Source organism: Dendrobates tinctorius, unplaced genomic scaffold, assembly GCF_039654945.1.
Source record: "Dendrobates tinctorius isolate UK_male_01 unplaced genomic scaffold, ASM3965494v1 ptg000070l, whole genome shotgun sequence".
Classification (NCBI taxonomy): Eukaryota; Metazoa; Chordata; class Amphibia; order Anura; family Dendrobatidae; genus Dendrobates; species Dendrobates tinctorius.
The window spans coordinates 56,651,219-56,723,307 of NW_027361738.1; positions in this window are offsets into that span (position 1 = coordinate 56,651,219).

Here is a 72,089-nt window from a genome sequence, read left to right on the forward strand (position 1 = left end):
TTCCAGGATGGGTGATGGGGCAGCAGCAGACCATCCTGGTGGTGTTGTGTGTTGGGCAGCCAATGGGTTCTCCTGTGATGCCTCATCTTCTGCCATCCTTCTTGTAGGGGGAGAAGATGGGCCAGCCACCTCATCCCCTACAGGATCAATTATGGGCTCTGTCTCTGAGGCCGTTCCTTGATCCGTAAGGTTGGATTGAGTTCTGTTATGAAATAGAACAGAGGCAAAAATACATCAATATTTTTGGCCCTGTAAAGTATTTGTGTAATGTGGTGTGAGGTATCTACTTACGGTCTCAGATCCAGAATTGGGGCGAGGAAGGAGAGTCGGTCGTAATAAATATATTTCCTTTTGACGTATCCCGCATCCCCACTCCTGGACCGCTGCTGGTGTTCCCCGCGGTATTGGTCCCGGATGCTTCACCAGCGTTTCATCACATCTTTCACTGTAATGTGACAGGAAATATTGTCAAATTCACATATTTGATAGGTCACATTTGCTACCAGTAGTCTAGGCATGGGACATTCTGGGGTGTGCTTTCTACCCATGGTGGCATATCTAATTGGGCAGATACACAGGGTCTCTTTAGCTACACTTAATTATTGGTTAGTCTAGGAGGATGAGGAGCTTGTGGCCTAACCCCAAATTATGGCAGATTTGGATGTGACACGTGGATTCACACTAACGGCCTCATGAGGCAAAAAGTACATGCACAGGAAGGGGGGGTGCTGATTCTATATTCCTTTTTTGTTGTGCGCTAAGGTTACTCATGTTTTGCCTTGTACTTACGAATTTTATGCTGCTCCTCACGTGGTCGGTCACCAAAGTCATGATACATCTGGCGACAGATGCGCCTCCATGACGCCTCCTTTCTTGCCCGATTTGCATAATTGGCATCGCGTTGGTCCCAGATTTCGGGAAGCTCCTGCACCAGGACAATGAGCATCTCCACATTTATGTAAGTGGACGCCATGCTGCTGCTGTACTCCGTGGAGGCGTACTTCCGGGAGCGCTTTTTGAGCTCATTTGCATGTCTAGGCTTCCTGATGATGGACTGGCCCATTTCCTGTCACCAGCCAAAAGACCTGCGTATTGCTCGCAGGTCACATGTCTGGTCCGTGTGTAATCCGTATTTTTTGCGCACCCATAGACTTGCATTGGCGTACCGTAGTACGCTGACAATCGCAGCATGCTGCGATTGGCACGGAGCGTAGAATACGGATGAGAAATATACGCCTGGTGCGAGTGACCCCATAGAAAATCATTTGTCCGTGTCTAATGCGTGCTTTTAGCGCCTCTCACTCGGCCGTATTCCTCGCCAGTGTGACCCCGGCCTAAACGCTAAATACTGTCATAATTCTCAGACACTAGCATTTAAAGCGTACAAGTGATAGTTTCACACTTCATTTGGCCTTCTAAAGACTGTGACTTGCAGGTTCAAGTCCCCTAAGGTGACTAAATATATAAATATATATATAGATATATATAACTATATATATATTTATATACTGTACAGTATATACATTTGAATCACCCTCTTATCCTCATTAAGAAGAAATAATAATAATAAATACATATGTGGTACTGCTGAATCTTTAAAAGACTGTTCTAGCAAAATATTGAATTTATTAACCAAATTATAAATACCATAAAGAGAAAAAAAATCTAAATGCCAAAATTGCGCTTTTTTTCCATTGCCACCACTTAACTAAAAGTTATAATAACAAACAACCAATCAAAATGTATCAACCTCAAAATTATATCTATAAAAATGTCAGCTCAGCGCTCAAAATCAAGCCTTCACCCAGTTCCATTGTCATAAAAATGAAAATGTTACGGGTCTCGGAAAATTGCGGCATATATCATAGTTCTTTTTTTTTTTTTTTACAAATTACCAATTCTTTTCACTAAGAAAAACTTAACAAGTTTGATATCACCGTAATCATTGTGACCTGCAAAAACATAATAATGCTAAGCTATTTTTACTGAAAAATAAAACCAATAAAACAATTGCGAAATTGCAGTGTGTTTTGCTGCTTCAAAGCACTTCAATTTTTTTTCTCTATTTTCCAGTGCATGCAATGGTAAAATGAACTACAACTTGTCACATAACAAACAAGCCACAATACGGTTAAGTCAATGGAAAATAAAAAAAAAGTTAAGGCTAATGGAAGAAGGGGAGGGAAGTGCAAAAATGGAAAATAGCCCTGTTGGGAAGAGGTTAAATAATTTTTTTTATGTTAACGAGAATCTGTCAGCAGGTTTTTACTATTTTGAGAGAAGCATGATCTAGAGACAGAGACCCTGATTCCAGCGATGTGTCACTTATTGGGCTGCTTAGTGTAGTTTCAATAAAATCAGTGTTTAATGAGCAGGATATCATCACTAGAAGACTAATTGTCTCATGCCATGTATTCCTCTAGCTCTGTATAACCCCTCTGTATAACCACTGATTGGCGACTTTCTGCCTATGTTTAATAAAAGTTGCCAGTCAGTGGTGGGGGCGGGTTATACCGAGGTTAGGTTTCACAGAAATGGTAAATCTGCAACCGAGAAAACACTGATTTTATCAAAACTGCAGCAAGCAGACCAGTAAGCGACACATTGATGGAATAATGGTCTCTGCCCCTATATCATGCTGCTCTCAGATATCATAGCAAAAAACAAGATTCCATTTAACTGTAATTTTTTTTTTCAATTTTGGTAATGTGTTTTCTTTTTTATATCATAATCTGTAAAAACAAGATATAAGCATCCGTAAAAATGCACTCAAAAATGCCATAAAAAAACATAATTAACCTAATTTTGCCAGTTGGTGCATAAATCCTGCAGAAAATATGCAACATCAAATATGCACCAAATACTCATATTGGCCTAAAAAGAACAAGAAGTAAGAGTCTGTGATAACTCCAGTTAACTAGTGTGAAAGTTCCAAGATTTCACTTTTTTTAATTCAGCTTCAGAATGTGACAAAAAAGTGCTAAAAATAAAAAAAAGAAGTTTCCATACACTATATAAATAGACACATTTGCATGTTTTTCGCAATGGTTGACATCAAATCAGAATAAACCTTTCCCTTTTTAGGTCAATTAGGATTATCATAATTATTAATATTTGCCAAATGCCGGAATAATGAAAGAGAGAGAATGTTTTAAGACATTTTTATTACTTACTGCAAAGTCAAAAGTTTATATAGATGTCATTAATATTTGGTACCATTGCCCTTAAACTGAATGACTTGGGTCAAACATTTGTGAAATCCTTCCACGAGCTTCTCACAAGAGTTGGTTGGAATTTGGGCCCATTCCTCCTGACAAAACTGGTGTAACTGATTCAGGTTTGCAGGTCGCCTTGCTCGCACCGGCTTTTTCAGCTTTGTCCATAAATTTTCAATTGGATTGAGATCAGGGCTTTGTGATGGCCGCTCCAAAACATTGACTTTGTTATCCTTAAGTCACTTTTTTGCCATTTTGGCAGTAATCTCCGAGTCATTGTCCATTTGGAAGACCCATTTCCGCCCAAGCTTTAACTTCCTGGCTGATGTCTTGAGATGTTGCTACAGTATTGCCACTTGCCACACAATCTTCTTTTCTCATGATGCCATTTATTTTGCCAAGTGCACCAGTCTCTCCAAAAATTAAGGACTTTGTTTCTGTGTGTATTTGCAAACATTAATCTGGCTATTTTATGTTTCTTTTGGACTAATGGCTTCTTCCTGGCAGAGTGGTGTTTCAGCACATGTTGATACAATACTTGTTTCACTGTGGATATTGACTGTTATGAATGGGTCACCAAGGAGGACAGCAGGCCCAGGCTAAGCCACAGAAAACCAGAGAGGTTGGTAACTAAGCAGATGCAGACCCCTAATCCTGTCCACACAACTAGCATTAGCCGTTGAGCGCACCTACAATGATCCTAGACACCTCGGCACAGCCGGAGAGCTAACTAAGCCTAAAGCAAGAAAGGGGAAATCTAAACTGCCCCGGAGCAGACCCCAAAGGAATAGAGAGCCCCCAAACATATATTGTCTGTGAGACAAGATGAAAACACAAACGTAGGCAGAAAAATAGACTGAGCAAACAATGGGGCCCACACTGACTAGACAGGACAGGAAAGGAAAGACACTGTCTGCAATCACGCAAACAACCCTGCAAAAAGTCCAACACATCTGATGCACAGAAACACTGAAGTCGCACGACTTCGCCCCCACTATATCAGCACTCTGGTATATTCTGAAAGCAAAGCAAAAAGAGACCAATATAAAAGGGGACAAAGCAAACTGGCACATGCAGTAGCATATGGGCGGTGATTCAGCACAGCCCCAGCCGGCGCTAGCTGACTCGCACAAAGCAGAGATAAACAAAACCAAATCAAATGCAAACAGAATAGCAAATGAACCACTTAGCTGAACATGCAGGGAAAGAGCAGGAGACCTCAGACCTCAGGAGGCACAGGAAGAAAATCACCAGCAGGGATAGAGGGAGTCAGCTGTCTTAAATTCCAATCAGAAACCCCAGATCTCCAATCGTCTTCCTCATTATCAGGTGGCAAGCCTCTGTCAATCAGATCAGTTCCACTTCCTCCAGTAACCACCAGAGGGAGCCCAGAAAGAGAACTCTCAACCTGACCAGCTCCACTCTCTTCAGTAATCACCAGAGGGAAGCCAGAGAGAGAATTCACATCAATTGACACAATCTTTTCTGCTTCCATCATCTTCACAAGGTCTTTTGGTTTTGTCCTTGGGTTGATATTCACATACTGGACGAAAGCATGTTCAACTCTGGAACACAGAAGCCTTCTCCTTCCTGAGTGCTATGATGGCTGGACATTCCCATCTTGTTTGTACTTTTGAATAATTGTTTGTACAGATGAACCAGGCACCTTCAGGTATCTTGAAATTGTACCCAAGGATGAGGCAGACTTGTGCAAATCCACAAATTTCTCCCTGATATCTTGGCTAATTTCTTGAGACTTTACCATGATGCTACACAAAGAGGCAGTGTTTCAGGTGTGCATTAAAATACATCCAAAGGTGTGTCTCTATTTAACTCAGCTGTTGAAAAAAAAAGAAGCTTCCAAACACATGACATCATCATATGGGCAGTCCAGAATTGTTTAAAGGCATAGTAAACTAGTGTATGTAAACTTTTAACTTTGAAGTAAGTAATAAAAATGTCTTAAAACATTCTCTCTCTCATTAGTCTGGTATTTGGCAAATAATAATTGTGGTAATCCTAATTTCCTAATTGACCTAAAATAGGAAAGGCTTATTCCGATTTCATTTCAGATATTGAGAAAAACACGCAGATGTGTCTTTTTGTATTGTTTATGTAAACTTCTGGTTTCAAACTGAATAAACCTTTTTAAAACAATAGGTTATTTTCTGATCACACCTTCCCTTTAACATAAACATTTAAAAGCAGAAATTGTTGTTTTATGATATATCAGGAAATAGGTCAGAATGTGTTCTAGATTTTACACAACAGAGACTCTGCTACATCTCCTGGGTATTAATGAAAATCAATGCAGCAAATATGTATGTGAGGAACAGCTCTATTCAGAAGAACATTCACAGATACAGAGATAAGAGAGCCGAGTCTTTTGAGATTGCATTTACTTGGTTAAAAAGTAGACCGCTCCACTACAAATGCATGTCTTGTATGATGAGCTCAATTTTTAAGAGGGGTTGTCTATTTTAGCTGAACCTTTTATACAGTATTCATATGCCCCATTAGAACATAATAGGAATAATCCACTCACAACTTCAAAAGGAGCAGGAGCCCAATGAGAACAGCTTTTATCTATGGAGGGACAGCTGAGTCCTAAAAACAATAACACTATCACATTGATTTCACTGAGATTATACATCACTCCATTTTCATAGCAGTTGTACTAAACTGGGGATATACTATGGCTTTATTTAAAAACACATGTGACAGTGGTCGGACAGTGTTCACACCACCCACTGACTGAAACACAAAAAGAAAACACAGAATGTCAAATGTGCAGAAATACCCTGCAGTAACAAATATGACAGTAGTCAGCAAGTGCTGGTAAAAATATGGCCACAAATACAGGGTATTTAGTCTATACGTTTTTTTGCAAAAAAATGTATACCAAGCCGCTCCACCTCGTCAAGGTAACCCTTAATGAAGCAGTCCCTATCTAATGTATTTAAAACCTGAACATATGAACAGTGTCTAAATGAACAGGATTCAGACAGGTGCTTCCTAGTATGGGCACGTTGTGTAAGAAGGCTCTTTATGTGCATGTCACACAAGAGAGGGGTGGGGTCTCTCAAGCCATGCATAAGCAAGGAAAAAAAGGGATTAAAAACACATGTGACATGCACAAATGTGAACAAGTCGGTCGGACAGTGTTCACACCACCCACTGACTGAAACACAAAAAGAAAACACAGAATGACAAATGTGCAGAAATACCCTGCAGTAACAAATGACTACTGTCATATTTGTTACTGCAGTGTATTTCTGCACATTTGTCATTCTGTGTTTTCTTTTTGTGTCTATGGCATTATTTACTCAACACCAGTTGCAGGCAAGTAGCACTACTGAAACTAAATACAACTATAGTGCCGCATAGTGATTTCTGCTCCATAAGAGACAAAATTGCATAATTTGCACACATCACTGTGTGCATTATGCCGGTACAATGACACTACTGTGTGTATTATCCCTGTACTATGCAAATTGTCTCTTCAGAGATGAAAAGGACTAAAGCTCTAGTGCCACCTATTTGAAGCAGCAACCTTAAAAGTCGATATCGACCCTTTAATGAGCCTTGTCACCTGACTTAGGATAAAAGCCAAACTAGAATCTCAATTTGAAGGCAGGGAGTTTCGGGGGTTCTGCTCCTCAACATTGCAAAGTTAAATCTGGTTTGGCTATGTAGGAGGCTTCTGAACGAGATACAGGGGATAATGTTTCTCCTTGGGGAGAGTGACATGCCAAGCCTGGTATGTCATTTTGAAAAAAAAAGACTTGGCATGTCACTCTCCACAAGGAGAAACATTACCCCTTGGATCCCAGTCTGGAGCCTCTCACTTAGCCAAACCAGACCTCACACTTTGTAATGATGATGGGCAACATCCCAAAACACTGTCTGCAAACTGAGATTCTTGTTTGGCCTTTATCCTTAGTCATTTGTCAAGGCTCATTAAAGGGTCAAGAATGACTTAGCATTGCTACTTTAATTAGGTGGCACTAGAGTTCTAGTTCTCTTCCTTTCTGAAGATACAAGACAGGAGGTCCACTGATATGGGTTCAGACTTTGTGGCTTCTGGATTCAAGACAGGATGGCCACTAGTACTGGTTCAGACTATTCCACTACTGGATACAAACTAGGACAGTCAGTAGTAAAGGTTTAGACTATGCAGTTTCTGGATACAAGACTGGACCGGACAAGGCAGTTTCAGATTTGGGACTAGATGCTGGCAGATCAGGTATAGGAACAGGTTCAGACGGGACAGTACACTATAAGGTTCAGGCAAGACAGGTGCAGGGGCCTAACAACAAGGATGCAAGTACAAACAAATCGCTATACCGATGACTCTACCTTGTGCCAGTCATTACACTGGTTACCTATCCACTCCAGAATCCATTACAAACTTATTACCATCACCCACAAAACACTCCATGGCTCAGTACCACCCTACATCTCCTCCCTTGTCTCAGCCTACCATCCTACCCGTGCCCTCCATTCTACTAATGACCTGAGGTTAACATCCTCAATAATCAGAACCTCCCACTCCCGTCTCCAAGACTTTTCACATGCTGCACTAATTCTTTGGAATGCACTACCCAGGTTAATATGATTAATCCCCAATCCCCACAGTTTTAAGCGTGCCCTAAAAACGCATTTGCTTAGACTGGTCTACCGCCTAAACGCATTAACCTAACTATCCCTGTTAGCCCATTCAAAATTTTTTTACCATAATCAGGTACCTCGTATTATGTTCTCACATGCTTTATGCATTTAATAGCCCTCTGTGTCTGTACTGTTACATACTTTGGCTGTTAACTGGCTCATGCAGATTCACATGAACGCCCAATTCGAATACTATGGCTGGTCCGAACAATGAAAGCAATTGTTACCATCCACCTTTCGTGTCTCCCTTGTTTCCTCATAGATTGTAAGCTTGTGAGCAGGGCCCTCATTCCTCGTGTTATCTACTTTGATCTGTGTTTATTGTTATGCTGTAATGTATATTGTCTGTACAAGTCCCCTCTATAATGTAAAGTGGTGCGGAGTATGTTGGCGCTATAGAAATAAAATTATTATTAATATTATTATTAAACTGACAATGTACTAAAGATGCTCAGGTACCTTCCAACAGGTGAAAGTGTCTTAAGTACAAGGTACCTCCCAGCTATTGACAGGGGACACATCAGAAGCTCGCACTGTCTCTGCAAGAGTCAGGGAGTGTGCACGTGTCCTAAGTGCGCTGCCAGGAGACATGGGTGGGCAGCCAGAGAAGTGAGCCAGGAGGGTGAAGGGGAAGGATGCAGGGACACAGACATTACAGTGACAATACTGTTTTTATTATTCATGTACATTACTGTGTTAAAAATCTCTCTGCTGTGACATCACATATTATCCATGTACCGTGACATCGCTGTGGCTTTTATCTCTATCTGTGACATCACTGTGTTTACTATGCCTGTACTGTGACATCTTTATGGCTATTATCCCTGTACTATGACATCACTGTGTTTATTATCTTTATAATATGGCATCACTGTGTTTTTTTATGTCAGCTGTGTGACATCATTCTGTTTATTATCCATGCATTGTTACATTCCTGTGTTTACTATTCTATTACTGTGACATCACCTGGTTTATTATCACTGTACTGTGATATCACTGTTTATTATGGCAGTTGTGTGACATCACTGTGTTTAAATCCATGTATTGTGACCACACTGTGTTTATTATATTATTCCAGTACTGTCACTTCAATGTGTTTATTATCTCTGTTCTGTGACATCACTGTATTTATTATTCATGTACTGTGACATCACTGTGTTTATATCCAGGTAGTGTGACATCACTGTGTTTATATCCAGGTAGTGTGACATCACTGTGTTTATATCCAGGTACTGTGACATCACTGTGTTTAAAATATCCAAGTATTGTGACATCACGGTGTTTATATCCAGGTATTGTGACATCACTGTGTTTATTATATTATTCCTGTACTGTCACTTCAATGTGTTTAGTATCTCTGTTCTGTGATGTCACTGTATTTATTATTCATGTACTGTGACATCTCTGTGTTTATATCCAGGTACTGTGACATCACTGTGTTTATATCCAGGTACTGTGACATCACTGTGTTTATATCCAGGTACTGTGACATCACTGTGTTTATATCCAGGTACTGTGACATCACTGTGTTTATATCCAGGTACTGTGACATCACTGTGTTTATATCCAGGTATTGTGACATCACCGTGATTATATCCAGGTATTGTGACATCACTGTGTTTATTTTATTATTCCTGTACTGTCACTTCAGTGTGTTTATTATCTCTGTCCTGTGACATCACTGTATTTATTATTCATGTACTGTGACATCACTGTGTTTATATCCAGTTATTGTGACATTACTGTGATTATATCCAGGTATTGTGACATCACTGTGTTTATTATATTATTCCAGTACTGTCACTTCAATGTGTTTATTATCTCAGTACTGTGACATCACTGTATTTATTATTCATGTACTGTGACATCACTGTGTTTATATCCAGGTATTGTGACATTGCTGTGATTATATCCAGGTATTGTGACATCACTGTGTTTATTATATTATTCCAGTACTGTCACTTCAATGTGTTTATTATCTCAGTACTGTGACATCACTGTATTTATTATTCATGTACTGTGACATCTCTGTGTTTATGTCCAGGTACTGTGACATCACTGTGTTTATATCCAGGTATTGTGACATTACTGTGATTATATCCAGGTATTGTGACATCACTGTGTTCATTATATTATTCCAGTACTGTCACTTCAATGTGTTTATTATCTCTGTACTGTGACATCACGGTGTTGTATCTATATGTGTATTATCTCTTTACTATGATGTCATCGTGTTTATTATCCCAGTTCTGTGATATCCTTGTGTTTATTAGTTCAGTACTGTGACATCATTGTGTTTATTATCTCTATAATGTGACATCACTGCATTTATTGTATCAGTCGTGTGACATCACTTTGTTTATATCCATGAATTGTGACATTGCCGTGTTTATCATATTATTCCAGTGCTGTGACATCAATATGTCTATTATCTCTGTACTGTGATATCACTGTGTTTATTTTCTCTACTCTGGGACATCATTGTGTTTACTATCCTTGAACGGTGACATCTCTTTGTATCTCCTCTTCCTCTTGCTGTCGGGGTACCTCAGGGCTCAGTCCTTGGCCCTCTTCTTTTCTCTCTCTACACGGCCCCAATTGGACAGACCATCAGCAGATTTGGCTTTCAGTACCATCTTTATGCTGATGACACACAACTATACACGTCTTCCCCCGACCTTACCCCCGCTGTACTACAGAACGCCAGTGACTGTCTGTCCGCAGTCTCCAATATCATGTCCGCTCTCTATCTGAAACTCAACCTCTCCAAAACTGAACTTCTTCTGCTCCCGCCGTCTACGAACCTCACTAAATCTGACATTTCCCTCTCCGTGGGTGGTACCACAATAACACCCCGGCAGCAGGTGTGCTGTCTGGGTGTTATGTTTGACACCGATCTTTCCTTCACATCCCATATACAATCCCTTGCCCGCTCCTGCCGCTTACACCTAAAGAACATCTCTAGAATCCGCCCTTTTCTCACTATGGAAACAACAAAAACCCTCACTGTTGCATTGATCCACTCTCGCCTGGATTACTGCAACGCTCTATTAATTGGCCTCCCCGTCACTCGACTATCCCCTCTCCAGTCCATACTTAATGCAGCGGCCAGGATCGTCCATCTGGGTAATCGGTACTCGGACGCGTCCGCTCTTCGACAGTCCTTACATTGGCTGCCCATTCATTATAGGATCCAATTCAAAGTACTTGTTCTCACCCACAAAGCTCTCCACAGTGCAGCACCCCCTTACATCTCTTCTCTCATTTCTGTCTATCGGCCTAGCCGATCGCTGCGCTCTGCAAACGACTTTCGACTAACCTCTGCACTAATCCGTACCTCCCACTCCCGACTCCAAGACTTCTCCCGTGCTGCTCCTATCCTCTGGAATGCTCTACCCCAAGAAATCAGGACTATCCACAATTTGCATAGTTTTAGGCGCTCCCTCAAAACACACCTGTTCAGAGCGGCCTATCACATTCACTAATCAAAGTCATTCTCTGTGTAAGTGTGCGTGTGTAGCCCATTTACTATCTCCATCCATCCTTCACTCCCGCAAGATGGCTGGACCTTCATTGTAAATACACCATTGTAAATACACACCTGTACTCTGTATCTCCCCCACCTCATTGTAGATTGTAAGCTCTCACGAGCATGGTCATCCTATTTCGTCTTATTTTGCTTTAATTATTGTATTGTTAGCGTTGTTACTTACGACTTGTGTTTTGAAACTGTTAAACTGTAAAGCGCTGCGGAATATGTTGGCGCTATATAAATAAAGATTATTATTATTATTATTATTATTATTATTATTATTATCTCTATACTGTGACATGAATGTTTATTACTCCACTACTGTGACATCACTGTGTACATAATCGCTGTATTGTGACATAATTATGTTTATTATTTCAGTTCCGTGACATCCCTCTTCTTATATTGTGGGGATGTGACTCGCTTAGGTGCAGCGGGAGACAAATATGAGACAGGTTCTTCAACAGTGCATGCGGTTTATTCACGTCATAAACGCACAAGGCAGCGTAACACCAAAAAGTAGCCTTTAGCTCAGGCAAAATAACACAAAATGTCCATGGTTGAGGACTCAGAGCAGGAGTCTCAGCACACATGGGAGGCTTAAGGCCCCGTCTCACTAAGCGATCTCGGTAGCGAGATCGCTGCTGAGTCACAACTTTTGTGACGTAACAGCGATCTCACCAGCGAGATCGCTGTGTGTGACAGCGATCAGCGAGCGCCCCCCCTGCCGGTATCGCTGATCGCTGGAAGAAACCTCTGGACATTTCTTTGGTCGCTGGTCTCCCGCTGGCCAGCATGCATCGCTGTGTGTGACAGGCGGGAGACCGGCGATAAGCTGTAAAAAATAATAAAAAAAATAAAAAATATAGTTATTCTCACCTTCCGACGTCCTGTTCAGTCATCCTGCCTCTCTCCACGCTCCGGTCCCAGTGATCCTTTGCACGAATGACCGCGAGATGTCACGGTCTCGAGGGATAACAAAGTCTCGTGGTCATTCGTGCAAAGGATCACTGGGACCGGAGCGTGGAGAGAGGCAGGATGGCTGAACAGGATGTCGGAAGGTGAGAATAACTATATTTTTTATTTTTTTTATTATTATACAGCGATGGCCAGCGATGCCGCACGCTTGGCATCGCTGTGCTGATCGCTGGTGAAGCTATCTGTGTGACAGCTCACCAGCGATCACATAGCGACTTACCAGCGATCCTGACACCTTGATATCGGTGTCGGGATCGCTGGTAAGTCGCTTAGTGTGATGGGGCCTTTAGTCCACCCCACACACAACTCCCTGGTTCAGGAGCAGGTCACATTATAAGGCTGTAGCCACACCCATGTTCCCAGCAGCTGACTGGTCACATGACTGTGACCTCACCACAGGTCCTTCAAACAAAACAATAACAATATCTGGTATGCTTTACTTATGCCTTACATTATGGAGATAAGCCATTTATGAGACACATATCTCCCATCAATTACACGACCCTTAGCCCTGCCACATACCTCCCCCCTCTGCCTAAAGCCGTGGCTTGGCACTTTCACCTACCAGGCAAGGGATTCTGGAGAGGGCATCGGCATTCTCATGTAGCTTCCCGGCCCTATGCTCTACATGGAAGCTGAAGTCTTGTAGGGCTAAGAACCAGCGGGTGACCCTAGCATTCTTGCCCTTGGTTTCCCTCATCCACCTGAGTGGGGCATGGTCGGATATTAACCTAAACTTCCGTCCCACCAGGTAGTACCGTAATGTGTCCACTGCCCATTTTATGGCCAAACACTCCTTCTCTACAACTGAGTAATTTCTCTCACAAGAAGTCAACTTCCTACTCAAGTAGAGAACAGGATGCTCCTCCCGACGTATCTCTTGGGAAAGGACAGCTCCTACCCCGACATCTGAGGCATCTGTCTGGAGGACAAATTCACGTTTAAAGTCTGGGGCCACCAAAACAGGTTGCTTACAAAGAGCTCCCTTCATTTCTTGGAAGGCTGACTCTGCTTCTTCGGACCAGCTGACCATCACTGACTTTGTCCCTTTAAGCAGATCAGTTAGAGGTGCAGCCATTGTGGCGAAGTTTGGGATGAACCTCCTGTAATATCCCACAATCCCCAGGAAGGCTTTAACTTGCTTCTTTGACAGAGGTCTTGGCCATGTTTGAATTGCCTCCACTTTATTGATTTTGGGTTTGATCTCGCCACGCCCCACTACATATCCGAGGTACTTGGCTTCTTCTCTCCCCAAGGCACACTTCTTCGGGTTTATTGTAAACCCCGCCTCTCTTAGAGCGTCAAACACTGCTTGGACCTTTTCCAGGTGAGTCTCCCAGTCCGGGGTAAAGATGACGATATCATCCAGGTATGCGGCAGCGTAAAGCTTATGAGGTGCAAGGATTCTATCGCCCTCTGGAAGGTTGCTGGAGCTCCCTGTAGGCCAAATGGCATCCGAACATACTGGAAGCACCCGTCTGGTGTGGAGAATGCCGTCTTCTCCTTGGCTTCCTGTGCCATGGGGATCTGACAATATCCCTTGGTCAGATCCAAAGTGGTTATGTACCTGGCAGGTCCAAGTCTCTCGATGAGCTCATCAACGCGTGGCATGGGATAAGCGTCGAACTTGGAGACCTCATTCAGCTTCCGGTAATATTTGCAGAACCTCCATTCACCATCAGGTTTTGGGACCAGGACAATCGGGCTCGACCAGCCGCTCTTGGATTCCTCATTGACCCCGAGCTTCAACATACGCTGCACCTCCTTGGAGATTACCTCTCGCCGGGCCTCAGGAATATGATATGGTTTCACGTTCACCTGCACATGTGGCTCGGTCAGAATTTCACGCTCCACCATCTTCGTGCACCCCGGCAACTCTGAGAACAGGTCGCTCTTTTTCTGGAGTAACTCCCGGCACTGCTGCTTCTGGGCCTTCGATAGAGTCTCCGCTATGGTAACGGCTCCAACCTCCCCTTCTAGGTTGCCCAGCAAGCACGGAGTTACCGCTGGCTCTCTATCTTGCCACGGCTTGATAAGGTTAACATGGTAAACCTGATATGGCTTCCGTCTTCCGGGTTGGTGGATCTTGTAGTTTACGTCTCCCAGCTTCTCCACCACTGCAATCAAACTAAAGGAACAAAAAGCGCAATAGGGTCTTATCTGGGTTATTGTTAGAAGAATAAATTAGAATCTACTCACCCTTTTCAGGAGAGGTTCAGGCATGTAAGATCGTAGTCAGCTTGCTGCACGTCCAAAGGTCAGCTCTGTGACCGTAAAACTTCAGATTCCTTAGGATAGATTCATGGACTTCAGTGCGCTGCTAGACAAATTCACTAATCCAGGTTGTGAGAAGGATTAACTGTTTATTTCCCAACGCGTTTCAAAGTGTATACCACTTCTTCATCAGGGGATGACATATATACAGTGGGGCAAAAAAGTATTTAGTCAGTCAGCAATAGTGCAAGTTCCACCACTTAAAAAGATGAGAGGCGTCTGTAATTTACATCATAGGTAGACCTCAACTATAGGAGACAAACTGAGAAAAAAAAATCCAGAAAATCACATTGTCTGTTTTTTTTTCATTTTATTTGCATATTATGGTGGAAAATAAGTATTTGGTCAGAAACAAAATTTCATCTCAATACTTTGTGATATATCCTTTGTTGGCAATGACAGAGGTCAAACGTTTTCTGTAAGTCTTCACAAGGTTGCCACACACTGTTGTTGGTATGTTGGCCCATTCCTCGAAGCAGATCTCCTCTAGAGCAGTGATGTTTTTGGCTTTTCGCTTGGCAACACGGACTTTCAACTCCCTCCAAAGGTTTTCTATAGGGTTGAGATCTGGAGACTGGCTAGGCCACTCCAGGACCTTGAAATGCTTCTTACGAAGCCACTCCTTCGTTGCCCTGGCGGTGTGCTTTGGATCATTGTCATGTTGAAAGACCCAGCCACGTTTCATCTTCAATGCCCTTGATGATGGAAGGAGGTTTGCACTCAAACTCTCACGATACATGGCCCCATTCATTCTTTTATGTACCCGGATCAGTCGTCCTGGCCCCTTTGCAGAGAAACAGCCCCAAAGCATGATGTTTCCACAACCATGCTTTACAGTAGGTATGGTGTTTGATGGATGCAACTCAGTATTCTTTTTCCTCCAAACACGACAAGTTGTGTTTCTACCAAACAGTTCCAGTTTGGTTTCATCAGACCATAGGACATTCTCCCAAAACTCCTCTGGATCATCCAAATGCTCTCTAGCAAACTTCAGACGGGCCCGGACATGTACAGGCTTAAGCAGTGGGACACGTCTGGCACTGCAGGATCTGAGTCCATGGTGGCGTAGTGTGTTACTTATGGTAGGCCTTGTTACATTGGTCCCAGCTCTCTGCAGTTCATTCACTAGGTCCCCCCGCGTGGTTCTGGGATTTTTGCTCACGGTTTTTGTGATCATTCTGACCCCACTGGGTGGGATTTTGCGTGGAGCACCAGATCGAGGGAGATTATGAATGGTCTTGTATGTCTTCCATTTTCTAATTATTGCTCCCACAGTTGATTTCTTCACTCCAAGCTGGTTGGCTATTGCAGATTCAGTCTTCCCAGCCTGGTGCAGGGCTACAATTTTGTTTCTGGTGTCCTTCGACAGCTCTTTCGTCTTCCCCATAGTAGAGTTTGGAGTGTGAAGGTTTGAGGTTGTGGACAGGTGTCTTTTATACTGATAACAAGTTCACACAGCTGCCATTACTACAGGTAATAAGTGGAGGACAGAGGGGCCTCTTAAAGAAGTTACAGGTCTGTGAGAGCCAGAAATCTTGCATGTTTTTGATTTCTTCACTCCAAGCTGGTTGGCTATTGCAGATTCAGTCTTCCCAGCCTGGTGCAGGGCTACAATTTTGTTTCTGGTGTCCTTTGACAGCTCTTTGGTCTTCACCAAAGTGGAGTTTGGAGTCAGACTGTTTGAGGGTGTGCACAGGTGTCTTTTTATACTGATAACAAGTTTAAACAGGTGCCATTACTACAGGTAATGAGTGGAGGAAAGAGGAGACTCTTAAAGAAGAAGTTACAGGTCTGTGAGAGCCAGAAATCTTGATTGCTTGTTTCTGACCAAATACTTATTTTCCACCATAATATGCAAATAAAATGAAAAAAAAACAGACAATGTGATTTTCTGGATTTTTTTTTCTCAGTTTGTCTCCCATAGTTGAGGTCTACCTATGATGTAAATTACAGACGCCTCTCATCTTTTTAAGTGGTGGAACCTGCACTATTGCTGACTGACTAAATACTTTTTTGCCCCACTGTATATATTCATCCCCTGATGAATAATAAATAATAATAATAAATTTTATTTTTATAGCGCCGACATATTCCGCAGCACTTTACATTTCAGAGGGGATTTGTACAGACAATAGACATTACAGCATAACAATAATCACATACAGTAGATTATAACAAATACCAAGAGGAATGAGGGCCCTGCTCGCAAGCTTACAGTCTATGAGGAAAGAGGTAGACATGAAAGGTGGGTGGTAACAGTTGCCCTGATTGTATGAACCAGCCATAAAGTGTGTGACAGTACAGACACAGAGGGCTAATGGATGCATAAAGCATGTGGGAACATGATGCAGGAAATCTGGTTATGGTAAAACTTTTGGCTGTGCCACACAGGGATAGATTAGGTTAATGTGTTGAGGCGATAGGCCAGTCTGAATAAATGCATTTTCAGGGCACGCTTAAAATTGTGGGGATTGGCGACTAATCGTATTGACCTGGGAAGTGCATTCCAAAGAACTGGCGCGGCACGTGTAAAGTCTTGGAGACGGGAGTGGGAGGTTCTGACTATTGAGGATGCTAACCTCAGGTCATCAGCAGAACGGAGGGCGCGGGTAGGGTGGTATACTGAAACAAGGGAGGAGATGTAGGGTGGTGCTGAGCCATGGAGGGCTTTGTGGGTGAGGGTAATAAGTTTATACTGAATTCTGGAGTGGATGGGTAGCCAGTGTAATGAATGGCACATGGTAGAGGCATCGGTGTAGCGATTGGTGAGGAATATGATCCTGGCTGCAGCATTCAAGACAGATTGGAGAGGGGAGAGTTTGGTAAGAGGGAGACCGATTAGAAGAGAGTTACAATAGTCCAGACGAGAATGAATAAGAGAAACAGTAAGAGTTTTTGCAGAGTCAAAAGTAAGAAAAGGTCGAATTCTAGAAATGTTTTTGAGGTGCAGATGACAAGAGCGAGCCAGTGATCGAATGTGGGGGGCAAAGGAAAGCTCAGAATCAAGTATGACCCCAAGACAGCAGGCCTGTTGCTGGGGAGTAATAGTGGAGCCACACACAGAAATAGCAATGTCGGGTATAGGTACATTAGTAGAGGGAGGAAACACCAGGAGTTCAGTCTTTGACAGGTTCAGTTTCAGATATAGTGAGGACATGATATTAGACACAGCGTTTAGACAATCGCCGGTGTTTTCTAGAAAGGCTGGCGTGATGTCAGGAGAAGAAGCGTATAATTGGGTGTCATCAGCATAGAGATGGTACTGGAAACCAAATCTACTGATTGATGAAGAAGTGGTATACACTTTGAAACGCGTTGGGAAATAAACAGTTAATCCTTCTCACAACCTGGATAAGTGAATTTGTCTTGCAGCGCACTGAAGTCCATGAATCTATCCTAAGGAATCTGAAGCTTCTCCACCACCTCATATGGCCCTTGCCACTTGGCCAAGAACTTACTTTCCACCGTCAGGATTGGCACGAGAACTCGGTCTCCCGGATTGAACTGCCTCACTCTGGCTGACCGGTTGTAGACCCTGGCCTGAGCCTCTTGTGCCTGGCGGAGATGTTCTTTAACAATGGGCATCACCTTCGCAACCCTCTGCTGCATCAGTGCCACATGCTCAATGACGCTTCTGTGGGGCGTGACTTCGGCTTCCCAGGTTTCCTGGGCTATATCTAGGAGACCTCGCGGATGCCGGCCGTACAGAAGCTCGAAGGGGGAGAACCCCGTGGAGGCCTGGGGAACTTCACGGATAGAAAACAGTAAATACGGTAAGAGACAATCCCAGTCGCTACCATCTTCCTCTATGACTTTTCTCAGCATGCTCTTGAGGGTCTTGTTAAACCTCTCAACAAGGCCATCTGACTGCGGATGGTACACTGAAGTCCTCAACTGGGAAATTTGCAAGACTCTGCACAATTCTCTCATCACCTTGCTCATGAAAGGTGTCCCCTGGTCGGTCAGGATCTCCTTCGGCAAACCCGTCCGGGAAAACACATGGACCAGCTCACGGGCTATACTCTTCGCGGAGGTTTCTCAGGGGAATGGCCTCAGGATAGAGTGTGGCATAGTCCAGGATGACTAATATATACTGATGGCCCCGAGCTGATTTAACTAAGGGACCGACCAAGTCCATGGCAATTCTCTCAAATGGCACCTCAATGATGGGCAGTGGCACAAGAGGGTTCCGAAAATGAGATGTGGGGGCAGTTAACTGACATGTCGGGCAGGACCTGCAATAGTTTACTATTTCCCGGTGACACCCAGGCCAATAGAACCTCTGTACAATCCGTTCCTGGGTTTTTTCCACCCCCAGGTGTCCCCCCAAGATTTGTGAATGGGCCATGTCCAACACTTTTCGTCTATAGGGGCCTGGTACTATTAACTGCTCTGCCACCTCCTCCCTTATTCTCGTGACCCAGTACAACAATTCCTCACTCAACATAAAATGGGGAAACCTTGTGTCTGCTCCCGGCTCTTGTGCAACCCCATTAATGACGGTGACATTGTTAAAGGCTTCCCTTAGTGTGGGGTCCCTATGTTGGGCAGTCCCAAAATTCTCCCCGGCCACCCCTAACTCCGGGATGTCAGGTACAGGGGACCCTTCCTCTTCATCCCCAGCAAGGACACATAAAGGAAACTCATCTGCCTCTGGTGGTGGCGATACCTCAGTGGGGTGGATTGGTTCCCTGTTCTAGCTAGCACACTCAGAACCCATCCCCCACAGATCCCAAAACAGACAGAAATCCCAGCCAATAATTATGGGATGCAACAAGTCTCGAACAACGCCAACTTCATGCGACTCGGTGCCATGCGCCGTTTCAATCTTCACCCTAGCCATAGGGTAGTCCTTTGCATCACCATGTATGCACCGAACACCAATCTTTTTACCCGGGAGTATGTTTAGAGGAAAACTGGCCCTCACAAGGGTCACCAAGCTCCCGGAGTCCAGAAGCGCCATTACTGCTCGACCGTTCACCTTCACGGGACACGCTTGTGGCCCCTTGTTAGGTAGCGAGTTCACACTGCAAGCTGGATATGCGTAGTATGAACTACGGCGTCCCATGCTGCAGTCCATCTGCTCGGTAGTCTGGGGACAATGGGCCGCTATATGTCCTGGCCCATGACACTTCCAGCAAATAACACCCGAGGGGACCTTGGGCACCGCCTCCCCCCGCCCCTTTTGACCTTGGACGCACCACCCCTTTTTGTGACTCCGCCCGCTGCTGGGACCCCCAATACAGAATGGGCTGCTTCCCCAAGGAACCTTCCATCCCCTGGTATCTCTCGACCAGCCCAACCAGTTCATCAGCATTTTGGGGATCACCCTGGGCAACCCAAGTCTGTAGAGGTCTCGGCAGAGAATGCACAAACCGATCCATCACAACTCGCTCTACCATCTGTGCAGGGGAAGCCGACTCTGGCTGCAGCCATTTCTGGACCAGGTGCAACAGGTCAAACATTTGGGAGTGCGGGGGTTTGTCCCGGTGATAGGCCCAACGATGAACTCTCTGTGCCCTGGTAGTCATTGTTACCCCCAAGCGGGCGAGAATTTCAGCTTTTAATTTGGGATACTCTCTGGCATCTTGTACCGTCAGGTCAAAGTACGCCTTCTGGGGCTCCCCGTTAGCTATGGGGCCAGTACCTCCGCCCACCGCTCTGGCTGAAGTTTTTCCCTCTCAGCCACCCTTTCAAACACCATCAGGAAGGCCTCAACATCATCCTCAGGGGTCATTTTTTGTAATGCGCGTCTTACCGCCTTCTCGACGTTGGTGGCATCAGCCCGACCTGGGGTTGGGGCGCTCGTCCTGCCCTCCTGGATGGCGGTTGCCAGAAGCTGTATCTGATGCCGTTGTTCCTGCTGGCTCTGCTGGAACTGCTGCCGCTGCTCCTGCTGGCTTTGCTGGATCTGCTGTAACAACAGCTTGTTGGTTTCCTGCTGCAGTGCCTGGGACTGGAGCAGGTGTTTCAGCAAGTCCTCCATGATTCCCGGCAGTACTTGTTGCCCCGCTGCAAACTTCACCCAGGACATGCAGCAACTGTCTCAAGTCTCTGCTGGGACCGCTGCCCGCACGTGTACCACCAATTGTGGGGATGTGACTCACTCAGGTGCAGCGGGAGACAAATATGAGACAGGTTCTTCAAAAGTGCATGCGGTTTATTCACGTCATAAACGCACAAGGCAGCGTAACACCAAAAAGTAGCCTTTAGCTCAGGCAAAATAACACAAAATGTCCATGGTTGAGGACTCAGAGCAGGAGTCTCAGCACTCATGGGAGGCTTAGTCCTCCCCACACACAACTCCCTAGTTCAGGAGCAGGTCACATTATAAGGCTGTAGCCACACCCACGTTCCCAGCAGCTTACTGGTCACATGACTGTGACCTCACCACAGGTCCTTCAAACAAAACAATAACCATATCTGGTACGCTTTACTTATGCCTTACATTATGGAGATAAGCCATTTATGAGACACATATCTCCCATCAATTACACGACCCTTAGCCCTGCCACAATATCCATTCCTATAAACTAGACCAAAAAAGGTTAAAAGGTTTTCCTGCAACTTAATTAAACAATACCTATGTGAGGAATTAGAAGTAATAAGCTATATATAAACAAAAGTAAGCTTTATTAGATAAATACTATAATCAATAAACAAAATAAAATAAGAGGAGATGTTAAAACAGAGATATATCTCACCACAGAAATTTGTTGCACAAAAACTATAAATATCAGATATTAATTCAATGTAACAGTCTGTTCAACAACAGTTTTTAGCTACAAAAAAAAGAGAAAATATTAGTAATGATGGGTCTGAATGGGGAACTCTGTTGACTGTATTGCGTCGGGACAGCAGTCTTATCAACATTAATAGCAAGCTATCTGTGGATGAAAAACTTCCTACAAAATGTTCACTATTATCTAAAATTATCTATATACTGGGTCATCACTGTTTATTATCCAAGTGTTGTGACATTACTGCGCTTATTATTCCTGTGACATTAGTGTAATAATTATTTTTGAATTGTGACATAATTTTGTTTATAGTCATATACCGTGACATCACTGTGTATAGTATGTTTTTATTGTGAGACAGCTATGTTCATTTTACCATTGAACTTCAATCCAGTGTTGATCACTGTGTTTTTCAGATAGCTTTAACTTCTTTTCTTCTATTATATCTTTGAGCACATATTTCCTTGCTGTCGTACTGACTAGTGTGTCTAATCCAAGTATTGCAAATTGTCTCTTCAGAGAGGAAGAGGACTAGAACTCTAGTGCCACCTATTGGAAGTAGCAATCCTAAAAGTCAATGTCGACCCTTTAACGAACCAAAACCAGAATCTCAATTTGCAGACACTGTGTTTTGGGGTACTGCCCCTCGTCAGTGCAAAGTGTGAGATCTGGTTTGGCTGTGTGAGAGGCGTCTGACCGATATCCAAGAAGTATCATTTCTCCTTTCGGAGAATGACATGCTAAGCATGCCGAGGTGAGGAGACTTAAAGCCGCAATGCTCCTCTGGGAAATATGCAAATTGTCTCTTCAGAGAGGAAGAGGACTAGAACTCTAGTGCCACCTATTGGAAGTAGCAATCCTAAAAGTCAACGTCAACCCTTTAACGAACCAAAACCAGAATCTCAATTTGCAGACACTGTGTTTTGGGGTACTGCCCCTCGTCAGTGCAAAGTGTGAGATCTGGTTTGGCTGTGTGAGAGGCGTCTGACCGATATCCAAGAAGTATCATTTCTCCTTTCGGAGAATGACATGCTAAGCATGCCGAGGTGAGGAGACTTAAAGCCGCAATGCTCCTCTGGGAAATATGCAAATTGTCTCTTCAGAGAGGAAGAGGACTAGAACTCTAGTGCCACCTATTGAAAGTAGCAATCCTAAAAGTCAATGTCGACCCTTTAACGAGCCTTGTTATATGACTTAGGATAAAAGCCAAACCAGAATCTCAATTTGCAAACACTGTGTTTCGGGGTACTGCCCCTCATCAGTGCAAAGTGTGAGATCTGGTTTAGCTGTGTGAGAGACATCTGACCAGTATCCAAGAAGTATCGTTTCTCCTGTGACACATTACTGTGTGCATACTTTCTAATTAAAGTGACACATTCTACCGTTCTTTGATTTCAGCACAAAATTGAAGTGCCCGAAACATGTTAATGCTCTCAATTTATGATCCTATATATGTTTTGTTACATCAAGTTGTTTTTCTTTGTTCTCCGGATTTGCTTGGAAAAGTTTCTGATGTATGCAAGAAAAGATGTTTACGCAGGCTAGCATTTATAACATATAGACTAAAATGTGAAGCTTTTCAGTAGCTTAATACCTTACAGATAAGTCATGGAATGTGATACAAATGTGATATATCAGTAAATGCCAGGTCCTGTTAATACATTTTATTGTAATAAAGTAAATAAATAATTGAAGCAAGTTACAAAAAGTCATAGAAATCGTTACAGCTCCGATCAGGACGCGTTTAAGTTGGATTGTCAGTTCAAAGACTCATTGTGTGAAACGAAATTGATTCACAAATTTACTTTTCTACACTTTTAAAGTAAAATATATGGTTGGTACAAAATGCATGGCATGTCGTCTGGGATTGCTGATTGTGGTCTTCCGTCTGCGCTGCCCTTTAATTGCTGTATATTCTATGTTGGCTGATGTTTTTGTTACTTCAGCTTTTACTGATTGCAGCTTGTGTTTCACAGCATGTATTTTCCCATTAACAATGCTTAGTCAGCTCTGTAGAAGGGCTGGGCAAGACCAAAAGGATACAAATGTCACCCCTCAATGGAGGCCATACGGAGTTCTGTGCTCCCAGTACAGTTTTGCTGTAGAAGGCATATAATTTTGCAAAACAAAACTATAGAGAAAAGCCTGAGAAAAGTGAAAGAATCACAGGAAGAGACCAGGCTTCAGAAATGGCAGACTGTGATATTTTAAAACTTTTGGATCTACTTATCTCATATATGTGTGTTTCATAATGCTATTATTACTTAGTTATTTATTTTGAAGCATTTGCAATTATTACTTTATTTATTTATGTATTCATGTTAATTCCGCCGCTCATTTTCTTTTATAAGAAAGGCTGTGGTTCATTTAGACCAGTGTTTCCCAAACTCCAGTCCTCACAGACCCCACGGGTCATGTTTTCAGGATTTCCATAGAGTTGCACAGGTGAGAGAATTCCTGATGCCTTGATGATACTTCCACCATCTGTGCAATAATAAGGAAATCCTGAAAACATGACCCGTGGGGTCCATGAGGACTGGAGTTTGGGAAACACTGATTTAGAGCCAGGAAAAATCAAACTTATTAAATTTTACATTTTAATATAAAAGGTATACAAAAGATCGACAAAATAAAATCACAAAACAATCAAAACAGTGAAAACTAAACAAAAAAATAAACAAAAAACGAGCAATACCTAAATGATTGGAGTTATTGTAGCAATTTCTGCTTCCTTAAGGGTGTGTTTCTGAACATGTGCACATGCCCATGATGCCTGCATACCGAAGCATCTCCTCCAGCGCCCGAGATGTGACACTTATGGGTCACGGTTACCCTAGCGGTGACTTCCTGACTCCTCGGGAAGATGGAGAGTGATGCAACTTCTGGTGCTCGCGTCGTGTGCGCATGCGCCGTTGATTATGTCCCAATTAATAAACACCTGATGTACTGATATAAAAGATGGTGGATACACACTTCACGCCCACTAAGGAAGCACATGCGAAACGCGTGTTGAGGCTGCGTGGTCTGTTGTCACATATGGATTTAAATGGGTAAGGAGCATTCCTGCAGCATTTTACTGTTTTTATATATGTACTATAGGTATATCACTGGTTATAAAAAAGTACTGAGTGATACTTTTCCTATAAATACTAATCGATATATGGGAATATTATTAGAAGCAGGAATTGCTATGTCTCATACTCCTGGCATATAAATCTTCTTAGTTACTCTTAAATTTGACTTCCTGATCTCTACACTTATTGTGTTGACCTCAGACCCACTACATCCGAGTCCTTCACTCTAAATTGGTTTGTCCTTGTTTGACTTTTTTTACTAATATATCTTTGTAATGTGATAATATTGTTATCAAAAAAACTTTTCTATAACTTTTAAACAGAATTTTGTTACTCTTTGTCGTCTTGAATCTGCACAGCCAATAAACATGCCAGGATTGGTTGCCAGTCACTGTAATGCTATAGCCGTCTTGGTAGTGGCATTACTGTGATTGACTGGCTTCATTACCTCATCAGAGGTTATAAAAGGACACGTGCCGCCACACTCGGCACACTGATGCCATTGCACAGCTCAGGGACAGTACTTATTGGAGGTAGAGAGTGTTTGTCCAGGGCTGTGTGCGCACATTTGAGTGAATCAGAGTCCTTTAGCATTGATACTGGTGATGATGCGGAACCATCATATTAGTCTAGGGAGGGACAGTTGTTATTGGAGGGAGAGAGTGCATGTCTAGGGCTCTGTGTGTGCAAAGTTTAACTAATCAGAGTCCTCTAGTGTACATGGTGGTGCTGATGTTGGCCCATCATACTAGCAGTCCTTTTAAGGGCTAATACTGTGCTTTGCTGTTTGTATCAGATACATTCTGCATTTAGCTAAGGTGTAGTTGCAGGAGCAGGGAGAGTGGTAAAATAAAGGCTCTAGGCAGGGCTGAGGGCTTCACGGTCTTATGCTAAACATATACCTGCTGCATGTGACCAGATTTTTATTTTTTTGGGGGGGAGGGGTGAGGTTAAAAAAATGACTATTTTGTCATCCATAGAGTACTACATGCTTTGTGGTACATTTCTATGGTATACAACAGTACAAAAAAGCATAGATAAAAAATTCTGGATGAAATTACTCATCAATACAGTATTATAGTGGGAAAAAAAGTATTTCGTCAGCCACCCATTGTGCAAGTTCTCTCACTTAAAAAGATGAGAGAGGCCAGTAATTGACATCATAGGTAGACCACAACTATGAAAGTCAAAATGAGAAAACAAATCCAAAAAATCACCTTGTCTGATATGGCAAGATTTATTTAGCAAATTATGGTGGAAAATAAGTATTTATTCATTAATAAAAGTTCATCTCAATATTTTGCTATATATCCTTTGTTGGCAATGACAGAGGTCAAACAAATTATCTAAGTCTTCACAAGGTTGGCACACACTGTTGGTGGTATGCATTCCTCCATGCAGATCTCCTCTAGAGCAGTGATGTTTTGGTCCTGTCCCTGGGCAAAACGGACTTTCAAATCCTTCCAAAGGTTTTCTATGGGGTTGAGATCTGGAGACTGGCTAGGCCACTCCAGGACCTTCATATGCTTCTTACAAAGCCAATCCTTCGTGCCCTGGGGGTGTGCTTGGGATCATTATCATGCTGAAAGACCCATCCATGTTTCATCTTCAATGCCCTTGCTGATGGGAGGAGGTTTGCACTCAAACTCTCACAATACATGGCTCCATTCATTCTTTCATCTACACGGATCAGTCGTCCTGATCCCCTTGCAGAGAAACAGCCCCAAAGCATGATGTTGCCATCCCCATGCTTCACAGTAGGTATGGTGATGTTCTTTGGATGTAACTCAGCATTCTGTCTCCTCTAAACACGACGAGTTTTGTTTCTACTAAACAATTTTACTTTGGTTTCATCAGACCATATGACATTCTCAGAATACTCTTCTGGATAATCCAAGGGCTCTCTAGCAAACTTCAGACGGGCCCGGACATGTACTGGCTTAAGCAGGGGGACACATCTGGCACTGCAGTATCTGAGTCCCTGGCGGTGTAGTGTGTTACTGATGGTAGCCTTTGTTACGGTGGTCCCAGCTCTGTGCAGGTCATTCACTAAGTCCCCCCGTGTGGTTTTGGGATTTTTGCTTACTGTTCTTGTGATCATTTTAACCCCACAGGGTGATATCTTGCGTGGAGCGCCAGATTGAGGGAGATTGTCAGTGGTCGTGTATGTCTTCCATTTTCTTACTATTGCTCCCACAGTTGATTTCATGACACCAAGCTGTTTGCCTATTGCAGATTCAGTCTTCCCAGCCTGGTGCAGGGCTACAATTTTGTTTCTGGTGTCCTTTGACCGCTCTTTGGTCTTCCCCATAGTGGAGTTTGGAGTGTGACTGTTTGAGGTTGTGGACAGGTGTCTTTTACACTGATAACAAGTTCACACAGCTGCCATTACAACAGGTAATAAGTGGAGGACAGAGGAGCCTCTTAAAGAAGTTACAGGTCTGTGAGAGCCAGAAATCTTGCATGTTTTTAGGTGATCAAATACTTATTTAGCACCATAATTTGCAAAATAAATCTTGCTAAATCAGACAAGGTGACTTTCCGGATTTGTTTTCTCATTTTGACTCTCATAGTTGTGGTCTACCTATAATGTAAATTACAGGCCTCTCTCATCTTTTTAAGTGAGAGAACTTGCACAATTGGTGGCTGACTAAATACTTTTTTCCCCACTGTATAATACGTAGAGGACAGTGAGGACCTTCATACTATATATAGGGGGCAGTGGGGACATCATATTGTATATAGGGGCTATGTAGCCATTTTACTGTATATAGGGAGCTCTGGGGTCCTCAATGTATTATAAAGGGCTTTGGGGACCATCACATTATGTATTGAAGGCTGTAGGACTATCATTCTGTGTATATAGAGCTGTGTGGGTTCTCAGAGGACATTATTTGTTATAAAAGAGGACATTATCAGTTTTGATAGGGGCACTCAGGTCACATTATTTATTTTTGTTGGGGGGGCATTATTAACTTTAAGTGGACACTCAAGGGTATTTGTTGCTGGAAGGGGGCACTTGGGATATTATCTAGATTACAGGCCTTTGCACAGTAGGGGCATTAATACTTTCTATGGGACACTTTAATTTTTTTGGGGAGGGAGTAATCCTAAATAATGGCACAATTTTTTAAATATTGGGGTCAGTGCTCCACACCGCAAGTGCACACAGAGTGGGGAGTTTTTGTAGGTTGGAAATAGATGGCGACGTCGCTGAAAATGTGTTTTTGTTGTAATCTGTGCAGACAACCTGTGGCTGGAGAAGTGGTAATGGAGGTCTTGGCCAGATGGAAAAGCCTGGAAAAGTGAACAACCCGAATCAGAAAGAACGTCATGTGTAAGTTAAACTGTACTGTAGTCACGTGTATGTTCTGTGGGACTGGTAGCTACCAATATACGGTTACTGTAAGGTGGTAATATTGCTCTTTTTAGTAGTGTTTTTATTTTTTTTATTTAGTAACAGGTTAATTTGTTTCAGTCATTATGTAGTATTAGGTGTATGGTGGTATCATTGGTCTTTGTATAGAGTGTCTTGTTATGTAGAGGTAATGATCATATTATTATGTATTCTCTGTGTAGTGGTGATGGTAGTGGACATTGTGTAGCCGTATTGTTTGGTCTTTTGTAGTAGTCATTTTGATAATATTGGTCTTTGCATTGTGTGTTGTTGGCTAGCAACAGTGATATACTGTAATTACAAATGTACAGATGGGTATGGGGGGTCATATGGGGAAACATGCACTTTGGGGCTTGGACCCCTGGTCTTTTAGGACCCTAGCAACGCCCCTGCATACTGTGTGTTTACATGTCCGTGTTTCTGGAGTTGTATGTTTGAAGCTAAGCTCAGTTCTTTTACCATATCTAAGCAGTAAGCTTGGTTCCGGTACTGTATCGATGTAGTAATCTAGATTCTGGTACCATAAGTATGCCGTAAGCTTGGTATTGTTCCCGTATTTATGTAGTAGACTTTGTAATCTCGGTTCAGCTCCCATATCTCTGTAGTAAACTCTGTTCTGCTCCCATATCTCTGTAGTAAGCTCATTTCTTCTCATATCTCTCTAGTAAGCTCGGTTCTGCTCCCATAGCTCTGTAGTAAGCTTAGATCTACTCCTATGTAGTAAGCTCGGTTCTGCTCCCTTAGCTCTGTAGCAAGCTCTTTTCAGTTCCCTTATCTACGTAGTAATCTTGGTTCCGTTCTTGTGTCTATGTAGTTAGCTTGCTCCTGTTACAGTATCTATGTAGGCAGTAAGCTTGGTTTTACTCCCATACCTATGCAGCAAGCTCTGTTCTGTTCCCATATCTATGTACCAGCCTGTCTTTAAAGCTTGTCATCGCTGCTGCTTTAATGCAGAGGCCAGAGATAAGCAGGGCAGAGGTGGGCCACCACAATTCGAGGGCCACTGCCTTGTGATTGCCCCCCAGGCTGAAAAGTGCCAGCCCCTTGCAGTGAAGTTTTCAAATCCTCCAAAGGCTATCTATGGGGTTGAGATCTGAAGACTGGCTAGGCCACTCCAGAACCTTCATATGCTTCTTATAAGGCCACTCCTTTTTTGCCCTGGTGGTGTGCTTGGGATCATTGTCATGCTGAAAGATCCATTTCATCCTCAATGCCCTTGCTGATGGAAGGAGGTTTGCACTCAAAATCTCACGATACATGGCAGCATTCATTCTTTCATGTATACAGATCAGTCATCCTGGTCCCTATGCAGAGAAACAGCCCCAAAGCATGATGTTGCCACCCACATGCCTCACTGTAGGTATGGTGTTCTTTGGATGCAACTCAGCATTATGTCTCCTCCAAACATGATGAGATGTATTTCTATCAAACAGTTCTACTTTGGTTTCATCAGACCATATGACATTCTCTCAATACTCTTCTGAATAATCCAAATTCTCTCTAGCAAACTTCAGCCGGGCCATGTTCTGGCTTAAGCAGGGAAACACATCTGGCACTGCAGACGCCCATTTCAGCAAGTCGGCTACAGCTACTGCCGCTTTGGCAGTTCTGCAGAAGCACAGACAAGTGCCAGCCTACTGATGTGTGACATGTCCACACACTGGAACTCCTCACTGCACATGCTGGCAAGGCTTTGTGAGCAGTAAAATCCTTTTTTTGAGTACCAGACCCAACACGCCCATTGGTATTCTGGTCAGCCTCCTCACATGACAACTCAAGAGTGGGCATAGATATCTGACATTTGTGCAGTTCTCTAAGACCTTGAGGACTCCACAAAGATGGTAAGCAGCAAAGCAGCTATAGTCAGTGCAACAATTCTGCTCCAGTGCTTACTTATAGTAACTGCTCACAATTAAACATGAAGCTATGCATGCAGACTAGGTGGAACTTGAGGAAGAAATTAAACAGGGAGATACTACCCAGCCCAACCTTATCTCATCTGCTCAGCGTAGTTTGAGTAACAGTGAGGAGGTGGAGGCTGAGGAGGAACAGGAGCTGTTGGCTAGCACAACAGAAGCTAGTACCCACACAACCTTCAACACATCTCTCCTTTGTGGATGGGCTGAGGAGGAAAATGAGGAGGAAGAGAGGAAGGAGTAGGTGGAGAGACATCATCATGGTGGAGACAAGGAAATATTGGCTGTATAGAGCTTGGCACATATTGCCAACTTTATGTACCCCTGCCTTTCCCATGACCCTTGCATTATATTTATCTTGGCCAAAAAAGCGTACTGGTTGTTCACCCTGCTAGACCCACGCTACAAGGAGAACATTGCATCTCTCCTTCCTGAGGCCGAGGTCTACTAAAATGGTGCTATAGCAGAAGGTTATTGTTGAAAATATGTTGAAAAAAATCCTATCAGACAGTGGGAGGGGGCAAGCTTCCTTGTCCAACCAAGGAGAAGAGGTGAGGAAAACACACACCAGGTACAGCAGAGGCAGGGTTACACTGTCAAAGACCTGGGCCAATTCCATGACACCCTCCCAGCATTCAGGTCCTGATGAATGGTTATTTTTGCTAAAAAAGGAAATTTTTTTAATGATGGTCTAATAATACCTGGCCGACAAACCTAGAACTTTCTCTAATTCCTCTGCGACCTTCAGCTATTTGGTCTCAAAGCTGGCGCCTGAAATGAGCTGCCTCTCTTTGATTTGGAGGTGTTTTGCTGCCCTGCTGCTAGCATCTCTTCTGAGCAGGTTTTTAGTGCTGCCAGGGGGAGTCAAAAAAGACAGGCGCTTTTGCCTGCCAGCAGAAAGTTCTGACAGGTACACTCTGATAAAAATGAACAAAGCTTTGGTTAACCCCAACTTTTCCAAACCACCAGATGACAGCATCACATAGAGTGTTTTTAATTTTCAATATTTGAATAAGGTATTACAGTTGGTGTCTGCAAGGCTGTATGGATGACCCTAATTGTAATTGTTTGTAGGCTTTGCACTGTGCAGAACTTTTATGAGAGTAGGATTACTACAACTATACTTTGTTCAGAATATTGGAATGAGGAATTACAGTTGGTGCCTTCATGGGTGTATGGATGACCATGCTTGTAATTCTTGGCAGGCTTTACACTTAGTGCATAGCCTTTATGAGTCTAGGAGTACCACTTGATGACAATTTGGACAGAATGTGTATGAGGCCCTCCTTTCTGTCTAATACAGGGTGTATCTAAGTCCCTCTTTCATCACCTTTCTGGCAGTTCTTGCTTCCTTTTAAATTGCACTGAAACTTCCATTTTTTTACTAAAAATGTCAATTTTGGTTTACTTAAATTTATTTTTTAAATCCTTTTTAAACTTTGCCTTATATATAAGTCATTATACAGGAAAGAATGTTTCTTAATATTTTTTTCCTGTAAACTCCAATTTCTCATCAATTTTGAATGTTTTATTGTCAGTACTTAAAGTGGAGTAAAAGTGTGACACCATTGTTCTCAGCAGCGATCTGGGAGATAGAGATGCATCCAGAGGTCTTCCCCATGCCGTTATCCTTCCATTCAGCACTTTTTACATCAATTTAAACATTTAGACCTTTTTGTAGGGTCAGCCTGAAAAAGTGCTTGGATTTCCCATTGACTCCCATTATACTCGTTAGGAATTGCTTGGTTCTGAGCATTTTGGTACTTGCTCATCTCTAGTTGAAATCACTTGCACATTATTATGGCTGTAATTGCTTTAAAAAGCTCAAAAGAGGTACAATACAGTCTTAGAAGACCTTTGAGTGTTATATATGTCTTTCCCAGACAGTTAGAGACTTTTTGTCATGATGATCCATGCTGGATCAGGACTGATAAAAAGCACAGGTAACCTTTTTTTTTTCTTCAGCTGTGCTTATGTTTGGTTTTTGCCCCCGGTGGCCATTAGGATTGTTGCACTGTGGTGTCGTTTCTTCTAAGTTTGCCCCCGGTGGTGGTGAGCATCTTTGCACTCTGGTTTCTTTAGTTAAGTGCACATGATTATAATGCAGGTGTGATTGCTCTGGCTCTGCTATAAAAGAGTCACAGGTGTTGCAATCAGTGTTGGTGATAGTGTTCATTTCAACCATCCTTGGTGGAGGAAGGAGCTGGAGAACGTTCCTTGCAGCACTGTCTTAGCCCTGGTGTGGAAGGAGTCATATGGGATTTCCTTGTAGCTCTGAGAGAGCTTGGTGGCAGCGATTCAGGAGGAGAGCTGCATTTTGGTGGTGGACTCTGTTGCCAGGAGCAAGTGCAACAGAGTAAAGCTAAGTGGTGTTTCCCTGTTTGTGTTTTTCCTTAGTGTGTATTGGTACAGCGGTGGGGCCAGTGCCTGCGCCACCCAGCTCCCTAGCAAGGCATAGGTGTAGGGTGTGCTAGGGCGACAGGTTCCTGATCAGTGCCCAGTGCGAAACCGGCATAGGGAACGTTAGGAGCGTTAGGGACACTGACTCAGGGGAGTGCAGGGCAGGAGGTCTCCACGTACCCTTTCCCTATCGCAGGGCCCACTGTTGTAACTGTTTCCCCTTTCCCTGTGTCTTGTTGTTTTAGTTACCGGCCGGCGGGCCGTGTCACACAGGACAGTATCACGTGCCGCGTCTTGTTGTTTTAGTTACCGGCCTGCGGGTCGCGTCACACAGGACGGGTCATCGTGACACTTTACAGTATTGTGATTAGCGGGGAAGAAATTGAATCTAACTTTTGGGGTAACTTTGGCGAAGCTGGTAAGTTCGAATTTCAAGAGCAGTTTCTTGAATAATTATTGGGGGGCTCGGGAGTTGAACCCTCAGCAATCTGCTGCACTTATTAGGAAGGGACTAGAATTTTATTTTAAAAAATGAAATGATTAGTACCCTTTAATGATTAGACCAGTGTTTGTAATTTTCTTTGCACTTACTCGTCCCTCAGTTTAATTAAATTAAAACTATAAAAAGTCTTACTAATTGTCATTAATAGGTTAGTTATATCATTTTCTTGCTTTGAAATGGTTACCCTTTTCCACTGTATATATAAATACGGATAAAATCTGAAGTCTTACATGGACAGAATCGATCACATCGTTTTATGCATTAAATATTTCCATGTCTGCAGAATGCACTTAGTGGAACAAAAGAATATGTGACTGGTCATCATTTATGTTTAATTTCTATATAATATGCTAGTCAATTTCTATTTACATACTGTAAATACTTCCAAGTTCAGTAGACTCCATTAGGCCAGCAAGGATTATGTTAATTTAATTTAAGTATCATTGTCCATTATGGTCTAGGCAGCGAAATTGCGACTTGTAGTGGAAATAAATATCTTCTGCATTATCTATTCTCTCTCTCTGATTTGCTGCTCGGTGCTTTTAATGAAATTTTATATTTGACCTTAATGCTTACAAACAATATTTTTTTTCCCAAATTGCATTAGTCATGTAAGACTAGGCAGAAATACAAAAGAGGGTAGTGTTTCAATGCTTATTAATATGTAGATTGCTGTGCAGGACTCTACACAAGTTGAGAGATGAAATGACATTCACGTGGATATACGTATCAGAAGCCTGTATGAACAATGTACATTGAAATGTAGATCAGCCAGTAAAAAAATGTAAGTTCCTTTCTTTCCTGTATTTCTTTTTTGCTTGCAAAAAAACATTTTTAATTTTTTTTTTCTTCACGAGTGTTTTTGGAGACTTTTTTGAATTTGCTACTTTGATGACATTTTCTAAGTTTTTTAGAGAAGCCCATGAAATGAAAAATAATGCACTTTAAAAAACTTCACCGTTCTAAAAAAATGTCAAGATGTCACAAACAAAAATGTATAAAATTCTGTTTGATATTTTATTATTACCATTCATGTGACATCTCACCATGCAAATTTTGGCAAGAAAAATTGCAAGAAACCGAGGATGTTGGTACTGGACCTGTACAGATGCTTTAAAGCTAATTGGAGAGTGTTCAGTGCCATATGACTGTTTACCGCTATATGAACTAAAATCCTTTCCTGAGGATTGGATGCCATTTTCCATAAGGCCACCCCAGGCATGAGCCTCTTATGTCTAATAAAATCTGCCTTTGCTTCTTAGCTCTTTAATGATCAAAATATTTAAAAAATTGCATTTCAGGCAAGGAGTAAAAAAAACCTAGTTTTTAAGTACTTCCATCACTGATATACATACACATGTGGTCAGAATTGTTGGTACCCCTCGTTTAATGACAGAAAAACACACAATGGTGACAGAAATAACTTGAATCTGAGGAAAGTAATAATAAATCAAAATTCTATGAAAATGAACAAATGAAAGTCAGACATTGCTTTTCAACCATGCTTTCATCCACCGAATTTTTAAAAAAATAAACCTCATGAAATAGGCCTGGACAGAAATGATGGTACCCTCAACTTAATATTTTGTTGCACAACCTTTTGAGGCAATCACTGCAATCAAGCGATTCCTGTAACTTGTTAATGAGGCTTTGCACCTCTCGACAGGTATTTTGGCCCACTCCTCAAGAGCAAACTGCTCCAGTTGTCTCGTGTTTGAAGGTTGCCTTTTCCAGAAGACATGTTTTAGCTCTTTCCAAAGATGCTCAATAAGATTTAGGTCAGGGCTCATAGAAGGCCACTTCAGAATAGTCCAATATTTTCCTCTTAACCATTCTTGCGTGTTTTAGCTGTGTGTTTTGGGTCATTATCCTGTTGTAAGACCTGTGACCTGCGAATGTGACCAAGCTTTTTGACATTGAGCAGCACATTTCTCTCTAGAATCCCTTGATAGTCTTGAGATTTCATTGTACCCTGCACAGATTCTAGACACCCTGTGCCAGATGCAGCAAAGTAGTCCCAGAACATAGCAGAGCCTCCTCCATGTTTCACAGTGTTCTTTTCTGATATGCTTCTTTTTTCCATCTGTGAACATAGAGCTGATGAGCCTTGCTAAAAAGTTCAATTTTTGTCTCATCTGTCCATAGGATATTCTCCCAGAAGCTTTATGGCTTGTCAACATGTAGTTTGGCAAATTACAGTCTGGTGTTCTAATGATCTTTTTCATCAATGGTGTCCTCCTTGGTCATCTGCCATGAAGTTCACTTTGGCTCATACAACGATAGATGGTGCGATCTGACACTGATGTTCCTTGAGCTTGAAGTACACCTTTAATCTGTTTAGAAGCTTTACTGGGCTCTTTTGTTACCATTCGTATTATCCGTCTCTTTGATTTGTCATCAATTTTCCTCCTGTGGCCATGTCAAGGGAGGTTGGTTACAGTCCCATGGAGCTTAAATTTCTGAATAATATGTGCAACTGTAGTTACAGGAACATCAAGCTGCTTGGAGATGATCTTATAACTTTTACCTTTAACATGTTTGTCTATAAATTTCTTTCTAATCTCCTGAGACAACTCTTTCCTTCACTTCCTCTGGTCCATGTTGAGTGTGATACACACCATGTCACCAAACAGCACAGAGAGTATCTGTAGCCCTCTATACAGGCCAATCACTGATTGTAGACACCTGTGATGCTAATTAGTAGACACACCGCGATTTACCATGTGCCTTTTGTCACATTATTTTCAGGGGTGCCATCATTTCTGTCCAGGCCTATTTCACGAGTTGTATTATTTTTTTTTAAATTCTATGGAAGCATGGTTGAAAAGCAATGTCTGACTTTCATTTGTTCATTTTCATAGATTTTTGATTTATTATTACTTTTTTCAGATTAAAGTTATTTCTGTGACCATTGTGAGCTTTTCTGTCATTAAACGAGGGGTACCAACAATTTTGACCACGTGTGTGCATACTAAAATTGTAAGAACAGCCTGTACGGAACATCTGAAATTTCCCATTTATCAAGATGACCAAAACTAAACTTGGAACCCATGTTAATTTAAAAATTATATATTTTTATCGTATCATAGTTTTAAGGCTAAAAGAAAATACAAGTCCTTCAAGTTCAGCCGACAAGAACCTAATAATGTTGATCCAGAACATGTTATAAAAAAGGCAGATGCTATTTGTTCCATATTAGAGGAAAAAATTCCTTTACAAGTCCAGATATGGCAATCAGACTAATTCCCTGGATCAATGGCTCTATTCCAATCTAGGGTATATACAGTGCCTTTTCATATAAATATTTGTAATTAAATAGGAAAGAAGTAGAATTAAAAAAAAAATCTTAGTGCCATTCTAATTTTACTAAAAAAGAGATAGATATTACTTTGAAGGAGTCTTGACTTTTCCAAGTAACAAAAAACCCATATGTTTGTTTAGGCAGAGAAATTAAAAACTAAGGCAGTTTACTACATAAAAAGAGTCTAAAGCACTCCGGTCGAAAGGGGTTTTTATGCTCTTGTTAAATATAAAAGTTTCAGGTTCTGGAGATATTTAATAAGTGGCCTGACGTACTGCCAGTACAGGCCAGATATATTATTAATGCAACTTTCTAGTGAACTCTAAACTCTCTAGATGGAGACACAGATGACATGTATTTGGCACTGATTGGCCATATTTCAAAAGTTTTGTGAAATCTTACTGGAAACCAAAATTATCTAATTTGTGCTGTTAAGAAGCTCCATATGTAAATAGTCTCTTCGCTAAAAAAAGAAATCGAGCTCTGGAGCGGCACATATAAAGGCTCTTGCAGACAACCGTGTTTTCGATTGTGTGTGATCAGGAGCTATATGCATTACATACATCTGTGGGAAATTATATCACTGGGGACATTATTCATGTGGAATTCACGTGGGGGGATTATATATATATATACTAGCTGAAGAGCCCGGCGCTGCCCGGGCATTGTAACTAACTGTGGTTAGTTATAGCAAATTATAATTATCCTCCATCCCATAGTCCCGTGCCCATATACCCATCATACATATCCACCATCCCATAGTCCCGTGCCCATATACACATCATACATATTCACCATCCCTTAGTTGAGTGCCCATTTACCCATCACTAGTGTTGAGCGATACCACCCGATATTGAAAAATATTGGATCGGATTCGATCGGCCGATCTAAAAAAAATATCGGGTATCGCCGTTTCCGATCCCGGAAGTCCCATTCAAGTCAATGGAACAGAAATATCGGAATTGAAAAAACCCTTTCTTTCCTTGTAGGTTAATTCTACATGAAGAAAAACAACTAAGAATAATGTAGAATGTATTGTGGGAGGTGTAGGAGACATTAAAGCCATAGAGCTTTAGCACAATCAAATGGAATAGCAGTAATCATTTTTTTACTTTAAAGACGTTTGGAGATACAAAGATATTGACTATGTTAACCTCTTTTATATTTTGTCAGATATGTATGTTTCACTACTTCCATGCTCTTCATCTTCTTTTTTACTTCTCTCACACTTTCTCCTTCATCATCCTCAGCAGCAGCATCTTTTTCATCAACTTCTTCTTCTTCACCTTATTCATCTTCTTCTTCTTCTTCTTCACCTTCTTCCTATTATTCTTTTTTTTACATTCTTCATATTCTTCTTATTCAACTATTATTCTTCTTCATATTCTACTTCTTCATCATCTTCCTATTCTTCTTCTTCATCATATTCTTATTTGTGACAGGCATTCCTGTAGTTGTTATCTATAAAAGTTTGAAGATTACACCTTCCGTTCTGCCTGTCACAAAAGATTTACAACAGGATTTGTCCGCGTTCAGTTTGGCCTGCAGCAGCAGGCATTTTCCAGGGGCACCACGAGGAGGAACAGACTCACCCCCATACACTGCTTAGTCTTCTTCTGCTTATAATTTAGATAATATCATTTGCTCTTATTTTTAGTCTTATGCTTAATGTTCTTCTGCTTTTGGTTTTTCTGCTTCTTGGTCTTCTGTCTTTTGTTGTTCTGCATCTTGGTGGTTGTCTTCATGTTCTTTGTCCTCTTGGTCATCTTCTTGAGGGTCATCTTTTTGGTCTTCTTCGGTGTGGTCTTCAGGGTCGTCATCTTCAGGGTCGTCGTCAGGGAGATTCAGAGTGAGAACCAAAAACCATTTCCACAAGCTTGAACTTGGAAAAGTAGCAGACGGTACAAGAAGGCTGAGGAGCTGCCGAGAACCAGCTGATGGCACTGGAACCCGAATGGGTAGCAGAAGGAACAATAGCAAATGGAATTAGCGAGGACCAGCTGACGGTGCTGGAACCCGGAGGGGCAGCAGAAGGAACAAGAGCCAATGGCACAACCGTGGACCAGCTGACGGTTCTGGAACACGGTTATTAAGCAGGAGGTACCTGTGCTCCAAAGCACTACCAAGGACCATCAGACGTTGCTGGAACTCGGATACCGAGAAGGAGGCACCTAGGCCAAAGGCATTGCCGAGAACCAGCTGATGGTGCTGGAATCCGGATGGGTAGCAGAAGCTGCAAGAGCAAATGCGAGGACCAGCTGATGGTGCTGGAACCCGGAGGGGCAGCAGAAGGAACAATAGCCAATGGCTCAACCGTGGACCAGCTGACGTTGCTGGAACACGGTTACTAAGCAGGAGGTACCTGTGCTACAAAGCACTACCAAGGACCAGCAGACGTTGCTGGAACTCGGATACCGAGAAGAAGGCACCTAGGCCAAAGGCACGGCCGAGAACCAGCTAACGGTGTTGGAACCAGGATGGATAGCAGAAGCTGCAAGAGCAAATGAAACTAGCGAGGACCAGCTGATGGTGCTGGAACCCGGAGGGGCAGCAGAAGGAACAAGAGCCATTGGAACAACCGTGGACCAGCTGATGGTGCTGGAACACAGTTACTAAGCAGGAGGTACCTGTGCTGCAAAGCACTACCAAGGACCAGCAGACATTGCTGGAACTCAGATACCGAGAAGGAGGCACCTAGGCCAAAGGCTCTGCCGAGAACCAGCTGACGGTGCTGGAACCTGGATGGGTAGCAGAAGCTGCAAGAGCAAATGAAACTAGCGAGGACCAGCTGATGGTGCTGGAACCAGGAGGGGCAGCAGAAGGAACAAGAGGCAATGGCACAACCGTGGACCAGCTGACGGTGCAGGAACACGGTTACTAAGCAGGAGGTACCTGTGCTACAAAGCACTACCAAGGACCAGCAGATGTTGCTGGAACTCGGATACCGGGAAGGAGGCACATAGGCCAAAGGCTCTGCCGAGAACCAGCTGACGGTGCTAGATCCCGGATGGGTAGCAGAAGCTGCAAGAGCAAATGAAACTAGCGAGGATCAGCTGATGGTGCTGGAACCCGGAGGGGCAGCAGAAGGAACAAGAGCCAATGGCACAACAGTGGACCAGCTGATGGTGCTGGAACACGGTTACTAAGCAGGAGGTACCTGTGCTACAAAGCACTACCAAGGACCAGCAGACGTTGCTGGAACTCGGATACCAAGAAGGAGGCACCTAGGCCAAAGGCACTGCCGAGAACCAGCTGACGGTGCTGGAACCTGGATGGGTAGCAGAAGGTACCCATGAAAAAGACAAAGTTGCAAGGCCGTGAGCCGGCCGCAGTTACCGAAACCCACAGTCCTACAGGGGGTGCTTGTCCTATTGGCACTATGGAACCAGCCTTTATTACCAGAACCCGCAGCCCACATAGGGAGCACCAAAACTGCAGGCACCATAGACTCGGCTAACCCGACCGCAACACGACAGGACAACGTATTGGTGGCAAAGTGACGTTGACACTACCCGGAAACAGCAGGCGTGCTGGAACCAGGCTGGGCAGGAGGGAGTGCCCATGCCAAAGACACTTCCGAGAACCAGCTGACGGTGCTGGAACCCGGAGGGGCAGCAGAAGGAACAACAGCCAATGGCACAACTGTGGACCAGCTGACGGTGCTGGAACACGGTTACTAAGCAGGAGATACCTGTGCTAGAAAGCACTACCAAGGACCAGCAGACGTTGCTGGAACTCGGATACCGAGAAGGAGGCACCTAGGCCAAAGGCTCTGCCGAGAACCAGCTGACGGTGCTGGAACCCGTATGGGTAGCACAATGTACCCATAATCAGCAAAGTTGCAGGGCCACGAGCAGGTCGCAGTTACTGAAACCCACAGTCCAACAGGGGGTGCTTGTCCTATTGACACTACGGAACCAGCCTTTATTACCAGAACCCGCAGCCCACATAGGAAGCACCAAAACTGCAGGCACCATAGACTCGGCTAACCCGACCGCAACACGACAGGACAACGTATTGGTGGCAAAGTGACATTGACACTACCCGGAAACAGCAGGTGTGCTGGAACCAGGCTGGGCAGGAGAGAGTGCCCATGCCAAAGACACTTCCGAGAACCAGCTGATGGTGCTGGAACCCGGAGGGGCAGCAGAGGGAACAAGAGCCAGTGGCACAACCGTGGACCAGCTGACAGTGCTGGAACACGGTTACTAAGCAGGAGGTACCTGTGCTAGAAAGCACTACCAAGGACCAGCAGACGTTGCTGGAACTCGGATACCAAGAAGGAGGCACCTAGGCCAAAGGCACTGCCGAGAACCAGCTGACTTTGCTGGAACACGGATGGGTAGTAGAAGGTACCCATGAAAAAGACAAAGCTGCAAGGCCGTGAGCCGGCCGCAGTTACCGAAACCCACAGTCCTACAGGTGGTGCTTGTCCTATTGGCACTACAGAACCAGCCTTTATTACCAGAACCCGCAGCCCACATAGGAAGCACCTAAACTGCAGGCACCATAGGCTCGGCTAACCCAACCGCAACATGACAGGACAACGTATTGGTGGCAAAGTGACATTGACACTACCCGGAAAAAGCAGGCGCGCTGGAACCAGGCTGGGCAGGAGGAAGTACCCATGCCAAAGACACTTCCAAGCAACAACTGGCTGTGTTGAAGCCCAGGATCAATCACGGAGCTGGCTAAGGCCTACTTGAAGCAAGTTTTATATCGGTTGTAGACTACTACTGATTGTAACCGTGCTCCACTTATGCCTCTGGCTCTACTGTCTCCAGTATTTCCCCTGGCCTCCAACCCCACCAGTAGCTGCTCTGAAGTGGCGTCTGCACAATCCACACTTGTTCCTGGGTTACAGGGGCTCTGTCACGTCAGTCCACATTCCCACTACTAGTAATGGGAATGTGGACAGAGCTGGAGACATTGCCAGACACACATCAGGGGATCCAGTGATGTGACAGAGCCCCTGTAACCCAGGAACAAGTGTGGGTGTAGACAATTGTGGCAGACACAAAAACTTTGCCACATTTGGGCCATAGTGGTCTTGCCTTGTGCTGAGGTGCTGCCTCTGCTCCCTCTTTGTGCCGAGTTTCCTCCACTGCCTCGACGCACAGAGCTGCTTTGTAAAGCACTAGCACCACTGCTGTTGGGTGGAATGGAAAACATGATGGACTGCACCAGTGTGTCTTGGTACTCCCGGGTCAATGGTGGTATGAGGCTTTGTAAGTTGTCCCGGTAGCGAGGATCTAGGAGGGTGTACACCCAATAATCAGTCGTGTTGAGAATGTGGGCGATGCGGCGGTCGTTTCTCAGGCACTGCAGCATGAAATCAACCATGTGCTGTAGACTCCCAACTGCCAAAGAAATGCTGTCCCCTGCTTGATGCGTCATCTCTGCCTGCTCTGCATCACCCCACCCTCGCTGTACATACTGACTAGAGGATTGTGTACCTCCCTCCTCTGGAGAGATGTCTTCCTCCTCCATCGACTCCTCCTCATCCTCCTCACAAAGTGTCCCCTGCCTAGGCCTTTGTTAGGAACCACGTAGCGCAGACTGTCCAGAAGCAGATGGCATTTGGGACTCCTCATCCTCCACCTCTTCCAAAACCTCCTCCCTTAGTGCTTGCAGTGTTTTTTGAAGCAAGCAGATAAGGGGGACAGTCATGCTGACTAGTGCATCATCTGCACTCGCCATCCGCGTGGAATCATCGAAGGCACGCAAAACGAGGCAGATGTCCTTCATAGAGGCCCACTCAGTGGTGCTGAAGTGTGACCGGCGCACAGTGCGACTTGTTTGCGCCTGATGCAGCTGGTACTCCATGACTGCTGCCTGCTGCTCACACAACCGCTCCAACATATGTAGTAGGTCACATATGATGCGATGTTCCAGAAGGCGTAATCGGCACTGCAGAGCAGCAAGGCGCGATCTTGCCGTGCTGGAACGCCGCAAGTGAGCGCACTCTATGCGGACCTTGTGCAGCAGTGCATTAAGATCCGGATAGTCCCTCAGAAAGCTCTGCACGACCAAGTTCAGCACATGTGCCAGACATGGGATGTGAGTGAGTTTGCCTAGGCCAAGAGCTGCCACCAGATTTCAGCCATTGTCACACACTACCAAGCCCGGCTGGAGATTCGCTGGCAGAAACCACACGTCGCTCTCCTGCTTGATGGCATTCCAGAGCTCCTGCGCTGTGTGGCTTCGATTCCCCAAAGAAATTAATTTGAGTACGGCCTGTTGACGTTTGGGCACGGCTGTGCTCATATCGGTCGTAACAGGCTCCTGCTGCGCTGTTTCAGAGGAACTTGAGTAGGAGGAGGAGTCAATGTGTACAGACTGGATTCCTGCAATCCGTGGAGTTGGCAGAACACGTATTTTTCCCTCCACATGTTTTTGCAGGGCAGGGACAGCTCGCCTGCTGAAATAAAAGCGGCTCGGCATGGTGTATTGTGGGACTGCCAATGCCATCAAATCGCGGAAGGTGTCAGTCTCCACCAGCCTGAATTAGAGCATTTCAAGTGCCAGTAGTTTGGCAATGCCAGCATTCAGAGCCTGTGCTCGGGGATGGTTTGCCGAGTATGGCCACCTTTTATCCCATGCCTGTGCTACCGATGGCTGTAGAGTGGCCTGGGAGTGTGAGGAGGACTGGGAACGTGGTGCTGTGGATGGAAGTTCACTGGGTCTCCGGACAACATTGCCAGAGGTTCTTCCTTGGTGATCCTGTGAGGAAGCCGAACCAGCTGTGTGTGAGCTGGAGGAAGAGGCCCCAACACGAGCTGAAGAGGTGGTAGGTGGTGCTGTACGTTGGCCTACGTCTCCAGTGTGTCTGTGTAACTCCACCTCGTGCTTGGTCCGCACATGTTTCCACATATTTGTGGTATTGAGATTGCTGACATTTTTCCCTCTTTTGACTTTCTGATGACACAGCTTGCATTTGACAAAGCAAATGTCATCTGCAACTGTGTCAAAAAAGGACCACGCACTGCAAGTCTTGGGAGCGCCCGTTTTGCCTTTTGAAAAAGGAATGCTCCTACCGGGTGCCGAAGTGGAGGCTACAGGCAACCAAGTCTGCCCCCTCCCTCTCCCTCCTGTTTTGGCCGTTCGGGGAATCTCTTCCTCATAGCTGCTCCCACCACCTTCCTGTTCCTCACGCCATGATGGGTCAAGGACCTCATCATCTACACTCCCCTCTTCAAACACCTGCTTCTCCTGGGTTGTCTCGCCAGCACCGTACGCACCAGAAAGTGGTAACTGAGTCTCGTCATCTTCTGATGCGTACTGAGGTGTGCAGACCATAGGCACTGGCCCACCCGCCTCTTCAGATTCCGAGGGACAAAGAAGTTGCACATCACTGCATACTCCCTCTTCTTCACATTCTTGAATGCTGCTTGGCTGGCCCCCTCTTTCCAAGCCAACAGATTCAGAGAACAGAAGTAGAGACTGTGATGGCTCCTGTCCAGGGCTCTCTGACTGCCTAGGCACTTTGGCAGGTGGTGAAGAGACAGATGGTTGCTCTTCGGTGCTCTGGCCCTGAGAGGACGTGGAAGTCATTGAAGTCGATGCGTTAGCTGCCATCCATCCGACAATGGCTTCAACTTGTTCCTCCCGCAGCAGTGGGGTACGGCGAGGTCCTACAAAGCTGCGCATAAAGGACTGTTGCCTGGTGAAACTGGGGGATGCTGACTCACTGGTGCCAGCAGCAGGCACAGAATCCCCACATCCTCTCCCTGCAGAATCCCCACGTCCTCTCCCTGCAGAATCCCCACGTCCTCTCCCTGCTGAAACTCCACGCCCACGTGCCTTACTCCCTGCCTTCTTCATCTTGCTAGACTGAAAAAGATAGGCAGAAAAGTATAAAGGGGGGGCTTAGTGTGCTTATTCCTGAACAGCTGGTAACAGGTATAAGAAACACTAATTTTATGAAGTGTGTGTGTGGACTACACTTTAATAGGAGCTAATGTGGCCTACACAATTGTCAAATGTAGTGTTTGTTGAACTTTATTTTGTTTTGTTTTTTTTAAAAAAAACTAAAAGGATGTGACCAAAGATTTGAAAGTGATAGTATCACAAACGTTTTGGAGCTATTACAATGCAGGCAGGTAACCTACAATGCAAAAGATGAGGCGCCAAAAAAATTGTGTAAAACTAATCTGGCTGCAGCTGAAGGGCACAAGCCAGAAAAAAGGCTCCTCTATCTACTCCTATATAGTGTTTGCAACCAACCAATGTAGATGGATACGGATGGATGCACACTAATAGGAGAAAAAAAAAGGAGCTGCAATAAAAGAAAAATGTGTGAGGCAGTGACGCACGCTGAGCGGCCTACAACCAGATGTAGCTGCAGAACACACTACTCAGCGTGAGAGGCACTCACACACAGTCAGAGACCTCTCAGACTGCCGTGAACAGTGCAGAGAAGTTGGCACTAGCACTGAAAGGCTGCAGAAAGGCTCTGTTGTCTACTCCTATAGTGTTTGCAACCACCATATATGGATACGGATGGATGCACACTAATAGGAGAATAAAAAATGAGCTGCTATGAAAGAAAAATATGTGTGAGGCAGTGACGCACGCTGAGCGGCCTACAACCATACGTAGCTGCAGGACACACTACTCAGCGTGAGCTGCACTCACACACAGTCAGAGAACTCTCAGACAGCCGTGAACAGTGCAGAGAAGTGGGCACTAGCACTGAAAGGCTGCAGATAGGCTCCGCTGTCTACTACTAGTGTTTGCAACCAAAGTATATGGATACGGATGGAAGCACACTAGATAGAATTTATGAAAAATAAGCAGCTAGAAAAGAAAAATAAGCATGAGGCAGCAGTGAGGCACGCTGGGCGGCCTACAACCAGACGTGGCTGAAGGACCCACTACACAGCGTGAGCTGCACTCACACAGCCCTTGCAGACAGCTGTGAACACTGCTGCTAGGCAAAAGAAAGCTACAGTGGTGGTTTATGTAGCCTGGGTAAAGCACAATATTTTTTTGAGAATCGCTATTTCTAACTGTCCCTCACAGTCTTCAACAGCAGCCTGTCCCTAACTGAATTCACAGCAGAGTGAACAGAAATGGCTGTGGCGGCTTTTATAATGCATCATGACATCATTTCAGCAGCCAATCACAGCCATGCCAATAGTTAACATGCCTACATGCCTAACAGGATGTGCCCACTCTTCTGAGGATTCCCATTGGCTGAATCAAGTCGAGCGGGCTCATAGCATTATGGGAACTTTCGATTCCGGTATTCGATATGAAAAAAGTATCGGAACTAAGTATCGGAATTCCGATACAGCGAATATCGGCCAATACCCGATACTTGCGGAATCGGAATGCTCAACACTACCCATCACACATCCTTCATCTCATAGTCCAATGCCCATATACCCATCATACATATCCATACCCATCATACATATCCGCCATCCCATAGTCCCGTGCCCATATACCCGTCATACATATCCTCCATCCCATAGTCCAGTGTCCATATACCCATCACACATCCTCCATCCCATAGTCCCGTGCCCATATACCCGTCATACATCCTCCATCCCATAGTCCAGTGCCCATATACCCATCATACATATCCTCCATCCCATAGTCCAGTGCCCATATACCCATCACACATCCTCCATCCCATAGTCAACCATTATGACATCATAATGAGTGGCGGGTCTTGCAACCTATGATGACATCAGCATCGCCATGGTAACCATTGTGACATCATAATGAGGGGTGGGGCCATAGTCCCGTGCCCATATACCCGTCATACATATTCTCCATCCCATAGTCCCATGCCCATATACCTATCATACATATTCGCCATCAAATAGTCGAGTGCCCATATACCCATCACACTTCCTTCATCTCATAGTCCCATGCCCATATACCCATCATACATATCCTCCATCCCATAGTCCAGTGCCCATATACCCATCACACATCCTCCATCCCATAGTCAACCATTATGACATCATAATGAGCGGTGGAGCTTGCAACCTACGATGACATCAGCGTCGCCATGGCAACCATTATGACATCATAATGAGGGGCGGGGCTTGATACACACACTTTTTCCCCATTATGTAGATAGGGGCAAAATTGTTTGGTGAATTGGAACGCGCGGGGTTAAAATTTTGCCTCACAACATAGTTTAGGACACTCTCAGGGTCCAGACGTGTGACTATGCCAAATTTTATGGCTGTAGCTGCGACGGTGCGGATGCCTATCCCGGACATACACACATACACGCACTTGAGCTTTATATATTAGATATATATATATATATATATATACAGTGGGGAAAAAAAGTATTTAGTCAGTCAGCAATAGTGCAAGTTCCACCACTTAAAAAGATGAGAGGCGTCTGTAATTTACATCATAGGTAGACCTCAACTATGGGAGACAAACTGAGAAAAAAAAATCCAGAAAATCACATTGTCTGTTTTTTTTTCATTTTATTTGCATATTATGGTGGAAAATAAGTATTTGGTCAGAAACAAAATTTCATCTCAATACTTTGTGATATATCCTTTGTTGGCAATGACAGAGGTCAAACGTTTTCTGTAAGTCTTCACAAGGTTGCCACACACTGTTGTTGGTATGTTGGCCCATTCCTCCATGCAGATCTCCTCTAGAGCAGTGATGTTTTTGGCTTTTCGCTTGGCAACACGGACTTTCAACTCCCTCCAAAGGTTTTCTATAGGGTTGAGATCTGGAGACTGGCTAGGCCACTCCAGGACCTTGAAATGCTTCTTACGAAGCCACTCCTTCGTTGCCCTGGCGGTGTGCTTTGGATCATTGTCATGTTGAAAGACCCAGCCACATTTCATCTTCAATGCCCTTGCTGATGGAAGGAGGTTTGCACTCAAAATCTCACGATACATGGCCCCATTCATTCTTTCATGTACCCGGATCAGTCATCCTGGCCCCTTTGCAGAGAAACAGCCCCAAAGCATGATGTTTCCACCACCATGCTTTACAGTAGGTATGGTGTTTGATGGATGCAACTCAGTATTCTTTTTCCTCCAAACACGACAAGTTGTGTTTCTACCAAACAGTTCCAGTTTGGTTTCATCAGACCATAGGACATTCTCCCAAAACTCCTCTGGATCATCCAAATGCTCTCTAGCGAACTTCAGACGGGCCTGGACATGTACAGGCTTAAGCAGTGGGACACGTCTGGCACTGCAGGATCTGAGTCCATGGTGGCGTAGTGTGTTACTTATGGTAGGCCTTGTTACATTGGTCCCAGCTCTCTGCAGTTCATTCAATAGGTCCCCCCGCATGGTTCTGGGATTTTTGCTCACCGTTCTTGTGATCATTCTGACCCCACGGGGTGGGATTTTGCGTGGAGCACCAGATCGAGGGAGATTATCAGTGGTCTTGTATGTCTTCCATTTTCTAATTATTGCTCCCACAGTTGATTTCTTCACTCCAAGCTGGTTGGCTATTGCAGATTCAGTCTTCCCAGCCTGGTGCGGGGCTACAATTTTGTTTCTGGTGTCCTTTGACAGCTCTTTGGTCTTCACCATAGTGGAGTTTGGAGTCAGACTGTTTGAGGGTGTGCACAGGTGTCTTTTTATACTGATAACAAGTTTAAACAGGTGCCATTACTACAGGTAATGAGTGGAGGAAAGAGGAGACTCTTAAAGAAGAAGTTACAGGTCTGTGAGAGCCAGAAATCTTGATTGCTTGTTTCTGACCAAATACTTATTTTCCACCATAATATGCAAATAAAATGAAAAAAAAACAGACAATGTGATTTTCTGGATTTTTTTTTCTCAGTTTGTCTCCCATAGTTGAGGTCTACCTATGATGTAAATTACAGACGCCTCTCATCTTTTTAAGTGGTGGAACTTGCACTATTGCTGACTGACTAAATACTTTTTTTCCCCACTGTATATATATACAGTATATATATATATATATATATATATAAATATATTTGTACACATGGGCTAACATACAATATATATATTTCTATATATATGTATTTTTTGGGGCACTTCTTTTTAGGCCTACACTTCTGTTTCCATAACACAATGCTTTCACCAAATGGAAGCTGGTTTCCACAAATGCAATACAAAGCAAATGTTTCATCAAGAAGCGGGAGGATGGAAATTGTATTTTCCTTAAAGAGAATGGAATTAGTCTTTTCCATAAACTCAATCTTAAATTATAACCTCGATGTTATTGACATTGCTTCATCTGAACTTAACCTTGCAGCTCCTATGTTGAGTTATCCTTTATCCTATGTGGTTATTTATATGACATCTTCACATTATTCGTCATCACTGCCTTGTAATCGTTACTGTCTAAAATGATGTATTTTGCATGTTCAACCAGTTGTAGAAAAATTTTAGAATGATTAGCTCTTCCGCGTAACAGGTCACTACAATTTTGCCTGCATGATCAATAGCAGGGCAGTGATTATAATGCACATATACAGCTCTTCTCTAATGGCAGATAATTAAGGAAACCTTTTGGCAACAGAAAATGGTGACAATCAGCTTTTATTATATGGCAAGTCCGGAGCATGCCATCAATGGCCGTTCATGTATGGTTCCATTCACATCTACAGTCATAGTTTTGGTTTTCTGTGCCTTAATAAGAACATTTAATAATGAAAAATTTTTTATGGGGCTGGAGCCAGCAATAAAGGAAACCAACTGGATCCAATATACTCTGTTGATTAAAGGGAATCTGTCACCCCATTTTTCGAGTATCAGCTGCCGGCACCACCATCAGGGACTTACATGCATTCTGTAATGCTGTAGATAAGCCCCCGATGCAACCTGAAAGATAAGAAAAACGAGTTAGATTATACTCACCGGTCCGGTCTCGGTCCCCTGGGTGTTGCGGTCCGGCACCTCCCATCTTCTTACGGTGGCACCCTCTTCTTTGCTGCCTGTCGTTGCTCCAGCGCAGGTGCTCTGCTCTGCCCTGTTGAGGGCAGAGCAGAATACTGCAGTGTGCAGGAGCCAGACCTCTCCCGGCGCCTGCGCACTGCAGGACTCTGCTCTGCCCTCAACAGGGCAGAGCAGTGAAGCTGCGCAGGAGCCACAACAGGCAGCAAAGAAGAGGACATCACCGTTAGAAGATGGGAGGTGCCAGACCAGACCGTGACACCCATCGGATCAAAACCGGGCCGCCCCTGGGTGAGTATAATATAATAGAGATGAGCGACTTTGCCTTTTTTCGGGTCGAGTCGGGTTTCATGAAAGCTGACTTTCGCAAAAGTCGGGTCGAACGAAATCGGCCGAATATCGTGAAAAGTCGAAGGCCGACTGAAACACGAAACCCAATGCAAGCCAATGGCGAAGAAAAGTCGGCAGTGAGTGGAGGACAGGAAACACACCTACAGTGTCCATTTTAATGCCAAAAACATCAATTCTTATTACTTAAGCTTGTCAACCTTAATTTACTTTATAATAATAGTTAGGCATTGAAAACTGGGGGTTATTTGGCTAAAGTTGTCGGGGGGGTAGGGCTGGCTCCAGATTTTCGTGGGTCCAGGGCCAAAGAGTGTCAATAGGCTCCTTTAACACATGCCACAATTCATGATCCTCTGATACGGCAGAGAAATAGCGGTATAGTACAATGAGAAATACTTCACTTTTTACATCACATGACTGATATCCATTTTAAATTCTCCAATAGCTCCAAAAACGGACAGTATATTACTCCATACAGTATTATGGCCACCGCATAGTGCACTGTACAGAGTAATGAGGCCCATATATTTCTCCATACAGAATCATTGGTCCCATATAATGTTCCATACAGTATATGATGAGCTCCACAGAATGCTACAGTATATGTTGGTCCCCATGGATGAAGCTCCACTGTCTTATGGGCCCAAATAATGCTCCATATATAATGGGCCCCATTTCTAATGCTCCAGTGTATAATGGGCCCTGTAAATGCTGCTCCAGTGTCTGATGTCCACATGTTCCAGTGTATGGTGGGCCCTTATATCATTCTCCAGAGTATAGTGCTCCCAAAAATTGCTCCCAACCTTTAAAACAATTAAATAAGTCTCCTCGCTAGGGAATCCCTGTACTAGTCTGGACTCCTCGTCGTGCCCATCTTCCATCTCTCTGCACTTGGACTGTTTAGGCAGAGGGCGTACAGACGTGATGTCATCGCGCTCTCTGACCAGAATGTCACTGTCAGGAAACACGGAAGACGTCACGGCGGTGGAGCAGTGAGAGGTAAGTATTTCAACTTTGCAAGTGCTGTGATCCTGAGCAAGCAGGGGGGCCCACTCGTTGGCGACGGCACTGGCACATGGCCCCTCACAGTACGGCGGTGTGTCGGACGGCGGGTGGGCCCGGGCCCTCCCCCCTCCCACCGGCAGAGACACTTTTGCGTACTATGAGGGGCCCTGTGCCAGTACCATTGCCCATGAGTATGCACCCCCACCTGGTCAAGGAACCTGCACTTTCATCTGCATCTTCCTCTTTGTCACCGTGTAAGGTGGTATAGTATGCGGGAAGGGGAACCTGAGTTTCATCAGGGTCAGATTCTGGCTGTGTAGAGTGCGAGGGGAATGTAGTGGTCTGGGTCAATGTACCAGCAGAATCATCTAGCAGTGGCTGGGCATCAGTGCACTTGTGGCGCCTCCAGGAGTACGGTCGCCACAGTGGCATTACCTTCCTCCTAGGGAGTGTGATGTCATGCTTGGGAGCAACGAAGGATCTCTCTAGCAGTTAAACCAACACACAACACAGTTCCCACTCCAGGCCAGCAGGGAGAGCTCTGAACCTGCCTGCTGAGGAGCTGCTCTCTGTGGTCGGGAGGAGGGAAGTTAGGGCAGTCTGTGAAGTGACGGGGAAGTGTGTGGACGTGAGAAGGGGAGCTGGAGGATGAGCAGAGTTAAGGCTCACTCCTAGCTGGAGAGCATGGACTGGATACTGGTCTCCGAGTTTGTAGGGACACTGACGGTCCAGCAGCAGAAACCGGAGGAAGTAGCAGCTGTAAATGCTCTGTTCCCAACTAATGCTCGGAGGCCCCAGCAGCGACTTGTGTGAGCCAGAAGGAAAAGGCTACGGCTGCCTGCCATACGAGAAAGTTTCAAAAGAGAGTCAACAGGGGGAACTTCAGTGAACTCAGTACTGCGAATACCTCAGATAAGCGCTAGAATGGAGGCCACACTACCTATCTGCAGAGAGAGAATTCCTAATTTGCTTCCAGGCTGACCAACTACTTCTCTATCTGTACTCTGTGTCCTGTACGGCACTTACCAAGTACAGGTAAAGGAACTGCACGACTGTGTCTGTCATCTTTCTCCTGCACCTGGTGCACAGCTCTGCTACATCCTGCACTGCACACCATCTACCAACTCTTTCATCAGCCCTGCGACTATGGCCCTACCTGTGCAGGGCTTCTACATCTTAGCTGCACCACAACATCTGTCCCAGAGAAGCGACACTGCAGCACTGGTCAATTTGATCAGAAACCACAGGTGGCGTCACTTATCATTCACCTATAAACGCTATTCACCCCTTTGCATGGACGCCCAGGCCCACGGACCGGGTCATCACCACCGAGACACATCCCTCTGAGACACCGGCCTGGTAACGATTAACCCCACTGCCCTGGCTGGCCACCCACACTCCATGCCAGATTCATCTTGGACTGGGGAATTCATGATTTGACTTGATAACCCAGGCATGGTATGATAGAAAGAGCTACATGGACTAATGTGAAGTGTGGCCTGCTGTATCATTCACCTTTGGTGGGGGTGAAGGACACAAGGAAAGGGGTTCTTCCTGGCCAGGAGCCAGCACTTGACAACTCAGTGCTTGCATTTTTTGAAACTTCAGAAGAGGAGAGCATATTTGCTGGAGTCTGTTTCGGCAGTGTAAGCCAAAGCCAGTTCCTGATTCTCCGGCTTTAAAAGCGGTTAACTTACTCCCAGAAAAGGTAGCCTTCCAGGCGTTCTGGAGCCAGACCAAGACGCAGGCCCAACACCTCCTGCCTTAGCTGCTATTGTGCTTTTGCCACTACCAGCAGATGCACCACCACCATCAGTACCAGCTGGCCCCCCCACGCCCACATCCGCGGCCTCTTCCACCATACTTCCAAATTTTGGAGAAAATGTACCCAAAATAACATCAGATATATGGTACTGTATTAGAAGCGTACAGTTCTATACAGTCAAAGGATAATTGTCAATCTCCCTATATTTTCATGAGTCACACAGAGACGCTCACAGGCTCAGTATGGATTAGACAAGAATAGAAAAAGTAGAAAAAGGGTACAGTATCATCAGATACCAGGTATATATAGTATAGTTTAAACATTCTAAATCTCCGTATATATTTCAGGAGGCAGACACAGACGCTCTCAGGCTCAGTATGGATTACAATACAATATAAAAAGCCTTAAAACGGTAATGGATCTGAAGCATACAGCTGTACACAGTGTAGGGGTCATTGTCAATCTCAGTATTTATTTCCACAGTCAGAAACAGACTCTCACTTTGTCAGTTTGGATTAGACCAGAATATAAAAAGCAGTAAATGGGTAATGTATCATAAGCGTAGAGCTGTATACAGTGTTGGGGTAATTTTTAAATCTACATATAAATTGCAGGAGTAACCCACAGACTCTCACACACTCAGGATGGATCACACCACAATATAAAAAGAAGATCCGCAAGAAATAATCACACATGTGGGCCAATGTTCCTGGTGTCAATGATGCACTTAGAGTGATGGGTGGAGGAGGACTTCCTGGCAGAAAGGGTACAGTATCACCTGATACCAGGTATATATAGCATAGTTTAAACATTTAAAATGTACGTCTATATATCAGGAGTAGTGTTGAGCCACCCCGCTAGTGTTCGAGTTCGGTTCAGTTCGTCGAACAGGAGGCAAGTTCGTTGAATGTTCGACAAACTAGTCAAACCCCATTGAAAACAATGGCAGGCAAACACAAACACATACAAACACATAGAAAACAATTACAAAACACCTTAAAAGGTGTCCCAAAGCAGACAAAATGCTCAGAAGACAAAAATAGCATATGGAAAAGGGCAACTACATATAGAAAAGAGGTGGAGGAGTAAAAGGAGGAGGAGGAGACACAGATATAGGCATGTCATGCCCTTATAAAGTCATGAAAGGCTGGATTAAAAATCTAAAATTAAAAAAAAATCTAAAATTCTAAAATCGAAGGCGATCATATACCGTTGGACTTCCCACCATAAATTATGCCAACTGCCGATCGGGCGGCGTTATTCCCACGACCCTCCGAACAGCGTCCATGAAGGCAAAGTGTTTGGTTTCCGGGGGCAGTATGGTTGCAAAGCTGAACCTTAAAGGAATGTCCAGAAGGGCTCCACTCCTGGTTGCAAAGCTGAACCTTAAAGGAATGTCCAGAAGGGCACCACCAGGAGTGGAGCCTGTGGCTTAATTGGACTCCACACGGGCAACCTCAACCATGCCAGCCATGGAAAAGATGGACAGATTGCAAGCTTTGTCGATTCTGTGGGTGGTGGTGCATGTCCGTTTTTAGTTGTGCTAGCGATTTGTCAGCTTAATTCCGTTAACGAACGAGACTCCGGCATGACCCCGCGGTCCGAATCCAGCTTACTAGAGGGACACGCGAGGCTCTGGCACTCGAGATTGAGCAATAAGAGGTCTGTCATGCCCTTACGTGTCTGGGGCTGTATGCGCGCTACACTGAAAGGACCAGCGTGTGTCGCTTACAGCTGCGGATAGCCCGCTGAACCCCATTAGTGATGGAGATCAGGGATTCCAATTCCGAAAAGAGGGAAGAATAGGAAGCAGTTAAGGAAACCAGGATGGATGAACACAGAACTTAAGCACATGCTAAAAAGGAAGAAAAAAATGTTTATAAAATGGAAAGAGGGAGGCATATCTAAAGAAGAATATAATGCTGTCTGCAGAACCTGCAGGGCACAAATCAGATTATCTAAAGCTGAAAATGAATTGAGGCTTGCAAGAGATGTCAAAAGCAATAATAAAGGATTTTGGGGATATGTCAAAAGTAAAAGAAAAGTCAAAGATGCTATAGGATTTTTACAGGATGAAAATGATGAAATGGTAAGACAGGATGTTGAGAAGGCTGAACTTTTAAATTCCTATTTTGCATCTGTTTTCTCTCAGAAAGGAAATGTAACATCAACTGTTATTCACTGTCCTATTAAGGGAATAGAAGAATCCAGGATATCTATAAACAGAAAGATAGTGAGGAAACACTTAGCTAGCCTAAATGAATTCAAGTCTCCTGGTCCAGATGAATTACACCCCAGAGTACTGAAGGAGATAGCAGAAGAAATTTTTGAACCCCTCTCTATAATCTTTGAAAATTCTTGGAGAACAGGAGAAGTGCCAGAAGACTGGAGAAGAGCAAATGTTGTTCCTATCTTCAAAAAGGGGAAGAAGGTGGACCCAGGTAACTATAGGCCGGTGAGTCTAACTTCTATACCAGGAAAGATCTTTGAACAAATTATTAAACAACATGTATGTCAATACCTGGATAAGAATGAAGTGATTAAACAGAGTCAGCATGGGTTTGTAACTAATAAGTCATGTCAGACTAACTTAATTTCCTTCTATGACGGTATCACTGATTGGGTGGATCAAGGAAATGCTGTAGATATAGTATATCTTGACTTCAGCAAAGCATTTGACAAAGTCTCTCATACAATCCTTATTGAAAAAATGATTAAGTATGGAATGGACAAGGCAACTGTTAGGTGGATTCATAACTGGCTTAGTGATCGGACCCAAAGAGTGGTCGTAAATGGCTGCACATCCAGTTGGAAGAATGTCTCAAGTGGGGTACCACAGGGCTCTGTCCTGGGCCCTGTATTGTTCAACATCTTTATCAACGATTTAGAAGAAGGAATTGAGGGTAAACTGATTAAATTTGCTGATGACACAAAGCTAGGAGGGATAGCTAATACTAGAGAAGAGAGAGAGAGGATTCAAAAAGATTTAAATAAACTGGAGAAGTGGGCAGCAACTAACAGAATGGTTTTTAACAGGGAGAAATGCAAAGTACTACATCTGGGCAATAAAAATGGAAAAAACATATATAGAATGGGAGGAATAGGGCTAAGTGACAGCACATGTGAAAAAGACTTGGGTATACTAATAGATCACAGACTGAATATGAGTCAACAGTGTGATGCAGCAGCAAAAAAGGCAAATGCAATTCTAGGATGTATTAACAGAAGCATACAGTCTAGATCACGTGAAGTCATTATTTCCCTCTACTCCTCTTTGGTCAGACCTCATCTGGAATATTGTGTCCAGTTTTGGGCACCACATTTTAAAAAAGACATCAACAAACTGGAGCAAGTTCAGAAAAGAGCGACCAGAATGGTGACCGGTCTGCAAACCCTGTCTTATGAGGAAAGGTTGCAGGATTTGGGAATGTTTAGTTTGGAAAAGAGAAGACTGAGAGGAGACTTAATAGCTGTCTACAAATATCTAAAGGGCTGTCACATTGTAGAAGGATCAACTTTATTCTCATTTGCACAAGGAAAGACTAGAAGCAATGGGATGAAACTGAATGGGAGGAGACACAGATTAGATATTAGAAAAAACTTTTTGACAGTTAGAGTGATCAATGAGTGGAACAGGCTGCCACGAGAAGTGGTGAGTTCTCCTTCAATGGAAGTCTTCAAACAGAGGCTGGACAGACATCTGGCTGGGATGATTTAGCGAATCCTGCTTTGAGCAGGGGGTTGGACCAGATGGCCCAGGAGGTCCCTTCCAACTCTACGATTCTATGATTCTATGATTCTATGATTCTTCCCCGCGAACGAGGATTTCCCAGTAAGTGCAGGTCAACCGGAATTAGGCCTAACCGGCATTCCAGAAAGAATGTGAAAAAATTAATTGTCCAAACCACAGGTGCTGTAGCTTGCTTAAGAGCTGGGCTCCTCTGCTATGTAGCACGCAGTTCTTACATAAACAGGCGGCATAGCATGGTTCACGGGTGGGCAACTCTGCTGAGTAGCAGACAGTGCTTACATAAACAGGCGGCATAGCTAGGTTCACGGGTGGGCTCCTCTGCTGAGCAGTAGACACAGGTACTAGGCTCAAAGTATTGACTGGGCTAAATGGAGTTAAAAAATGGTTCTTACATAAACAGGCAGCACAGCTTGGTTCACGGGTGGACTCCTCTGCTGAGTAGCAGACACAGTTACTAGGCCCAAAGTATTAACTGGGCTAAATGCAGTCAAAAACTGGTTCTTTCATAAACAGGCGGCATAGCTAGGTTCACAGGTGGGCTCCTCTCCTGAGTAGCAGACAGTGCTACAAGGCTCAAAAGGATTTTCTGGACAAGATGCGGTAAAAAATTATTAGAAACACACACGGTGTAGCTCCTTGACAGGTGTACTACACCGCTGGCTACCAGACACCGCTACTATGCCATGAAACTGTCTATTAACATTTAAAACCATTATTAATGTGAAAATAAAGTTACGCTTTTGGTGAACGAACCGTTCTCGAACGGAACCTCGAACAGCCGAATTTTAAGCAAAGTGTTCGAGGTCGACGAATGGCTTGAACACCGCCCAAAACAGCTCGAATTTGAACTTGGCGAACAGGTCGACTCAAACACTGCTCATCTCTAATCAGGAGGCAGACTCAGACGGTCTCAGGCCCAGTATAGATTCGACAAGATTGTAGAAAGTTGAGAAAAGGTACAGTATCACCGGATAACAGGTATATACACTCACTGGCCACTTTATTAGGTACACCATGCTAGTAACGGGTTGGACCCCCTTTTGCCTTCAGAACTGCCTCAGTTCTTCGTGGCAGAGATTCAACAAGGTGCTGGAAGCATTCCTCAGAGATTTTGGACCATATTGACATGATGGCATCACACAGTTGGCGCAGATTTGTCGGCTGCACATCCCTGATGCGAATCTCCCGTTCCACCACATCCCAAAGATGCTCTATTGGATTGAGATCTGGTGACTGAGGAGGCCATTTGAGTACAGTGAACTCATTGTCATGTTCAAGAAACCAATCTGAGATGAATCGAGCTTTATGACATGGCGCATTATCCTGCTGAAAGTAGCCATCAGATGCCTGTTCTTAGCTGAGAGGAGTGGTACCCAGTGTGGTCTTCTGCTGCTGTAGCCCATCTGCCTCAAAGTTCGACGCACTGTGCATTCAGAGATGCTCTTCTGCCTACCTTGGTTGTAACGGGTGGCAATTTGAGTCACTCTTGCCTTTCTATCAGCTCGAACCAGTATGCCCATTCTCCTCTGACCTCTGGCATCAACAAGGCATTTCCGGCCACAGAACTGCCGCTCACTGGATTTTTTTTCTTTTTCGGACCATTCTCTGTAAACCCTAGAGATGGTTGTGCGTGAAAATCCCAGTAGATCAGCAGTTTCTGAAATACTCAGACCAGCCCTTCTGGCACCAACAATCATGCCACGTTCAAAGGCACTCAAATCACCTTTCTTCCCCATACTGATGCTCGGTTTGAACTGCAGGAGATTGTCTTGACCATGTCTACATGCCTAAATGCACTGAGTTGCCGCCATGTGATTGGCTGATTAGAAATTAAGTCTTAACACACAGTTGGACAGGTGTACCTAATAAAGTGGCCAGTGAGTGTATATAGCATAGTTTACACATTAAAAATCTATGTCTATATATCAGGAGGCAGACTCAGACGGTCTCAGGCCCAGTATGGATTTGACAAGATTGTAGAAAGTTGAGAAAGGGTACAGTATCACCGGATAACAGGTATATATGTAGCTTAGTTTACACATTAAAAATCTATATCTATATATCAGGAGACAGACTCAGACGGTCTCAGGCCCAGTATGGATTCGACAAGAATGTAGAAAGTTGAGAAAGGGTACAGTATCACTGGATAACAGGTATATATGTAGCATAGTTTACACATTAAAAATCTATGTCTATATATCAGGAGGCAGACTCAGACGGTCACAGGCCCAGTATGGATTCGACAAGATTGTAGAAAGTTAAGAAAGGGTACAGTATCACTGGATACCAGGTATATATAGCATAGTTTAAACATTGAAAATCTCCGTGTATATTTCCGTAGTCCGACAAAGACACTCGCAGCCTCAGTATGGATTAGACAAGAATCTAAAAAGTAGAAAAAGGGTAATGTATTATAAGCATATACCAATATACACAGTTGGGGTATTTTTCAATCTTCATATATATTTCAGTCTCAGTAAGACAGTCCAGACTCTCCGCAAGAGGAAACGAGATGGATACAAGTACAGACGGAAAGACGTGTGATTGCAGAAATTTTGGAATTAGTAATCTCGGGAAAAACTCCCGGAAGAATTCTCAGAGGCGATGCTGACCCTCAATTACTTTGTCTGTGGAGACAGCGAAAACAGTTCTTGTTAAGAAAGGTTTGCTGTATCGCAGTACCGTGGATCCCATCACCGTTACTCATCTCCATCAAATTGTGATCACAGGGAGAGATGTAGACATTGTCCTCACTGCCTATCATGATCTGTCAGGTAACTTTGGAGTGCAAAAGACAGAAGCAAAAGGCCGTAGGCGATTCTATTGGATTGGCATGAGAGGACACATTTAAAAATGTGGGCAGGAATGTCACACGTCTGTGAGTAGGAAAACCGTGAAAGCTGATGATAAACCACCACTGCATCTCATTGTGAGTCGACGTCCATAACAAATGGAAGCCATTGATCATCTGAAGATAGAGCCCAGCAGGACAGGGCATAGCTACGTCTTAATCATCATTTATCAGTTCACCAAATTTGTATTGGGAGTCCCAGTGAAGGATTTAACAGCCCAGACTACACAGCGGTGGAGCAGGGAGAGGTAAGGATTGCAAGTGCTTGGGCCCTGAGCAAGCAGGTTAGGCCCACTCGTGGGCGGCGGTACTGGAACAGGGCCCCTCATAGTACGCCGGTGTGTTTGATGGCGGGTGTGCACCCCCACCATCAGAGACACTTGATTGTACTATGAGGGACCCAGTGCCAGTGCCATCGCCCAAGAGTGGGCCCACCCACCTGTCCAGGGCAACGGCACTCGCACGGGGGCGTGCGCCAGGTGGTGACCCCGGCCTTGGGGGGGAGGCAGCCCAGTTAGGGAGGTTGAAAAATGGCATATGTTGATGTTGGACATTCAGCAGCTGAAAATGGAGGAATTGGAAAAGTCCGAAGAAGAGGAGGACAAAAGCGAGCCATTTTTCTGGCAACCTACGTGTCAGCAGGGGAAGGTGGGACAAAATCCTTTGAAACCCATGCATGGTTCATTTTAATGAAGGTTAGATCATCAACATTTTGGGCTGACAGATGGGTCCTTTTTTCTGTCAGGATTGATCCAGCAGCACTGAAGACTCTTTCGAATAGCACACTAGCAGCAGGGCAAGCGAGCTCCTGTAAGGCATATTGTGCCAATTCAGGCCAGGTGTCCAGTTTACAGGTCCAATAGTCAAAGTGGAATGACCTGTGAGGGAGAACATCGATATGGGAGGAGAAGTAGTTTGTAACCATAGTTGACAACTGCTGTCTCCTGTCACTTTCAATCGATGCAGTATTACCAGTCATGTGAGCGGTACTTGAAAAATCAGTCCACAACATGGTCATGAATCCCCTGTGTCCAACGCCACTTCGGCTGTGTGCACCACGAGCACCTCTTCCATGTTGCCCCCAACGGCTCGTGGGAGAACCATCACCGCCACTGCGGTATGCCTCGAACGGTTTAGCAGAGTTGCTTGTTTGTTAGCCAATATTAGCTCTAGGTTCTCCTGTGACATGATGTTTTGGAATTTGCCTTTATAGCGTGGATCCAGGATGCTGGCCAACCAGTAGTCGTCATCGTTCATCATTTTGGCAATGCGGGGGTCCCTTTTTAGGATCTGCAAGGCATAATCACACATGTGGGCCAATGTTCCAGGTGTCAATGATGCACTGCGAGTGCTTGGTGGAGGAGCACTTTCTGGCAAATCAACATCCCTCCAGTCACGCACAAACCCTGTACCTGACCTTGCCACGCCAACATTTTCTCTTGCCCCCTGAGAAGCATCCTCCTCCCCTAAATAATCATCCCCATCATCACCCTCCTCCTCCTCTTCCTCTTCTTCCTCCACCTCGTCCAGGAGAGTTCCCTGACCAGACAATGGCTGACTGTCATCAAGGCTTCCCTCCTCCTCTTCCTCCTCGGCTGCAGACGCCTGCTCCTTAATGTGCGTCAAAGTTTGCATGAGCAGACGCATAAGTGGGATGCTCATGCTTATGATGGCGTCGTCTGTGCTTACTAGCCGTGTGCATTCCTCAAAACACTGAAGGCCTTTACAGAGGTCTTTCAGCTTCGACCACTGCACACCAGACAACTCCATGTCTGCCCTCAAACTGCCTGCCCGTGTATCCTCCCACAAATGCATTACAGCCTGCCTCTGTTCGCACAGCCTCTGAACCATGTGCAGAGTGGAGTTCCACCTTGTTGCAACGTCGATAACACTGGTCAACAGCATTTTTGGTGCCAAAGATATTTCATCGAATTTAGGGTATTTTTGGGGTGCTGATTCTGAATATGTCATCAGTTTTGCCAGATTGGCTCAAGTTTTTGAGATTTTTGGTATCTTATTTATAGCACTTGTTGGTAAATGCGACGCATCATCTCATTAATTTCTTTGGATTAGTACTTGAACTGAGCAGTTCTCAATATAGTTTTGTGTTAATTAGTGTTCTAAAAGTTTGTTCATAGCTTGATTTTTGCACTAACTTTATGTTGTTGTCTGTTTTCCAGTGAAAAGCATGAACTCATCATGAAGAAGTTGTCTTAACGATCCAGACTCATTCTGTTACATTTGTGGTGAATATACACTGCCAAAACATAGAAGAAACATAACACACTTCGTAAAAAAAGTGTATTTTGCCTATTTTGGGGTTATGCTTGGGGACCAAGACAAGTTTTGGGCACCACACATAGTGTGCAAAGCATGTATCGAATTATTACGAAAATGGAGCAAAGGACAAAGAAAAAGCTTCAAATTTGGTGTTCCAATGGTGTGGAGAGAGCCAAAAAATCATCATGATGACTGTTATTTATGGTAAACACAGGTACAGGCACATCTTCACAATGAGGGACAGGCCTTCTTGCAGATTCCATGTTACTCCCATTTTCGTTTCTTATGCTTATTGAATCCTTGCACTTGCACTGCACAGAAATAACAGTCATCATGATGATTTTTTGGCTCTCTCCACACCATTGGAACACCAAATTTGAAGCTTTTTCTTTGTCCTTTGCTCCATTTTCGTAATAATTCGATACATGCTTTGCACACTATGTGTGGTGCCCAAAACTTGTCTTGGTCCCCAAGCATAACCCCAAAATAGGCAAAATACACTTTTTTTACGAAGTGTGTTATGTTTCTTCTATGTTTTGGCAGTGTATATTCACCACAAATGTAACAGAATGAGTCTGGATCGTTAAGACAACTTCTTCATGATGAGTTCATGCTTTTCACTGGAAAACAGACAACAACATAAAGTTAGTGCAAAAATCAAGCTATGAACAAACTTTTAGAACACTAATTAACACAAAACTATATTGAGAACTGCTCAGTTCAAGTACTAATCCAAAGAAATTAATGAGATGATGCGTCGCATTTACCAACAAGTGCTATAAATAAGATACCAAAAATCTCAAAAACTTGAGCCAATCTGGCAAAACTGATGACATATTCAGAATCAGCACCCCAAAAATACCCCAAATTCATTAAAATATTTTGGACACCAGAAAAAAAATTTTTTTTCGTTGACCTGTGTAATTAGGCGGTGCTTGGGAAGGTGGAGCAATCGCTGCAGCTTCTGCATATGACTGGAGTGTACGGGCGACCGGTGGATGTGCGAGCACAGTCTTCACACCTTATGGATCAGGGCTGTTAACTCTGGATAATTATTGAGGAAGCACTGCACCATCAGGTTCAAGGTGTGAGCCAGGCAAGGTATGTGTCTGAGTTTTGAAAGGGCTATGGCTGCCACAAAATTCCGGCCGTTATCACTAAATACCTTGCCTGCCTCAAGATGTAGACTGCCCAGCCATGACTCAGTTTGTCACTGCAAGTAGTCGGCCAGTACCTCCATGGTGTGTCTGTTGTCGCCCAAACACATCATCTTCAACACAGCCTGCTGACGCATACCACTAGCTGTTCAATAGTGGGACACCTCGTGTCCAACACTGGGACACCTCGTGTGCAACACTGGCAGCTGCGGATGGAGTGCTTGTGCGACTGCGCTCTGTGGACGAGCTTTCGTTTCTGGAGGAGGAGGGTCAAACGCCTACAGCCAACTGTTTCCTATACCGTGAGCTAGGCAGCACTGTCCCACCGCCGCTGTCCCCTGTGGACCCTGCATCCACCACATTAACCCAGTGCGCAGTGATGGACACGTAACGGCCCTGGCCATACCTACTGGACCATGCATCTGTTGTAAAGTGCACGTTTCCTCTCACTGATTGCTTGAGAGCATGGACAATGCGGTCTTTCACATGCAGGTGGAGGGCTGGGATGGCTTTTCGAGAAAAGAAGTGCCGACTGGGTATGTCATAGCGTGGTACTGCGCAGGCCATGAGCTCGCGGAAAGCTTTGCTTTCAACCAACCGGTAGGGCATCATCTCTAACGAGATTAGTTTGGCAATGTGGGCATTCAAACACTGTGTACGCGGATGAGAGGATGAGTACTTTCTTGTCCTACTGAGAGTCTCTGGTAGGGTGAGCTGGACTTGAGAGCTGCATATGATGGAACTAGCGGTGGACATGGCGGACTGAGAGAGAGTTGGTGATAGTGATGGTGATGGTGTTGGTGGTCTTGCTGATGGCCTAGATTCAGTCTTTTGTAGCAATAACATTGTGATTCCCTGACTGCTTTAGCCTTGCGACGACACCTTAACATTTGCTGCTGGTGGTGTGCTAACCGGTGGGCTTACAGTGGGGGAAGCGATGTAGCATTGCTGTCTACCTTCATTTGGAGCAGGTGCACATGCGTTACGTGAGATTTGGTAGTCCGTCCACGCTTGCAAGTGCCTGGTGGTTAAATGTCTAAGCATGCAACTGGTATTCAAATTTCTCAGATTTTTCCCTCGGCTAAAGGTCTTTGCGCACTTCTTACAGATAACCTTTGCCTGATCACTAGGATTTTGTTAAAAAAAAGTGCCACACTGCACTCTTCCTACTATGGAAGACATTTTGAGGCCTTGCACACTGTGCTAATTTGACCGTCTGGCCAAGCTGTCCTGCAACTCTTTGGGTTTTTGTAAAAAATTTTTGGACTGCTATGGGCCTGCCAGATAACAGCTGTTGTGGTGTCAGTGCCTGCTGCGGATCCTCCTCCTCTTCTGAGCTATTGGCAGCAGCACCCTCTTCCCCCAATGGATGCCAATCTGAGTCAACAAACTGGGTCATCCAACACCTCCTCTTCAATTTCATGTGCACCTTCCTCTGTTTCACCATGTAAGGTGGTATAGTATGCGGGAAGGGGCACCTGAGTTTCATCAGGGTCAGAATCTGGCTCAGTACACTGCGAGGACAATGTAGTGCTCTGAGTGAATGTACCAGCAAAAAAATCTAGCAGTGGCTGTGCATCAATGCACTCCATGTCCGATTCATCTTGGCCTGGGGAATTCACGATTTGACTTGATAACCCAGGCATGGTATGTGAAAAGAGCTCCATGGAGTAATCTGTAGTGTGGCCTGCCGCATCCTTCACTTTTGGTAGGGGTGAAGGATACAAGGAAAGGTGTTTTTCCTGACCAGGAGCCTCCACTGACGACTCAGTGCTTTTATTTATTGAGACTTCAGAAGAGGAGGCGATAGAGCAGGAGGCCAAAACTTGTTCCTGAAGCTCCGGCTTTAAAAGCGGTATACCTACTCCCAGAAAAGGGAGCCTTCGAGGCCTTGTGGAGCCAGACGATGACGCAGGCTCAACACCTCCTGCCTTAGGTGCTATTGTGCTTTTGCCACTACCAGCAGATGCACCACCACCCCCACCACCATCAGTACCAGCTGGCAACCCCGCCCACTTCCACGGCATCTTCCACCATATTTCCTCATTTTTGGAAAAGTGTATCCAAAATACCACCAACTCTATGGTACTGTAAAACAAAGTACAAGGTGTATATAGTATTGTGGAGAATTTGAATCTCCCTAGAGATTTTAGGAGGCTGAACTATTATCTAAGGCCCACTATAGATTACACCTCAATTTAACAGGCTGAAATTGGCTGGTGTATGACAAAGTACAAGGTGTATATAGTATTGGGGAGAATTGGAAGCTCCCTAGAGATTTTAGGAGGCTGAACTATTATCTCAGGCCCACTATAGATTACACCTCAATTAACAGGCTGAAATTGGCTGGTGTATGACAAAGTACAAGGTGTATATAGTACTGGGGAAAATTGGAAGCTCCCTAGAGATTTTAGGAGGCTGACAATGATGCTCTCAATCTAAGTATGGCAGCAGGCAGCCTAATAAGCAGGACTGATGCACACAAAAGTGTGGAAAAATGAACGTTTGGTAACTGTGCAGAAAAGAGGAAGAAAAGTATTTTTGCTTTTAAAAAAGCAGTTTGCACAGCAGTGTGCAAACAGCAATGCGGCTATCAGGGAGCCTTATAAGGCAGCCTCATAACCAACAGAGCTGATGCACAAAAAATATAGCCTGACAGGGGAGGCTGTTGTGTTGTACAGTGGAAATCGTTAACAGCAGAAGCAGTTTTTTTGTTCTTCTTCCCTGCCTAATGCTCTCCCTTATTCAGAATCAGCAGCTGCAACCTCTCCCTAATGCTAATATCGGCAGAAGTAAGATGGCGGTCGGCGTGCTCGCCCTTTTATAGCCCCTGCGACACCACACAAAGCAAGCCAATCACTTGCATGCCCTTCTCAAAGATGGTGGTGACCGATGCCCATGTCATCGCGTTGCCCACAGTGTGCGTCCTCCATCAGTGGCTGAAAAAGGGCGCTGGAAGCATCATTTGAAAAGCGACTTTGGCGCTCTGGTCGCCGACCTCGTGGCCAACCTCACGCTATGGTCGGGTTTCGTTTCATGAAACCCGACTTCAGCGAAAGTCGGCGACTTATGAATTTGACCGACCCGTTTCGCTCAACTCTATAATATAACTCATTTTTCTTATCTTTCAGGTTATATCGGGGGCTTATCTACAGCATTACAGAATGCTGTAGATAAGCCCCTGATGGCGGTGCCGACAGCTGAAATGGGGTGACAGATTCCCTTTAAGAATGGGACCATCAGGTGATGAAGCCTTAATTATGGAACAAAGCCTAATAAAGAGAAGGCCAGGTCTCAGGATAATTAATTCTGGTTGGTAAGTGGAGTCTGCAATGAAGGACACCATCTATGACAATAAATATGCCAGAATAGGGTACATGGCATAAGGTTGTCTTCATAAGGCATCCCCTTGAACATCATTGAAGATAGACAAAGGATACATAGAGACATAATGTATAAGATAAACTTAGCAGACAAGGAGCATACGTGAATTACTTCTAAGTAATGTATTTCCTTCAGTTGTTACATTACATTATTTTGATACATCATTTTAGCTCTCCGGATGTCACATATGTAGCAGAAATCTTAAAAGTGCTCTGTTTTCTTTCACGTTGGATTAATTTCTGCCCATAGACAAGAATAAGAAATACAATTAAACTGAATGCAAGGCTAATAGGCTGGCAGTGTTTTCCCGTTCCTTACCTTAGCAGCTAATGAAGTGTTTCAGTACAATGCTTTATTACTCCCTTAGAAATTAAAGATGACTAGTTAATGATCCTATTTTTGCATCCATCCCTTTGATGCCTATAAATATCCTATTAGTGTCAGTCCGGTTGTTGAGGATTTCTTATGTGCTTAGATGTAGCTGCAATCTGCATAATAGGAAATAGTAAGGTAAAATTATTTATAAGATGAGAAAAGCGCAGTTAAAGCTAGTGATTATTTCCATAGCAAGTTTATCTGATACACTAGAATGGCAATTCCAACTGAAAACCATGGCGTAACAGCATTTGTTTAAACCAACTCTCAATAGTCCAAAACTCCACTAATCTAAAATAATAAAAAAAAGTATGACATATAAGAATTAAATTGCCTTGTAAAATGGATGAGAATGGATTTGCTCCCCTCTTAGAAAAGTTAAGCACTGATGTCACCAATGCCATTAGCCTGAATAAATTCCAGACCCCCAAATCCTTTCCTGGTTGCTATGAATTTCTGTTCATCTTCTGCTGGAGACATCACAAGTAGTGAAGAGCATAATACTCGTTGCTCGAGTTTTCCCGAGCATGCTCAGGTGTCCTCTGAGTATTTTGGCGTGCTCGGAGATTTAGATTTCGTCGTCTCATCTGCATAATTTGCGACTTGTAGACAGGCTGAATACATGTGGGAATTCCCTAATAAACAGGCATTCCACACATGTATTCAGGCTGTCTAGCAGCCGCAAATCATGCAGCTGAGACGACGAAAACTAAATCTCCGAGCACGTCAAAATATTCGGAGACCACCTGAGCATGCTCTGGAAAATCCAAGCAACGAGTATACTCGCTCATCACTAATCACAAGGCTATTGTGAGCCAGAGAGGGGAAAAACATATGAGGGTTATAATGTGTCCCCCATGATGTGCATAGAAACATACAGGACCCACTGGAGAGCATTGTAATTACAGCCACAGCTGTGGCTACAATGCAAAGCAAAAGTGAGTGTGAACTTGGTCAAGTTATTTGAGCAAGTCAGATTTAGGAAAACCTGAGATGGGCTTTCAATTTTGGAAAGACGTGTAGGAAGGTAGTGGGACGGATCTTTCCCTCCAGTCAGGGTCTTGGAAGTGGCCAATGTCCACGATTCGCATTTAAACTTTCAGGTAAGGGTTGGGTGTGTCAGTTGTTGGTGTGACATCGGCGGCTAAGCCCGCCGATGCCCCTCCTGCGGCAGCGCGCGCCGCAGCGTCTCCTTACCTGCGCGCCCCCGTCCGGGCGCGCGCCCGTCGCACATTCGCCCTCACGGCGGCTCCTGGCACCCGCCCCCTGTCACGCGCACGCCCCCTCCCGCTCTCTCTCACCAGCGGTGGGCGGCGCTGAGGGGCTGGATTGGGGGACGCACTTCCGGGGGTTGGTGTTTTTCAGGCATCCTCGCTGTTAGGAGGACGCCTGATGATTGTGTAGTATTCTGCACCCTCTGGCCACTACAGTTCTCCTGTAGCACTTCCGTCCTCTGCCTTGTCCTCCCTGCCGTCCTCGGCCTCGTCTCCCTCGCCTTCCCCAGTCTGTCCAGGCGCTGCTTCCATCCTATCCTCTGTGCCCTTCCCTCTGTCTCCGGTCAGCCCTGGTCCGTCCTCTTGCCATTCCCCATATTGTGTTTTCCCCTGTGCCTCCGGTCCTTGCTCGTATCTCAGCCCTCTGCCTTCCCAGCCCCTTTTGTCCGTGGAGCCGTCCCTCTTGGTTCCGGCTGTCGCGCCTCCGTCCTCTGTGGTCCTGCCCCAAACGATCCCTGTATAGGGGTCGGTCTTCACCTGGCGTGCTTGGCCCAGGGGCTCCGGATCCGCGATCCAGAGGGTCCACTCTCTGACGTAGTTTCTCCTAAGACATTACAGTTGGTTTGCAAGTAGCAGAGCAGGAGGTTTTTGTTAATTCTTGTCTGTGTGAAATTAAATACAGACCAGAGTCATGAGCAAAGCCATTATCACACCCACGGGTTGTACAATGGTACAGTCGTCCATGGCAACGGACTGATGCAGATGATCAGGCTGTGAAACAGAGGCCAAAATTTTGGATTTGTTTTGTAAGTTGGAAAATAAAGACTTTCTTGGGTCAGGGCCTAATTACCGCATGGACGTGAATGCTGCTGCCTTACACAGCTACTTTGTTATATTACTATACAAATTCCTTCATTATACTATTATACACTACGTAATATGATATGTTATAACATCATTGTACTGCTGTAACGATACTGGGTCACGGCGGTTCCGAGTGCTGGTCAAGTCCATCCGTGGGTACGTGCCAGTCTTTTTCAATTGTGTAGTTAATAAATATATTGATAAAAAGGTTTGTGACGCCATTTGGGATGTTTGGCCTGGTATGTCTCACCACTGATGAGGGTCTCTGGGAGTTAGGTGGTGATGGACAGTGCCAGATGATTAACTAGGGCTCTCCCAGGGGATGTGGAGCAAGAATGTTGCAGCAGAGAATAATCAGCATTAGACAGTGTAATGATCAGTTTGTACCTTTTACTTAAGTTCTGCCAACAGTTCCAGAAGTTTCCATATAATTCATATACAGGGTTTTGGTCAGGCCTGCATGGTGAGAGATCAGTTTCTCTGCTGTGATGCAGTGTAGCCTTCCTGCTGCTATCTATACCGCTGGTAAATGATTCTTTGGACCCCCAAGGGTCCAAGGTAAACAGTTGCTGGATCCGTGATCCGTTCCAGCGAGCAGGCAGCTAGAATCCTGTGGCAAACACTTTCTCTTGCAGTAGTATCCCTGATTCTATGCGCTACTGAGCTCCTGGGCAAAAGCACACTACTGCTCGTTATATGAAAACCGAGCAGTCTTTCGGTTTAGCACGGACCCTGGAAGTCTCTGTGCTTTAGGGACTGATACCCTGCCTCATGCAGCTTATCCTGGCAGGAAGAGCACCCTCCTCTCCTCTGCTTGCGGACCTCCGTGTTCCTACCTCTTCCTACATCTTCACTGCTTGGTACATGGCAACTTCTCAGAATCACCTCCTCTCCCTTGAGGGATCGTGCACACTTCCTGGTTCAGGAAAAAGTACACAATCTTATAGGTACGAATGCGATCCATGAAAAACATGAATAGCACTCGTACAGTGCCAGCGTCTCGTAGAAGCTCATAGAGCAGGCTGCAATCAGTGGCATAACTTGAAGCTTGTGATCCCCAACGCAAAATCCCCAGCATAGCCTCTGCAAAATCCCCAACATGGCCTCCAACTATCACTTAATTGTAAAGTGCTGAGGAATATATAAATAAAAATTGTTATTAATCCTATCACTGGTCTTTAATCACTGGTCCCTCTTCTTAATGTGAAGGGGGACCTTTGGGGTCCCTATAGTCTCCTGGACCTGGGTGCAATTGCAACCCCCGCACCTATTATAGTTACGCCCTTGGATGCAATGTAACCACCTAAGAATGGCAATGATGGAAACGGCCAAGTGATCATTGGAAGAATTGCCCTACAAGTAATTCCACAACATACCCGATCCTTTGACTGATTAGATCATTTAAACCAGCAGTCACATTTTATGACCGAGTATGATACCAGAGATACCATTATAGAATTGTATAGTCTTGCATATACAGTAATGCTGCCAAAGCATTTGACAAGAATCTAGACATAACTCAGCCAGTGTTAAGTGTCAGAAGTTGTGCTGATTCTGATAGAATTGAAGTCTGCACAGATATTTACCATCTAGAATTACATGAGACAGTGCAGATTATATGTCTGATATTTACTAATCCCTTTTCTCAATATACTGAATATAGACTTATCAGGCGTCTATCATGCCCAGACCTGAATCTTAACTCTTGTAGCTGGTGCCTGATGAAAACATTTATGGACAAAATTTAATTTCAGTGAAAAGAGGGCAAAACAAAGTAAACTATTATTTTTTATTTAATACAAATTGTGGATTCCAGGTTGCTATTAAAGATGAGAAAATAAATTAATGAAGTGGATAGAATTATCCTTAAATTTTACAAAAATTCTGCATTCACCAAAAATTCCGATTTTTTGGTAACTTGTTTCCACATACATTGTGGCATGGCTGGCCACCATTTTTCTAACCCATTAAGGGTCATAAAAAATTGCTTATACTTACCTTCAACTGAAATCCCTGGGCTTCTCACAGTGAGCTGGGACTTCCAGCTTTGATGAGATCCAAAGGAGTTTTGTGCATAAACATGCAAGGTCAAGGCGCACGTCACGAATCATGATAGCTCTCATCATCTAGAAGTTCCAGCGCAGTGTGAGAGGCCCGAGGATTACACTGCGAGTCGTATGGGCCTCTGCAACGAGAATCCGATGGGTGAAAATGTGGAGTGGAAGGGCCAGAGACGTCAGCCATGAGGTGGGTATAAGGATTTCTTTTATATGTTACATATTACATTTAATATGCCCTGAGGTCCATAGAGAATAACTTTTCCGCAAATCGAATTTCTGGGAAAAAAAACGCGCAAAAAGGCGAATTCACATTTTGCCTGATCCACTCAACTGTTGTTGCTACTATCAAACAATATATCATAATACAGTACCATATATTAATCCAAAAATATTTTTTACTAGTTTTCTATCTTATTCAATATGCCTATTCATTTTTAGAAATCATAGAATAATGCAATCATAGAATGTTAGAGTCTGAAGACACCTCATCCTCAAGAGTCATCGTGCAGGATTCAGTAAGCCATCTCAGACAGATGTCTGTCCATGTGATAATATACATGGCACTTTTGGAGATAACGGTGCTCATGTAGGATCCAAAGCCGTCAGTTATGGTGTAAAGAAACTTGGCACTCGTACTGATGTATTCAATGAAAATTGTATTTTTTATTGCAAGAAATTCCAGAAAAAATAATGAAACATTTCGATCAAAACTATACCTCCATCAGTCTGAAAAAAAAGAAAAACATATATCAAAATATACAATAATTATTATAGAACAAAACATCTTATATTTATTTCACAATATTGCAGAAAGTAATATAGTGTATGGATACATATCATATCATCCGCCTGGACGAAATCCCATGAAACACATCTATTGTATAATTTGAAAAAATATCTCAGAGCAAAAAATTGCAATATATGTTTTAAATAAAATATTTTTATTAGTGAAATTCCTAAAATAAAAGAAGAAAGAACAACAGCAGATCAAGATAAGTATAGGCATACAACAACAGAGTATACCATCTAAGTAAATGGAGCAAAAGGAATCCATATGATCCATCCCTTAATATACCATGAATATGTACTGTGGATAGGAGGAAACAGATACCAGACTTACAACAGAAAGAAGCCCAACTAGATAAACCAATACTAGTGAGAGAAAAGAGTCTACCTGCACTCCTTACAGGGTTAAAAGCAATAACCATAGAGAGATAAGCAAGTAACTTAATGGATATCATACAGTCTGGAAGTGGCAGAATCGTATGTGGCAGCGTCAGGTGAGAGTCTGCGGTATCCACTGCTCAGACTAAGAGCGCTGAGAGAAAGAGACGGGATCCAGTTTAAATGACCCGGGGCTGTTGCGGGGCGTGCATATGGTGAGCCAATAGAAGATCAGGGGGCGTGTTTTAACAATATGATGTTCACCCGGAGAAGACCGGAGGCATGCGGGCGACGGACCAATGGGATTCCAGGGGCATGGTCAGACGACATAGCACAGGGAGAGTGGTTAAAGTCTGAGTGTAGCGGTTTCCACTATTTGCCCGACAGTAAACAAAGTGGAAGGTCAATAGCGTCCTGCTGCGGGAGCAGATTCACATGCACTATAAGTTTAGACATTAGCAGTATGCATGCCCAGAAGTGACAGATAAGTGGATGAGTGCAGCCATAATAGGAGAGTGAATGCAATTCCATGGCAGCTAATGCCATGAGTAGGATAATCAGAGTCCAGGGATGTAGGTAAAAATCACTCTGCAAGATATATATTCTGAACTGTAATGAGAAAAGCAAAATGATAAGCTGGATAAGGCAGGAATTAAAGATAAAGAAGTGGTATTATCCCAATATTAATAGAGTGAAAGGCATGCCAAAAGGTATCTCTTATCCAAGGATGGTGATAACATTCTACAATAGAAAAACCAGGAACATCACAGGTTAAGAGTCTAAAAGAAAAACAAATATATGTGTTAATTATTGTCCAGTAATTGTTTACAACACAAAGTTTTCATAAGGTTTTCTAATGGACCATAATGGAATGTTGAGATGGAAAAATTAGTTATACCGTCTAGCATACATACTCACAAATCAATCAAATGAGCTCATATAATCTATCCCAGTACATGTGCTTGAAGATAATGTTATTACAACAGTGTAGTTATAGCT